The sequence below is a fragment of the Patagioenas fasciata genome, chromosome 1 (genome assembly GCF_037038585.1).
Source record: "Patagioenas fasciata isolate bPatFas1 chromosome 1, bPatFas1.hap1, whole genome shotgun sequence".
Lineage (NCBI taxonomy): Eukaryota > Metazoa > Chordata > Aves > Columbiformes > Columbidae > Patagioenas > Patagioenas fasciata.
Window position 1 is genome coordinate 116,756,614 of NC_092520.1, and position 72,089 is coordinate 116,828,702.

At 37.1% G+C, this 72,089-nt stretch overlaps 1 protein-coding gene across 2 annotated transcripts; it reads left to right on the forward strand.

Moving 5' to 3' along the window:
- Positions 1 to 640: 640 nt before the first annotated feature.
- Positions 641 to 59,941, forward strand: PRKX (protein kinase cAMP-dependent X-linked catalytic subunit). Of its 2 annotated transcripts, none has more exons than XM_071813178.1 (9): positions 641 to 1,152; positions 29,466 to 29,634; positions 33,877 to 34,140; positions 40,523 to 40,642; positions 44,760 to 44,855; positions 49,042 to 49,099; positions 51,668 to 51,745; positions 54,283 to 54,431; positions 59,175 to 59,941. In XM_071813178.1, the coding sequence occupies exons 1-8, from the start codon at positions 966 to 968 to the stop codon at positions 54,406 to 54,408; spliced, it is 1,098 nt and encodes a 365-aa protein (XP_071669279.1). In that variant the 5' UTR covers positions 641 to 965; the 3' UTR covers positions 54,409 to 54,431; positions 59,175 to 59,941. The 2 variants fall into 2 exon arrangements, with proteins under 2 accessions (XP_071669279.1, XP_065713215.1); XM_065857143.2 differs by lacking the exon at positions 59,175 to 59,941 and adding an exon at positions 54,945 to 58,443 and having other exon boundaries at positions 642 to 1,152.
- Positions 59,942 to 72,089: the final 12,148 nt, after the last annotated feature.

Sequence of the window (72,089 nt, forward strand, 5' to 3'; positions counted from 1 at the left end):
AAACAAAGAGTAATATGACGCGTGAAAAACCCTTTGACATGTGCGGGTGACGGACACTCGCTAAGCCCAGAACAGCCGAGTTGCTCCAACACGAGCTCCCATGCGGGGGGAATTACTGTGTGTTCCCAAAGCTGTCAGTGTGAAACCAGGTGGGCCGGGAAGCCGCTGCGCACAGGCCCCATCAATAATTTTTAACTTTCCGCGGGGAGCGGGCGGCACCTTCCTCTGTCCCCTTCCTCTGTTCCCCGGCAGCTGCAGCCCGGAGGCAGCGCCGGGGCAGCCGCCAGTGCCCACGCAAAAACACACACACACACAACACACACACACACAACACACACACACACAACACACACACACACAACACACACACACACAACACACACACACACACACACACACACCACACACAACACACACGCACACACACACACACTCTCCCCACTCAGCAGTAGAGCCGCGCTGTCTCTCTGGCGGGACGCAGCCAGGGAGGACAAGCAGAGAACACCAGCGTTACTAGACACCCCCGGGCCGTGCCCGCGGCAGGGGGCGAGCTCCGCGCTCCCGCCGTGCGGCGGGGCCCCGCCTCACTCCCTCCCCGCCCCGCCAGCCGTCCGCGGGACCGTGCCGCAGCGGCAGGAACCAAGCCCCGCCCCTCCGCCCCGCGTGTGGCGCGGCGCGGCTCCACACAGCACGGCTCGGCACAGGGCGGCTCTGCTCACCCTCGCCATTGTCTGCGCGGTTATCCCTGCTGCGAGAGGCGGGCGGCGGGGCGGCTGTCCGCGATGCTGAAGGGCTCCGCGTCCCCTCAGAGGCGGGAACGGGCTCCAGCCCCGGGCCGCAGCCACACCGCCTGCTGAAGACTGAAACTTTGCGTCTCCGCCGGTCCCTCTGCTTCCCGTTCCCCTCGCCGGCCCGGCTCGCCTCCCTCCATGTGCTGAGCGGCCGCGGGGCGCCCGCTCGGCCCCATGGACGCCTTCAGCGCCGCCAAGGCCAAAATGGGGTCGAAGAGTGGCGGTGAGTCGGTGGCGGCGGCGGGGCTGGCCGCGCCTCAGCCCGCCGTGCCGGTCCCCAGCCCCGCCGGCCCCGACTCGCCCGCCGCGCCCGAGCCCGCCGCCTACAAGCTGGAGGACCTGGAGACCCTGGCCACTGTGGGTGAGTGCGGGAAGCGCTGAGCGGCGGGACTAGGCAGGAACAAAGGAGCTGCCCAGGTGCCTGCCTGCGGCCGTGCCCGGCGGGAAGAAGGGCGGGCAGCGTTGGGCGCTCCCCGCCGTCCTCCCGCCGGGCGCGGTCCTCGGAGGTACCTCAACGGCCGGCTGCACCTTTGCCTTCCCGGGCGCGTCCTCTTTTTGGGAACCCCCCTCCTCCGCTCCTTTATTTTCCCCGGAGCCGCGGCCGCTGGGCGTTGTGGGCCCGTTCCGAGGCAACGGCTGGCAGGTGCCGTTGGGGGCGATCCCCCCTCCCGCTCCACACACACACAACGGCGGCGCTGCGGAGGGGGCTGCCGGCCGGTGTTAGGGCTGCTCGGCGGCGCAGGGCTGCCTGTGGTTGCTGCGGTGCAGCCTCGGCGTAGTTGGGGAGCCGTGCTGGGAGCCCCCAGGAGGCTGCCGGCGTTGTCTGTCCACGGCGTGGCTGGGGGGCGGGAGCAGTGACCGGGCCCCGTGCTGCCAGGGGCACGGTCACTGGCTGCGAGGTCATCGTGGTTTTTGGTGTGCAGCTGAACGAGCCTGTCACCGGGTTTGGCCTGTCTGTGAGGTGGGGGCAGTCACTGCTGAAGACCTTTTGGTGTTAAAACCTCATCTGTCTGTTTTAAATTAATTTACCTGCGTCATGATATAAAATTCGTCGTATAAACGTAGTTGTCAGGATGATGAAGAGATGAAACAGGTTAACTGAATAGAATGTATTTCAGAGCCCCATCGCACTGTTGCCATGAATATTCATGTGAAGACGCTTTGCATGTGTAGAATTTTGGTAGAAGGCAAGGTTACATCTCATATCTACTACATTTAACTGCTCATAATCAGCAACATTTCATAGTAAATGCATGTGTTTAATAAATTGGCATTTCAGATATCAGTGATGATGTTCATTGTGTTCATATCCACTATATCTGTCTGTGCATTGTGTTTGGTCATGTGCATAGTTACATATGTTTTTGCACCTGGTTTGAAGGATTGTATGTTCAACTATGTGGAAGTTGTATTCTTTTTTCTTCATAGGACTGTGAAATGATTTTGGATAGATTTATTCTTATAAGTACTGTAAATCTTGATTTCTCTTAAGCTCTCTTCAGCAAAAAAGATGCAATTTAAACCTTTTCTCAGTGAATTTAATGGTTTTAATATGTCTTTAGAAATGGAGTTGAAAGGGCCTGAGAATATTCTGATCAGTGAAGATCACATTATCTTCTCTTTAAGTGTGTTGTTTTTTGAGATGATTTTTCCAATTTGGAATGTGAACAGGCATTTTATTGAGAAATTAATTAAGGTTATTAAGAGACTGCTTGAAAGGTTTGTGATGCGCTTTTTTTTTTTTCCAGAAGTGGTTGGTCTTGTTTGTTACATCATGACTAGTTGCTGTGGATACAATTGTCATCACAGAGGATTATGACTTCAAGTGAAGCATAGGTTGCAGAAAAATAGTAATTTTTAAATAAAGGATAATAGTAATGGAAATCTTCCTGAGAGCAATGAAGAAATGTGGAAATAATCTTGGTGTCAATTTTAAACAGTGTAGCTTTTTGGAGTGTTCTTTAAGGTGATCCTTAGAAGTTAAGGAAGAGGAAAGTTGTGATTCCACAAGATATAAAGAGAGACTTTAAAGTACTGAGACTTCTTGATATGAAGACACAGAGAAGGGAATAAAATGTTAAAGGAGCAGATAGCTGCCTATCAGGACATGGACAGAATACTTAAAGAAGAGTCTCCTTTCCTTTTCTGTCTTCCCCAGCTGGATTTTTTTCTTCTTTCCTCAAACAGCTCTGTGAGAAGATGACCATTCTTTACATCTCTTATGAACTGTGGCATTGGTTGAAGTGTAGAGAGAAGGAAGACAAAATGCAGAAGTTGAAGGATATAAAAATGTGCACAGATAAATACAGAAGGCTTTACCTTCTCAAAGAAGCTGAGCTGGCTTATTGTAAGTTGGTTTTAAAATGGATTTATGACATGTCTATGCACCTCAATAGGAGGCTGTGAGGAGGGAAGGGATCTGTCTCCTGACCAGGAAGCAATAATGCAGCCTCAAAGTGATACTGAAACTGAACACATACCTGCTCCTGAGTGGCAGAATTTATAAAAGATGCAGTGCCCAGCTAATGTGTCTGTCATGCAGCTGAGATCTGAGCCAATAACGCTGTGTGAGGTTGGGCTGTTCTGTACACACCTCTTAACATGCTACGTTGCATTCCTGAAGTAAATGGGTTGCAAGTTAACTAAGTGCAGAATACTATGTAGATGTGTACTTCAACTTGAAAAGCTCATTTTTTTGTTTGGCTTAAACCTTTTAAAATTAAGTTAGTTGAGTACAGTTTAGGTTTATTTCACCTGTGCTTAAAGAGCATATTTATTTGTTTGTTTGTTTGTTTATTTATTTATTTTAGTGGTTTAAGTCTGTATTACCCCATCCTCCATTTTTATCTCTGTGCACAGATGAAATTAATGTATTGACATCAGTTTCACTACAGCAATTTAGAGTCATCTGCGGTTTGATTGATGTGATAATAGCCATTTTCTTTCTGCTCAAGTTCTCAAAAGCTATGTGCTCTGAGATATTGGGAGGTGTTGGTGGAGGGGAGGGCGATAGCCAGAAATTACAGGATCAGAAATTCTGACATATTCTCTAGTAGAACCATTGTTGCTTATAGACATATCCACGCTTAGAAACAGTGTGGCCTTGGAAACTATCAGCTTGAGAAAGTGGCAAAATAGGAAGGTGAGCTCCATGCTCTTACAGCTGTTTATGGGTAATTTTTAAGGTAACAAAATGACATTTGTGTCATGTGAGACTGTGCTCATCCCTGACTTTAGGCACCTTCTCTTGGAGGATGGAATAAAGTTTATGCAAAAAAAAAAAAAAAAAAAAAAAAAAAATGCAAGCAGTACCTGCTTTGAATATAATAGCGGCTGTTTTAAATATTTTTCAAAGTCCAAGGGGATTAAATTCTCTCTCCTAACCCAACCAGCATAATGCAGGCTGGATTGGACATGTTCTATGATTTCTGTTGGACACTGTGCCTTGTTTAGCAAAGAGCTCACTGTGAGGGGAGGAAGAGAATAAGGGGAGAACAGTTTAGCATAATGATTGGGAGGACATTTCTCTCCCGCAAGCACCCCAGGACTCAACGTTTGTTTTGACATTTGTGGGCCCTTTGGTAAAAGACATTTGGAACAGAGGCTAGAGTCTCTAGTATGCTAGGAATACTTTTGGGGGAAGTACCCTAATATTTAGTTAATAAAGTGAACATATGGGTTTAGGGAGGGCACAGAAGTGGGGTGCATACTGGTTTCTGGCACTAAGAGAGGTTAAACAGGAATAATTTTCCTTTGAGGGTACTTCCTGAGAGGTTGAAGATGTGGCTTTTAACCTTTGAGGTGAATGGGAGTTTAACTAATCCTTTTATATGAAAGGTGAGGACTCCTGCTCTGAAACTATTGAAGGTGCCTGGTTGTACACTTTTGTTTTTTAAGATAACTTTCCTTTTAAAGGAGGCTGAAATATGAGAGTTTTCTCAGCATGCTTAGAAGCTCCTGCACAGACCAGGCTGAAATATTCTGTGAATCTCAGTTGAATCCACATACTGTGCTGAAGCTAAGTTCTGTGCTGCACAAAGGCAAAAATTTTTATGTCATGACCACTATGTTTGTTGGAATTCAGCTGCTGAAAGTTCGTGGCCCACCCATGCTTATCTGAACCCATTTCAAAGTTTTTGTAGGTCTTGTTGCTGGAAGACAAGGGACTATGAACACTTTTGGCACAGTTTCTGAATTATCCTTATTTTTGATGAACATTTAATAAGAGCAGCTTTTCTACTGCAGTAGCTAGCGTGGCTGCAGTTGGACACCTGACATATGTCCTGAAGTGAAGATATTAAATTTTTAATTATGCCATAATGAATAAGTAATTCATGTAAACTAGAATAAGTATGAGGAAACCAGAAGATATTTCTTCACTTTTGGGTAGGTGAAGTTGGAAAAACAAAATTTATGCTCCCAAATGAAATTTGTGGTAATAGGGAAGGGGGAAGGAAAAGAATGCTAGGAGGAGAAAGATGACAAACTTCTGCCCTCTATCCTGTGAGATCTGTTTCTTGCCCATTTTTCAAAGTGAAATGAATTCCATAGCAGACTTTCTAAATGCAAATAGGGTTTTGTAAATCTGTTCAATTGGCTGAAATATTTTAATAGTATTTCCATGTGAAAAGATTCTTTAAAACAGCTGTTCCCAGGAAGTGCTTTACACTAAATAAATGCAGAATAAAAAATTGGGCAAACCAGTATTTTAATTTTTATGAGCATGGGAAAATTTTAAAAAGTACATGGGAAAAGTGAGACACAACACATTTTTAAATACTTAATTTCACTGTGTAGACACACAAAATATCCTAGCCAAAGATATTTCAAATGGCATTTTATCAGCAGGACAGAAACTACAGGGCTGTAGTCTAGTGCTTTAAGAAGGTAACTTCTCCTGTATGGGACATTATAGTACTATTATCCCTGTGTATAGTCTAAGTAAAAAATTATGCACTGGAATAACTAAGTTCTTCTTTACTAGTTAATAAAGACTCTTGGCTTTTTAAAATTTTTTTTATTTTTTTAAAAGAGGCTCAAATTAGTTCTGTTTCTTACCAAGTGTTATTTTTGGTTACACTACTAAGGTACTCACCTATTTAAAGTATTATATTCTAAGGGGTGTGTGAGCATTTTTTTCCTGTTTTGTCACCTTTTCTTGATACTGAAATGATAAATAATAATCCATGATTTTACTTGGCAGTATCCTTGAATACCACAAGTTTTGAAAGAAAACATGGTCTGAATGTTGTGACTGTAATGGTGACCTGAATTCACCATTACATTTGTACAATTTTGAAACTTTAGTCATAAAGCTAAATGACTTGCATTTTGTTTTCACTCTGTCTGTGGAATGTCTTTCTTGCCTCATTTTTCCCTCCAACAAGATCATACTTGTCCCAAAATAAATCCCTGGTATTGTTATAGCTGATGATCTAGAGAGAAAATGACCAGGTGTGACTCAGCTTTCTTTTCTTGCTTTTCCTGTTATCCACTGCTGAGGTGAATTTCAGTAGCATAATGTTTATTGTGGAGTAGGCAGCAACAGGTTTTTATCCATAAGGTTCTTGCTCTCATTAGGCTGCAAAAAATGGATTGAAACAAATATTATCTTTTATCATTCAGAAAGGTCAAAAAAGTGAGAGTATAAGGAAGAAATCTGAACCTGTGAAAACTGAAAGTTCACATTTCTGCTTTTCTGTCCTCAGTGTTTAAAATCAGTGTTGAGGTAAATGGCTAGTGTTCGCCTGTTACCTGTTTATTTTGCCTTGTTCTTATTTAGGTGTCTGATTGTAGAAAGAAATTCAGTATTTTTTCCTCTAATGCTGTGAGCTTGATTGTAAGCTATAGAACGGGCTTTGGCACTCAAATATGCTTCTTGAAGATAAATAATTTGTTAACTTCTGTAAATAGGCCAGAGATGCCCAAAAGCGCCTGTTGCAGTGCAAATTAACAACTAATCTGGAATCCAACTAATACTAATATTTCAGAAATAAAAAACATGCTAAACTTCTCTCCCACTAAATCAAAAGCTCCTAACACCACACCTTCCTCCTGCCAAGTTTATGCTTAAATAAAGCTTATGTTCCAGATTAAGATACTGTTGAAAAATTCTTCCATTAAGTGTTGTGTGTCAGCCCAAACTGAAAAGATAGGAAACCTGAAGAGAAGTAGAAATTTGAATTAATTTTCTTCTTTCCCCTTCTTCAAAGGGAGGAACATGAACTTCAAGTACTGGTGGTTTACAGCATGTAGGCTCTTAGGGATTGACTCACCTTTTCTCTCTTGAGGTTCCTGAATTTGCATGTCTGGACTGTTTGTAGTGGACAGGGAGAGCAGCCTTTTGGAAATGGATGTCTTTCTATTTTGGATTTTACATAATGAAAACTTAGGCAAACAAATTCCAAGCTTAACTGCATTTAATCCTGTGTTGGTCCACTTTAAGGATGATATGCAATATATAAATATCAGAAGAATGAAAAGGGCGGTGGAGTTCGTATTACCACTAATAATAAATCCAGTAATACCACTTTTGTTTGTTGTGAAAGGCGTAGACATGTATACAGCAATGAAGAGTGAATTTTTGTGAAGATGGGAACTGTGTGTTTACCTTGAAAGGGCTTGTCTGGGCATAACCTGTTCTTAAATTAGTTTAGGTTAAACATTACAATACTGCTGATACCAGTGTAAAACATCTTCAGCAGTAGCTTGTACTACTCATGACTAATTTAACACAGTGTCTTTACTTGGGAAATCATCTTCCCATTTCTGCAGTGTTACAGGTGTTTTGGCAGTTTCAAAGATGTTGGCAAGTAAAATTTTGCTGAGTACGGTGTATTAGTTTGCACCTGGGATATTCAGGTGATAGGGAAGAGCAGTTCTCAAAATTAGACCATATTTCTGTTTTCCCACAGAAAGACTATATTTCAAATGAATGAAGAAATGTCTTTTTTTCTTATTAAAAAAAAAAAAAAGAGGAGAGGGGAAGGTATATGGTATGATATTTTAACCACTGTTTACACTTCACATTAGAGCAGTGGTTCAGTTTTTACTTGAAATACCTATTGCATCATTATTATTATTCTTTTTTAATACTGAAGGTGGATCAGAGATTTTCCCATAGTACAGCCTCTTCTGTACTATAGAGACTGTAAATTTAGAGTACTAAGGTAATCTACCTGTGAGACAGGTGACTAAATTGTGAATGTAGTTAACAAAATACATTATATTTAGAAAGTGAGTGGAATGTTACAGAATGAGAAAATACACGAAACACACTTATGTAAGTCTCATTGTATTTCTGTGGATAATTGTAATCTTGCTTTGTTAATTTTGGTAAAAGAAATGTTCACATTTTTGCCCTTAATATTACGCTTACCATTTTATTTTGGGTAAATAATATATTCAAGGGTATTGAAATAGTTTCAGTTGTGATAATAAGACTGTAAGTTGGCAAATTAAAGACTTATTTCTTGAGGAGTTTCAGGGGATGATGCTTGACAAGATGTGTTTTCTTCTAAAGGTTTAGAGGGACAGAGTGTAAAATAGATGCAGTGTTTCTGTGAACAATTTTGCCCTGAATCCACTGATAATCTAAAAAAGAAAATAAAAATTCTGAGAATAATAGATTTGTCATTTTGTAGAACTTATTTGAACTTGAAGAAAATATCTTGTTCTACCCTGAGGAGCATTCTGAAAATTTTAGAATAGCACTCTGATTATGAGGATTAACTTAAGCTTTTGTTTTTACACAGCTTAAGGGCCACAGTCTAACTGAACTCTAAATATTGTGTTTTTACAATTCAGTTTAAGCAACTTAACTATTCTATGTAATACCTAAACTCTTTGAAAGGCCGAAGATCACTGGAGCACGGAAAAATAATGTTGAAACTGTGAATCATAGCATACTAAAAGTATTCAGAATGTGTTCTTCTGAACATATCTACATTGTAGAACATACAAGTACAGTTCTCTCTTTTTTTTTTTTTAGACATACCTATATGAGACATAAACTGTTTTCACATCATTTCACTACAACTTATAGTTCTATGGCTAAAGTGCTTGTGTGTTAGTAAAATAAGCTTCCTTGAGCTGCTGTGTAATGCTCATACTGAAAGATTTATATCAGTATCTATACCTGTTTTAAGGTTGTTTGAGGATATTTGCATTTCAGAGTTGCTCTTCAAATGTGTTGACACTCACATTTTCTTTTGGTGAATTTTGACAGCTGCCCTGTCTGATCTTAAATTGTGGAGATCTGTGGCATTTGTTCATGAGAATTTTCTACTCTGCTGCCTGCTTTCTTCACTCCTGTCTCTCTTGGCTTGGAGCAGTTGATAGCTGGTCTGTTAAATGATTGACAGTAACTTTTGTGTAAATGTGTTGTCATTTTTCTCCAGTGAATCAATTAGTGTGTTTTGATACACTTCACCTCAGACAAATTGCTAGTGTGTGTTTTTATTTATTTATAACCAAAACACAGTAGAATTAATGAAGCAAGCATAGTTTCCACGACACTAAACTGCATGGTATAACAAATTTCTGTACAATACCAATGGTGATGGAATTGTAGACTTGTCGGTTGGGTTGATCTGGTCAGTGGAACCATTCCCAAAGTCTTGCTTTGACCCTCAATGGTCCAGCTCAATTGGACATAATTATGGTTGAGTAAATCTGAACTGCACGTCTCAGGCAATTTGAATATGCTGTGAAATATCTGGATTTCTAGTCTTGTGACTCTTTATTTGTTGGGGAGTGTTTATTTAATACCGAAGTAAAAGTAGATCGGTTATGTGGTTTTATCTGGTTTGCAATGTAATTCATAGTGGTTATGCCAACAGGGTATGGTGTCTAAAACAGACTACTTTTTACATAACATCATCTTCGCTCTTGTTTCTCTTCTGGATATTCAGTTTGAATATCACCTACCACTTTCTCATTTGGATTATAAATTATATATATGCATACATATATATATATATAAAAATTCATAAAACAAGTTCTACAGTTGTACAGCTTGATATAGAAAGAGTGAGAATATGGAACAGTCTTCTGCTCACTTTCTTTCACATATATAGGGCTTCTTAGTTGACTATCACATTTAGCTGATCTTTGTTTCTACAGACTATTCATACAGTATCTACAGCATGTAACATTTTTTTTGGTGTCAAATATTTTTTATTTCCTTGAAGTTCTGATTCTGAGCTAATTTTTCATGAAAGATCACACATCTGATTTTTTTTTTCTAACATTGCAATTTGCAACAATTCCGGTGTAATTTGTATTTTGTATTTATTAGAGTACTTGGGAAAGGCAACTCAAGGCAGAAGAGCTATATAATATAAACTATTATTAGCAGTTGTAGTCTGTGACTTAGGCGTGCATTTGTTTTTATTGGGTACCCTTGGCATTGTCTAATGCATACTTTTAGAAAACACTAAAGCTATTAATGCAATATGTTATTTTCCCTGAAAAATGTGACTATATAGTTTGTGACATTGTCTAATACAGGAGGAAAGCATGTGGAGCTGTCAAAGTTTGGGTTTTTTCTTTTATTTTTTTCATGATTCTTAACAACGATGTAATGGTTTGTTACCGAACTCATGTGAAGTGACAATTTAAGGTGCCAACTATTGCATTATTTTTTGAGTTTTGGTATGGTTCTTCATTAAAATGTAACTTCTTTCACAGCATTATTGGCTTTTGCTTGAGTGTTGTTCTGTTTGTACTGGGGAATATGGGGACTCCCTGAGCAATCTGATATATTTACAGTAATGACACTGCCATTATTGTTGAAGGTGCAGTGAGCTCTGTGGATTAAAGGAAAATGTCTAGTTAGTACTGCTGCTTATGCCTCTCGGGTATTACTCCAGTCAGTAAATTAAATGCTCTAAAATTGTTTAGGTAGATGTTAAGAGAGGAGCTATCCCTCCGTAAACACTTAAAAAACAGGCTAAACTGGGTGTAAGATTTTTACTTTGCTGATCTACTAATTAAGATGCACTGTAATATCTATATGGATGGTGAATATGAAAAAATAAGAGGCTGGGAACTGACTATGTTTATGTGAAACTTCTGGGAACTGTAATAGGAGAGTCCTCTAGCCACCTGCCCCAAAATTGATGATAGACATGTAGCCTCAGACCTCTTCCCTCCAGCTTAGTGTTGGCTATCTACAGCTCGTTGTGTGCAGGAGATGATAGCCTGTACAGTTTTAATTTGCATGGTCTACCGAAAATAACTTCAGATTATGCATTGTAAAATTTTAGTTTGTTTTCGGGAAGATTAGTGGGTAACTCCATGCCTGTCCCTTGAAAACAAACAATGAAGACAGCTGCTGGTCAGGCTGTTTCTAAACTGGGATTCTTGTCCCCCTTTCATCAAAATGTTTCAGGTTGCATGTCGGTATGCTGAATTAGTGTTCTGAGGCCACTAAGCTCACCCTGACTTTTGTGACTTTCAAAGGTCTATGAAGACTTCTAGAATATGTCTCTATTTAGCCAAGCCAGTTGTTACACTTCGAAGTGGTAGATACAGAAGTTATACTGACTCAACAACATATTCTTCCTCCTTTTTTTGTGACCAAATTAGTTCAGTCCACTTAAAATAAATTCACATTAGGAACTATATATGTAGAAATTGCTCATTCATTAATATATTTGGAAATAACGTCATTTGGGATATAATACATTTAAAACTATTTCTAAAAGTTTCCCAGTACTGCAAGTTAATTCAAATTATTCTATGTAAAAGCTTTCTGCATGTGTTCTAGTAATTTCAAAGTGGGTAGCAGTTATTCCTTGGATCTGTTAATGGAAAATTTTCCTTGGTTAAAGTTGGTTTGGTTACTTGATTTTTTGTTGTTGTTTGGTTTTTTGTGTGTTTTTTGGTTTTGGTTTTTGGTTTTTGCTAGAAAAGACAGCTGGAAAGAAGCGAGGAGAAAGACAGTGTGTCCTAGAAGACAGAACCATAAGAATTAAAACAAAATAACTGAGAAGAGATTTGGAAAGAATCTGGAAAAAAAGAAAAAACAAAAAAAAAAACCCAACAAGTAATACCAAAGTTAATGCAAAAATTTTAAAAGGCATGGAAATATATTTCTGAGGGTGGGGGGGTGGTTTTTGAAGTTAATTTTTAAAATTTCAGTTGTATGCATTTCATCCTTGATCAGTTGAGAAGCAGAAACAGATTGAGGCATATCCTTTCCTAATGCTGTAAAGCCAATGAAAACCATCCCTTTTCAGTGTTTAATAGAACAAACTTTAGCCGTTGTTCTAAATGTCAAAGTGAAGAGAGTTTCTAGAATTATGTCAATTCTTTATCTGCAACACTTGAATTATTGTAAGCGAAAATATTTATTTTTGTGACATTGGAGATAATTTTTTGTTGCTTTGTTGTTAGGCAGACCTGAATTTTTCAATGCTCCTACTGCACCCTCGGTTGTGAGTTAGGTAGAGTACCGACTGGTTGGCTTGATTTTGGATAATTCTGGGAAAACAATGCTCTGGAAATCTGTGATAGGACAATTTGCGTGAGTTAGTGCATTTTATGAAATAGAAGTATTTGACATCCAAAATATCATTTAGATTTCAGAATTATGCCTTTGCCTTTCTGGCCCATGCCCCCCCCCCCCCCCCAAAAAAAAAAAAAAACCAAAAAAAAGCATAACTTGATTTTATTTTGTGAGCAGAAGTTGACCATAAGATGTGGCTAGGGTGTAATTCCATAAATATTCAACCGGACTGGCATCAGAGGCAAATGGAGAAATAGAATCTCAAAATTCTACTTAGCAAGGATTTTTAATATTCTTTTAACGTGAAATGTGTATGAATTGCACTATATGTAGGTGGTGTTACTGACCAGTGAAATCTTTCTGTTGAGAAGAGCTCGCAATACATGCTAATTGTAAGTAGAGAAGCAACACTGTGAAATGGGAAACTCAAAGACAGGTGGCTTTGTGGCTAATTAGCCAAGTCCCTCAGCAATCTTTTTTTTTTTTTTTCTGACAAGTCTGCAGTTAAACCTGTTTAATATAAAACTGAAGCAGGATTTGGTTGCATGGGTATTAGTCAGAATGTTGGAATTCCTATTTTAAAAATATTTTGGAAAAAGAGGGTAGGATAAGGGGACTTAACACTGTTTTGAGACACTAATTTTGTTTAAGTAGGTTTGTGTTTCCTTGATATTGTCTCTTTTCAGAGCTAAACAAGTAGAACAGTCTAAGTCTATTAAGGAGCATGACTGGGTGTTAGAAATTGCTGCATGTGAAGAAACAGCTGTTACTAGGGCTTGATTTGGTAGGTATGTCTGAACCTGAAGCTGTTGCTAGTTATTGAGTGTGCGATGTCAGCAACTTTATGTGGAAATAAGGCAGCTGTGGATTCACTGATATCCTAAAGTTGGGCACTCTTGCATGAAATATTGCCAGTTTATCTTTGTAATAAAATAGATTAATAAACCCCTAATCTTCACTTGTTTTGGCATTTAAGGTATTTGTAGGAAGAAAAAAATTCTTCTACTGGCAATTAGATCTAACAGCTGGGCAGAGATTCAGAACTCAGATACTGTCAGAGTAGTTGTGATTTCTAGCCTAATTGGCTTTTTGATAGAGATGTTAGGAGCTGCATTGTTTGAAAGCAAACACAGCTTTGTTGCTTGGCCTCCTTTAGTTCTCTGTAATACGATTCTTGAAATAAGATAAAGCAATGATTGTAGTAATAGGAAAAAACCCAACCAAACAACAAACAAATAAACAACCCTGCCACCTACACACACCCACCAAAAAAAAAACAAAACAAAACAAAAAACAAAACAAACAAACAACAAAAAAAAAAAGCAAAGAACCCAGAAACAAACAAAACAAAACCATACCAAAAAAACCCAAACACAAACAAACAAATACAAAGAAAAACCAACCAACCGAACAAGCCCCAAAACCAACATAGAAATCCTAAGACATATGGGGGTACGGGAGAGCAGTGAGAAGGAAAAAAGCTCTACTGTTTAATCAGTTTGCTTTGGAGATCCTTCCATAACATAGTTCATTTAGTTTTATAAGCAAGACAAATTCTTTTTTTTTGGGGTGCAAACTATTGAATAATTCATCGTAAAGTGCAATAATCTCTCAAGTTTTGCATGTCATATACAGGCCTCATATTAAAGACTAAGGAACTTGGTAAACTTGACTATAAAGGGTAGTACAGTGAAAACAGGTGCTTAGGGACTTTAAACATTGATAGTACCTTTTATTGATAGGACGTCTTATATAGGAAATAATAATGATAATAATAATAATAATTTCATCAGTCTCTTTCCTGTCTTCTGAGACTGTTACTTGTTCCTATGAAACGTGCAAGCATCTGAAATAAACTGCAGTTCACTTCGTAGAACTGTAAATGCCAAATATACCTAACATATTTCATCTTTCTTCAGGGCAGAAGTATGCCTTTTATCTTTGATGCTGAAAATTTAACATGCTTCAGTTTCTGTAAAAACTGTTCATGGATGATAAACTAATAACTGTCAGATACAGTAAGTTTCACTTGCAACTGATTTGGGTTATATATGAACCGATGAGACCTGGCCAAGATAGATGGATTTTATGTTCTTTTATAACCCTTCTATCTGGTCCTGCCTTCTAATTTTAGCACGTTTGTGCTTGTGCACTATTTATTTAAGAGTAGGTCCTGAATTATAATTTATATTTAAGTGCTTGTTCTTTAAAATGAATAGTTAAAAAACATTTCTGTTGAAGGGTATGCTTTGTCAACTATAATAGTGAATGAACCTCTTAGTAAACGGTGATGCTACAGTTTTGGAAAACAGAGGTTACAAGGGAATGTCAAGTACTCTTAATGTGTGAACCACAACTCATTAATTCAGTTAGTTGTAATTTAATCTGTCCTGTCAAGGTGGTGTTGGATTTGCTGTTCATTACTCTTCTTGCCACAGACTGTGATCCTGTTTTTAAGTATGTTAGACTAGGTTCAGATAATTTATTCTGAGATTTTATGGGATGAGAGAATGGGGGAGAGTGGAAGTGAGAAGCAACTATAGCAGTAAACAACAAAATAAATCAACCTGTGGTTGAGTAAATGGATGTATGTGTACATATATATTATATATCTGTGTATCTAAGTACATGGGTATGTGTTGCTAAGAAATCTGATGTGTGATGAAGACACACATAGGATAGCAGACTGAAAGAATGAAAATCTAAAATAAAATATTGATTCTTATGAAAAAAGAGAGCTTGGGTTTATTTTCAAGATTAGAGTATTAATGACTAACTGCTTTCAGTGACTGGAAAGTGAGAACACTGCAGACATAAAATGGGCTCTCTATGGCTGACTAGCTCATAACTGTGACTGTGATATGATGGGTTGGAAATTCTGTTTCTGTTAGTAAGGTCCATCCAGTAGACTTCACTATTATTACTACAGTATAATATACTTGATAGTCTTTATGACCATACAGGGTATTGTGACTTAAGATCTGGAAAATAACTACTCAGGGCTTGTGGAATACAGCACTTGATAAATCTGTAGTGCTGAAAATAGGTTTCCATGCGGTATTCTAAATATACTTTAGGTAGAAGTTAAGTTCTTGTGTTAGAGGTTTGTGTGAAAGGGTGTAACCAGATAATGTTAATAATGGACTGATCAGTTTTAGGTCTTAAGGTTCTGATCTCCTGATGCTTTTGACTGTCATAAATAGTGGAGAATTTTGCTTTGGTGTTTCAAAGCTTTCCTTCCTTCCTTCCTTGGTCATTAGTAAGGATTTTTATCAGCCAAAACTTAAGGCGTGAAGAGTTATGTGGTCTTCTCAATGCATTTAAAAACTGTGAACGAAGTTTTGTGTAACGGTGTTGGAAGTGGTTTTAGATTTTGTAGCAAGCCCTTGGGTCTTACAGAAAGATTTGTGTAGAGTATGTGCTCGTATGCCTGCCTACTGTTGTCCTTCTGGATTCATACGGATTTTTGTCCATGGTGGTGTTCAAATTCTACAACATGAGGATGAGGTAACTTTTTTTAATTTTTATTTTAATGGAGCCAGTCTTTGAATTGATAGATAATATTCAAGAAAGGCCTACTAATAAACAATTTAGAAATCATCAATTTGAACAAAATTGCCATCAGAATTAACACTCAATCTGTATTTTGAAAGATTATATACAATTTAAAGAAGCATATACTGTGCCATTAGTGGAAGTAATAGTGTTCTGCAGTAAAGGTTTTGATTTTATTAGTTTTAAGCATTCTCACACTACACGTAATGTTTTATATTGGGTAAGCTGGTCATTATATAAAACTAGCTATCAAATAATATAAAATTTGTCTGAAATAACTACCTGCATTTTGATACAAATATTGCAAGAAGTAATAAGCTTAGCTTTTCTCCAGTGTTTATATTAGCTTGCTAGGTGTACATAGGGGCAAACTAAGTTGTGCTCACATGTCCAAACAAAGCATCCTTCAAGAAATCTTGAAAGCCTTGGCCAACATGTGATTGAACCACATATACTGTAGGATATTTTATTTCCTTGTGACATTGGTGTTTAATTTTGAACCTTATCCTTCTCTTTGTTCTTCATGTGACTGTATGATGAATTCTCTGTTTCGTATTGTGACTCACAAATAATTTCAAATCTGTGAATTCTTTATTTTATATATATATGGATGTACTCTATTATAAATTCTTGAATGGTCTCATCCTGGTTCATCTTCGTCCATTTAAATAATCGTCAGTTATGGTCAACTTTCTATGTAAAATCTTATTTGTTCGCTTGGGTGGGTTTCTTGGGTGTGATCTTCAGAGGTATAGTACTGGACAGAGACTGGATCCTGGTTTGGAGATGGAAGGGGAAGGAAAGTGTGTGTATAAAACTAACACGGGCAGCTGGCTTCAAACTGTAGAAACTTCATGAAGTGACTTTTCTTTCCTATTAAGAAGCTGCACAGTAAAACCAGAAAAAAAACCTAATTTTTCCATTCTGTGTTTCGGTTAGAAAACAGAACAGAATTTCAATTGAGTTTAGATTTATGTTTCTACGTTATAGAGAAAAAAAACAGTGTAGTGGTCTAAATAATCCTGAATAGTGTGAAAAATTTGAAGACCACAGTCATTTTTTGCTAGGGTATTTAAAAGTTTAGCGTAAACATAATTGCTAAATTAAAATTGGCATGTCCTCAGTAACATTAGGTATTAACACAAAGCATATTTTCATTATTTGCTTCTGTCAGTAATGTAATTCCTGGGCACTATAGAGATTTTCTTCTGAACTGTTTAATTGATATTTGAGAATGGAATTTGGAGACTGGGAATTTGAAACTTAATATTTGTGTTAGTGTGTTTGTTCCAGTTCCATATCAGATATAACTTTATTTAGATATTCTAGAGTTACTTCATTTTTATCACATAATAGCTCTTTATGTGGAGAATACTATTATGTCTATTCTAGTGCCAAAGAATAGTGATTTCATCACCTTTCCTTTGGACAGTGTTACACTAGTTTTTGGTAGTGTAGTATGAGAGAACTTGGGAAGGTGATAAACATGTCAAGTAAATTCTAGATACATAATGCCTCTTTACTCTCTAGTTTCTCAGGAATATCACTTAATACTGCCTTATGAATATAAACAAACCTTTCCCTTTCAGGAATACTTTGTTCCACTCATGAATTCTCCATATATTTACCCTTAACCAGAAATAAATCCATTTGCAGTACTTGGTCTGGATTGAAATAGTGTTTTAGGAGAAGATTATTACTGTCTTGTATTTTGATTTTGTTTTGTAAAGCTTAATTTTAGGAAGATGGAATACAGGGTTTCAGTGGCCCAGTGCACTGTTCGTACCTTACAGAGGCAAAGAAATTATCTGAGTCTTTCAGAAAGGTATTAATTTTGCTGTTGTTATAAAATTAAGTCTTTTGTGAATATTATAATAAAATCTTTAGTATTCAGTACAACCCATTAGAAACAAATATCAAACTAAATAAAATTTTCAGAAAAGGGCTTAATTGCATCAGAAATATTTTTTCTGTTTTTGCCTGTGTAACAGCTCAAGTGTAAAGTAAACAGAACAGTAGTTTCAAGTATCTTTTGAGACTCTTGTGCTGTATAAACTTGAATAGCACATGTAAAATAACAAATTATATAGCTAAATTCAAGGTTGCAGATTCGATGTGGCTTGAGCTATGATTATTTGTAAAAAACTGCATCTCTTCTTTCTTGTGTGTAGTGTCCGTTTATTAGCTATATCAGTACTTAAAACCAAAAAAGCCAGATGAGTGAGCTGACTTTTTAATAGCAAATTTGTGATACTGTGCCACTAAGTTTTACTTGGGTCACAGTGCTGAAAATTATAGAGTTGTAGAGTTATCATTTGGCATAGCTCTGGTGACATGTATGAATAAATCTCACTGATGTATACTTCCTTATACAAATTAGCATTTTATATGTCAATAATTTCCATGTCATGAGATCCCCCATGCACTTATCAGTCCATAAAACTTCAAGGTTGGTTTTATCTGTCTGAATGTAGACCTATAGGCTAAATGGCTAGCAAACCTACATGTGTAAAATCACTTTATAATAGGCAGAGAGAAATAGGTACTTCTAGATTCCTAAACTGGATGTGTAAAACTACTCAGTTGAATATAGAAGTGCCTTTCTTCCCCTCTCTGACTTGGAAAGGATTCCACCTGGCTGGTCTAAAGATGAGCTCTGTAATGCATGAGGAAATTCCAGCTCAAGGTATCTGGAGAGAAAGTATTTCAGCTTGTGTTTGGGATACAGATGAGCTGGTTGGTCACTGCTTGTACAGTGTTAGCCTGTAACTTTACTACTGCCGTTTTTTTTTTGTACTGGAAAAGACTTTTTATAAGTTCTCACCATAAATTGCAACAGGCCAAGAACACTAACAGCCTTTCACAATGTATGTCTATTGTGTATTTGAATGTCCAACCATAAAGAAATTAAATGGGGCTACGTGGTCCTCTGTGGTAATCTTCTGTCTTTCAAAAAAGATAGAACTCCAGTTTGTCATTTTTAAAAAATATCGGTCTTAAGGTTTGAAGGTATAATGTGAAGAACAAACTTTCTGATGCTTTAAGGCCTTTAACTTATACTCAGTGGACAGGCTTTGTCTTCAGTGTGAATGTCCAGAGGTTGTTCTTTGTTTCTTTTGTTATCCTGAGTTAGCTCTAGGTCAGTGAATTTTCAAAAATGGAAGTCAAAAGTCTGAATGAAAAATAGGTTAAACTTAAAAAGCTGGAAAAGTAGGTATTGGCTGCCACAGTAGTTTAATTTCACTCTTAATTTGTAGAATTTGCTTTCTGAATATTACTGTGTCTGGATTTCCACCTGGCCTTTATAGCTAAATCTCAAATTTGCTGGTATACTTGTCCATAAATACATACACAAGTGTGTTTCTGGACTAGGGCCGCCTATGCCTAATTCTGTGTTAACACATGATACAGTAGGGAATAGATGATCTTGAAGAGTTTTTTCTCAGTTGCCTATGTAGCTATTTCCTGAAACATATGAAAGAACTAAGTGCTGAGTGCATTTAAATTAAGTCCGTCTTCGATCTGTCTTCATCCAGGAGCTCTTTCAACATAATTTACTCTTGAGTCTTATACTTGAAAAGCATTCTAGAAATACCATATTAAGCAGTGAATAGATCATCTGTTTCAAAAGTTTTTAAAAATATAGGCTTTGTGCACTATGTGAAATGTTCCCCTTGATTTGTTTCTCCTTTAGCACTACTTTAGATGGAAGTGAAATGTAATTTAAAGGAATGTAATGTAAGAGGTATGAGTCCCACAGAAGCTTCTGTCCAGCACTGATGAAAGAGGAGATCATTCAAGTACAAACAATGTAGCTTTTATTGTGTTGGTTCAGCAGTAATAAACCTTTGTACTTTAACAATATTTTTTTGTTTGCTTTTTAAAAGAACACAGTCAAGGGTATTAAGCCTGATACTTTGTTTGCATTAATATGAGACTGATTTGCACCAAGTGGTTCTTTCGGAGAAAACAAAGGAAGAAATCTGCAAGAGCCGAGTTCCAGGACATACAAAAATATGCTGATTATGTAAAAATCCTGAAAGTGTGTTAGAGGCACACATTTCTGGGTTGGAAAGGAAAATGGCTAATCAGGTGTTAGATACCTACTAAGTACCCCTGTGTAGCTTCAAAGAGTTCAGGAGGAACTGCTGTTTAGATCCATGCTGTAGCCTGAATCTCTGATCTTTACTGGACTCCACAGAACTTTAACTTCTATGAAAAAAAGTGACTTTTTAAATCCTTCACAGATTACTGCATTCATAAGTGTTTGTTTCTTAGTCATCAAAATGTTATTTATTAGATGAGAATGTGAGTTTTGGGCACAGCCATGTTTTGTAGCTGTTTGGCTGGCCAACATTATTTTAAGATTTTCTGTTTTCATTGGGTATAATTTTAAGTTTTGTCCATACAGTATTTATGCAGCATCATATAGGACCTAATATGTTCAACTGTAGCAACTGACAAGAGCAAAAGGTATTAAAACAGTCTATTACGTACCTGAACTGTGGTGTATCTTCTACAGAGGTGCTGTTTTAAACTTTAAATACCTTAATGACTGTTGCCTTTAGTTGAAGTTATTGGAAAAGCTTTTGTCTGTCCTTGACTTTGTGATACATCATATTGGTTTGTTTATTTATTTGTGTGTGTGTAAAACCAAACTAAATATCTCCATGTTGAATTTGAGTAAAGCAACTAGCCAAGTCACTTTCATAAATGCTTCCTGTAAACAGGGAAACTGATGGCAAAGATAGAAGTAGTGTCAAACAAGGAGAGAGAAAACATTGCTGTCCTCTTGGGTACAGATTTGATTGTGGCAATTAAACTTAGGAACAGAGCTGTTTTTCCAATTTAGTATATCCCTGCATAGGTATTACATCTTCTTACCTTCATTGGGGAGGAGGGAGGAGGAGGGAATCACTGGGAAGCACTTTTAGCTCATAATCTAATAGAAAAAGTGAAAAATTATGTATTAATGATTTACTGGAATTGAATATTTGTGTACTACCAGAGATAAACTGCAAGATACTTGTCTTCATAGAAGACAAAGCTTAGACTGCTTCTGGGACATCCAGTTCAAAATTTTCAATGTAGCAGTAATCCCAACTCAAGAAGCAGGCGCCATATATTCGTAACAGCAGACCCAAAATCAAACAGTATCTGAAGAGAGATCAGGATTCATCATTTTGGATTATAATATAAAATGTTTCTGTCATAGCAATTTTTTTTTTTTTAATAATAAGAAAGCATCTTGTAGCCAAAAATCTGGGATTTGATGATACCTGGAATAATATTGAACTCACCTTCTGGTTTTCCTGCTCTTTGCCTGATTCTCTTTACTTTGTGATGCATTCATGTATTATTTTGTTTGTGGTAAGTGAAACTGTAACACACTTTTAATTAAAAACAGTAACCTTTAGCCTAAATATTAATCAATTTGTTTTAGGTTTCATTTTAAGGAAGCTGTTTCATAGTGTTTTTAAGTACTTGAAAAGAAAAACAAGAAAAAATAATTAAAGCAATTATAAAATATTAACTTTCATTTAGAAAAAATCCCGAGTAATTATAAACTTCATGGGAATTTTCAGCACCAGTTAATGGACAGGCGATGGCGAGATGTTGGGTTTTGTGTGTCTGGCTTTTGTTGTTTGAGAGTTTAAAAAAAAATTATAACAGTTGTCTTCCAAGAAGCTCTCAGTTACCATGCTTATTTTAATCTCTACCTGAAATAAGCAATTCTGTGAATAGGATTTGAATGATATTTTGTAACTTTAAAAAAAAAATGTCCAAAGATAGTGTATCTTGCTAGTATACTTCCTAATTTACAGATTCTTTTCCAACTGTTAAAAAACTGACAGTTTTTGATAATACTTTAATTACCTGAAATTCTTATCAGATGAAATAGATAATTTAATGCTTTCTAGTGTTTTAACTTCAAATGTGTTGCTAGCCAGACAGGTACCCAGTTCTTAGCTTAACTGTGCTTGTCTTTTAAAATGTGATGGACCAAGTTGTTTTAAAAACAGGTCAATGAAGATTGATATGCTTTACTTTTAGCAGGGGTTTCATATAATTTAAAATATGCTGTTTCAACAGGCCTCCTAAATTTAGTTCAGCAAAAGTAGGTTAGTTTCTAGGTGGAAAACCAGTACATCTTTAAAGGTTTCTATTAGAGCTATATTTATGAAAAAAATAAATAAATAAATAAATATATATAGTTTCACAGTTGAGGCCTCTCAACACTTCATGTGAAGTGTTTGAATAGGTAAAAAGGAATAATAATGACTTTACAGTTTCCTGTTTTTCAATACAGAGGAAAAACATTTCATCCTCTCATCTGTTCATATTCTTTATGTCAACATGTCAGAATTTACAGGTAGTGGAAGGCATGGGAAGGCTTAAAAAAAATGCCATTGAAGAATCAAGTGGGGAAATACCAGTTTTAGGGGAATTGATGTGAAGATTGTGGGTGTTAAAGTTCTGGGAAGGGACATGCATTTAATTTCATTGTTCTAAGAGCTGTTCAGGAATGGAAGGGATTAAAGATTATCACTAGCAGGCTGATGACTTTCTGGTTTCATTTATTTATTTGACCCTGGTATTTCAAAATAAATAAAGGATAAAGAAAGAGGAGAAACTTTAAAGGATTCTGCTTATTTTGTTTAAAGACACCCTGATATTTACAATATTTTTTGAGAGACCAAATAAGTTGTGAGGCAAAAAAAAGAGAATTATCTGGAATTAAAGGAACTCCTGTTGTGAGTGTTCTGTTCAGTGGCACTTTTTAGAACTCGGGATCCTGTCTCTGAACTATGTGAAAAACAGGAAGCTTGACTGGTGTGTATTAATTAGCCTGGTGATTCCTGTGTTCTTAATTCTTAAGGTTTGTAATTCAGAAAGATTTAAATGAGTGGCTCAACAGGAAGAGTTATTGACACAGTTGGCTTGTCTATTCTCTGGTATATCAAATCTTGTGCAAATCTGAAAAGAGGCTATACCAGATCCCAGACTGTTAAATGTAGTTTTAATGGTGTGTTGTTATAGGCTCCCTGTATACCAAGTATTAATAAAAAAGAACCTTAAAATATGTTAGATCTTTGGAATCTGGAAGCAGCAAAGGGGTGGAAGTGCTTTACGGCAGCATTTTTGAGTCAAAACCTAGGCTGTACTTTGAACATGAACTACTGCTTTATTTTCAACTTCAGCTGAGCTGGGATAAAGAATTAATGATACTGAGCTTTCTGGGACAGGTAGTTTGAAAAGTGATGATCTTGCCTGGAATGTAGCAGGCTCACTCACTTACTGTGTAGTATCTCACATTATTACTGAGTAGAAAGACATTTTATCCACCAAAGGAGCTTCTGGTTTATACTGAATCATATAGCACAATGGATGAATGAACAAAAGTCATAGAAGCAAGCTGCTTTGACAGAGCTGCACATGGTGAACATTGTACGAAGCACCTCTAAGTAGAAGAGCTTGAAAGCATAGAAAATAGGCTGTGTCGTCAAATATATGATCATTGAAGGATATACAAAAGCTTTGCAAAACGTGTTGTCTGACATACACTTCTCATATTTAATAGCGTGAGATGTTCAGTTCTAGACCGAACACTGAGCTGACCTTGAAACCTCTAAATTTCTTTATTTCTCTGGTATGTTTTTCACATTTAGATCAAAACCTTAACCTTCTAGAGTGGTACAGAAGCGTAGAAGCAGTGATCTAAGTTACGGTGAGCAATCCACAGCTGATTTGTGGAACAGTGTGAAGACACTGAATTTGAGAAGGTTGAGTGGTAGTCTGCTAGGCATTTTCTGTTGACACTGGTCTAAGGACTGAAAACTTAAATGAAAAATGTAAACTGGGCTGCTGTGATGTCCAAAATCATCATCCTTATTCCCTGTCACCCTGTTCATATGCCAGTCACATCTGTTGTATAGTAGAAACCCATAGTTACTCATGTCATGCGGTTTCCCCCTATCTTTCTCCTAAGTGTTAATCTTCTGATTACGAGCCTCTTTGGGTAGGTTGACTTCCTTTGCTGTGCCACTTCTTCCCCTTCTTTGGCAAGAATTATTGATGGTCCCTACTCCCCCTCTTAAGACAGGTATTACTAGGCTGTTCAGGTTCTATCCCAAAATGAGACAGAGATTAAATGGCAGACAAATTTGACATTCAATAGTGAGTTTGTAATCTGCTACAGTTCACTTAGTTTATCTGTGGCATTCAACAGAATTAAGTCTGTTGTGCTTCTGGCTACCAACAGAGACTAATATGTGGCACAGTAGGAAACAGTTCTTTTAACTGTAAATAAAAGCAAATACATCTCTTTTTCTTTTTTTTTTTTAGGCATCTGTGGAAGTCAGTACCAACCCCTCTGGGACTCAAAAAGCAGCCCTCAGGGTTGTGGATCTCATGACCTAGTTCTTTCTTCATAAAAACAGATGGTATCTATCTGAGCAAGGCAAACTTGGTTTTAAGAAGCTGGAACAGCTGGGCCTAGTTAATGGGAGCAAATAAAGAGGCAAACTGGGCATTAAATTAGTCACCTCCATCAGTAGCAAAATAGTCACTACATGATTACTCACTCAATTGTTTTAACTGATCAAAAGTTGCAGGATTGGTTTTCTTAGCATCAAAAGTATCTAAAATTGCATCAGAGATATTCCCACATTCTTTATTCTTTTCTACCAGGCTTCAAAGAGAGTAAAATCCTGGAAGCTAGCTATGGTATTTTGGCATGGCATTAGGGAATCAGCTTGTTTTGTTAGACTGAGAATGTCCTTCTTGTGTTTGATACCTAGCCCAAGCTGATCCTCTGCAGTTTTTGGCCTCCTCCCTTTGTGTGTTTAACATCAGCAGGTTACCTAATGGAGAAGATTGCTGGCATTCTTTCAAGTTCTGCAACCTCACTAAATTTGCAAAGGCATCAAAAAATTTTGTTTCTGTTGTAAACAGATTATACCAGATTAGTGGTTAGCATTTTGCATGTTTTATTCTGTTTTCCTGTGTAGTCCAGAAAGTCTTGAATTGCGTTGCATGTTGCAAATAGTGCAGGCACTCTTCACTTTCCTTTGTTACTGGTGGTTAGAAACCTTCGTTTGCTATATGCCTTAGTAGGGAGAAAGGGGACTGTGCAAATAAACTACAAATACTCCTTCACACCTTCTAATAACTGTTTTCATGAAGTATAATTTTCTTGCTCTAACACTCTGGCATTATGTGCCAGAATAAAGGGAGAGGTGTGTGTGTGTGTGTGTAGCCATTGCTCTTCTTTCAGCAGTGTAGTACTTGGTAGATCCCAGGACTCATCTAGAATGGTTCACAGTCCCTGAAATTCTCTTGGTTTGAACTAAACATTAAATAAATATCAGTAGAATATTGTGCAAATCTGTAAACACTGTACTTCCTTTCATTGTTATGTGCAAGATGGGCAAGTACAAAATATTTCTATTTTGAGGTAATCCTAAGGAAAGTTTATTTATCTATCACAGGTCAAATGTAGCTTATTCATACAGCTGAGCTCAGCGGTGATCAGGGCAAAAAAAATGAACAGTTCTTTCATGGGGATTAGCAAAAAGACTGTTCATGAGCTCAGTGTGTGCTTCCCAGCAGGCAGCAGTGCTTTGATAGAAGACTGGTTAGTAACACAGCCCTCTTCTGCTTCCAAAAACCTTTCTTCAGATTTATGGAGGTGGGCCTCCATCTTTCATGCTCCCACTTTGTTGCTTCAGTTTTCGTGGTTTTCTTTCCATGAATGTGAGAGGCAGAATTTCCACCTAGTCAGAACAATAAGACCTGTTTTTACAGAACAGCTAGATTTTTCTCGTCTGTGCTAAACAACCACAAAAATACCCAGTTGCAGCCTCCCACCTTCTCTGTTGTGTCCCATCCCATTCCTCTCCCCCTTGCCCCCAAGTAAGAAAACTTAAAAAATCTTTGCAGAAATGGCTAAAAGCATGAGTAGGAGATCCAGACCAAGAGTTTGAAGTGAGATTTTTGAATTGTAGATATCTTTGTATGCAAACTTTATCTGCTTATCTGAAAACTAGACTGGCTAAGCATTAAAAATAAAAAGGGGGGGGGGGGGAAGGCAGCTCAGCGATTACTCCTAAATGTGGCTTTGCAAAGGCATAAATTGCACCCGATTTGCTTATTTTAAACAGCTGTTTTTAAGTTGCAGCAATTTCCCCTGCCCACCTTGTTCATGGCCCACACATGGGTAAAGTCTTTTTTCTTCCTTCATTGAAAAAAATAATGGTACTCGCCATGTTTACTCTTTGCTTCTCTCTGCAGTGAGAGGAGTTGAACTGAGCAGCTTAAATGGTGTGGGTAAATTCCAGAACATCGCTGTTATTTTTCTTTAGAACTTTAAGAGAGCATATTGTTTGTCAAAAGTGCTGGAGGGGTGGTTAGTTGTGTGTCTGGGCACTGTCACTACCAACTGATGTAGGTCTAATAGAGTTTCTGAGAAGACTTGAATGGGAGAAAATTCATATTATAAGAAGAGACGTCTGAAAACAAATGTTAGATGACTTCTTGGTCTGTATTGTCATCTTGATTTCCATAGTTGCTTGAAAGTGGGCTAAAGATGTTTGAAAAAAGGCCGCCTGCAATCAGTTAACAATAAAACTGGTTAGGGAGGTTATATGTTCTTGCCTGTCTGTGTGGTCTTCTGTCTTTCCCGGAGGCTCTCTAGATTAGGTGCCTGCCACTATTCTGGAATAGCCTGCCAGGCTTTGCCGCTCCTGGCAGAGACATTTTCAAAGAGGCTGTGTTTCCCAAGTTAGAACTGTTGCTAAATAGATCCCTTACCGGTCCTTCTTTGAAAATGGATGGAACTTGTGATTTCTGTTATTATTACTATTATTATTAGCGACACCGCTTGTAAAGTTAGACCAATAGCATAATGAAAAACTAAAGCACTCTAAATTAAGAATTTGTAGGACAAGTATAAGAAGTCATGAAATATGGGATCACTAGAGACCTAGGAACAATTAGGTACGTGTTCATTTATGACTTCCCTGTTGAATATGTCTATGGAAGCACTTTGCTCATACAGGTATCAAAGTGCATATAAACCCAGGATTTGCTTATGGGATTGGTACTATTAATTTCTCTGAGTCCACATCTGAAAGTCTTAAAAGTTGAAGTTGATTTTTAGTTTTGGTGTGATTATAGTTATTTTTAAGAGTGTTTTCACTCAGAATTTAAATTTCAGCTCCTAATTCTGAAATAACCTAAATTATTTTTTTGTCTACACATTCAATAAAGATATAAATAATCGGTATTTTAAGTAGCTTGAAAAGATAGCTCTACTTGGAAGCTTTTGGGCCTTTATTTTGGTATATTTTTAGGGTTTTTTTTTTTTCTTCACTTCAGAAGCCCATCCCCATGAAAATAAGGTTGTTTACAGGTATAGAGATACAGTCATGTAATATGACTGCATTGTTAAAGGATTTCATTGCATGATAAATTTTCCAGAGTGATCTGGTGCCTTACTTCACAATAACAGCAAGCTTTATCTGACACCTGTTTGCAGTTTTCATGGTTAAAGAACTGTAACTCAGGACAGGTGGGAATGTAAAACTGCTTTGATAGAATCTTTTGTGCTTGGACAACAGTAATCCTTTTTGGGTTTGTGTAGTGAGAACTTTTATCTCGAACTGGTTTTAAAAACTGTATTAGTAGTGGAGCTGCATGTTCCATGAAAGTGGATTACTGAAGTTGTTAGTTTCTAGTTTGCAATATGGGTATTTTGTTTTCTCCCTCTTTTTTTTTTTTTTTTTGTTTTTTTTAGTAGATAAACAAAATATGAATGCTTCATGTGAGAATACACATACAGGAAACAAACTCTTTTTTTTTTTTTAATCTCAAGTTTCTTGAACCTACTGGAGGTAAAAACTCCCTTGTTTTTCTCTTCCCTCACCAAGTAATGTAGTTTTGGAAGTTCATTTTTTGATGTCTTCCTCCCTAGCCTCTCTCTCAAAAAAATCTATTTCACGTACATATTCATCTCCCTACACCCACTACACATCTTGGAAAATTGTCACGTAACATAGGGTGATCATAATTGGTCAGCACAATCTGAAATCAGTTGACGTACTAGTTAATAATACCTGAAATAGGTCTGTGGGCTGCTTTCCTAGGGTATGTGCAAAGAAGAGGATGATCATGAGCTTCAGTATAAGATTTTGATTTATATGGGAGGCATTTCACAGCAAGAGAGTGACCTTTCACAAGTTAGGCAATTCATTTGAATGCCAAGTGTCCTTTATAGTCGCACATATTTCTGTCAGAGAATAGGATTAAAAATATCTGCAGTACTGTTCTTAATGGAGCATACATGGCATTGTTTAATGAGCAAAAAAACAATGAGCGACCACCCCATGAGCTGAAATGTGAGTTTGTCTTCAAATGTGTAACGCTGTGCTGCAGCACAAATAGAAGTGCGGAAGAATGTGCTAGTTTAAACTATCATTTCAAACTGAGAGAAATACAGTTGTGTATAATTGTCTTGAGTGCAATGCACTTAAAAGGAACTTCAAGAATTACTGTATTGAATAGAGAAATGCAGAATACATTATTTAAAAGACGTTTTTATTTTTCTTTTATATTTTTAAGAGTGAATTGGAAGAGGAATACATTAATTAAAAAAGGGTGCATGAAATCTACTGTTTCTGTGTAAGTGTGCAGCACTCTTAAGCAGATTTTTTTGTTGTTGCTAGAAGGCTTAGCAACTTGTGTTTTTTCCAAGCATCCCCTTATCCTACTGAATCACTTTGCCTCTCTGTGCACATTAAAGGTAATAATCTCCTCACTTGAATAACTGCAAACAGCTGTTATTGGTCATGGAACCTTGGTAGCTGGATAGTTTGAACTTTGTTGCTGTTGTCTTAATCATTCTTGTATATTCTGTACTCTGTGTTATGAGTTCCTACTCTGATTGATTTTTAGCTACTTTGTTTTAATAAACAATATATGGAAAGTTAAGTAGTTTTTTGTGTTGAGGAATTATTGAATCCATTACAGTTGAACATTATATTTTTGGTCAGTGATGATTTTTTTTCTTGTATGCCACACATGGTGGATATAATAAACTGAATGCTACTTCTGAGTTTATCCTGCCCATCTCTGCTCGATCTAAATTAAAACTGATCTCTGAAATTTGAGTGTTTCCCAGCCTTTTGTTTGCACTTGAGGACAGTTTTGCTTATTTCATTTATATTTGCTACATTTGAATCTTACATAATACATACTTGTTACTTTACATCTCTCTTACCCTTTCTCAGGGCCACTTTTCTTCTTTGCAAGAAATGCTTCTAATTATCTGTCCAAAGAGTGGCAGTATCATGATTCTATTATTTTAATTAAAATCATTGTCACAAGAAATTGAGAAATCTCCCCCAAAATTGTATGAAAACAGGTAAAAAAAAAAAAAAAAAGTAATACTGATGTATTGATGAGGAGTAAAAACAAACCAACCAACCAAATGCCACCACCAAAAAGGAATTGAGTTCCTGTAGATTTTAATTTGATGAATTGTCCTTTTTTTTTTTTTTTTTTTTCTTTTTTTACAATAAGTTGACATTTCTTCTTTGACATTTCAGGCACAGGTACCTTTGGGCGTGTTCATCTAGTGAAGGAAAAAACGGCCAAACGTTACTTTGCACTGAAAGTAATGAGCATTCCGGATGTCATTCGACTGAAGCAAGAGCAACACGTGCACAATGAAAAGTCAGTCTTGAAAGAGGTCAACCACCCTTTTTTGATAAGATTGTAAGTTCTTGTATTTTTAAGTTCATTTATCTATAATGTGCAGTTAAAATGTTCCATTGCAAGTTCTTACGCATTTAACCGACACCAAGCATTTAATTTCTATGAGGTAATCTAGACTAAAATAGACTAAAGTATTTATTATAGAAGAAACCAAGGGGCATAATTTAAACACTTAAGCAACAATTTATTATTAGCTTTACTTTTATGCTGTAGCTTTACTCTGTTTGTTGTTTTCATACTGCAGAAAAGAAATTTGCTTAAGTGGTGGGAAAACACTAGCGAAGAAATGTTAGGATTGGCTCATAACAATGACTTATTGAATGATTCTTGATGTTAGAATGATGAGAAAACAGTATTTGTGCCTATTTCTTTGTAGATCTCTAGATAAAGATAATTAGGTGAAAGTATCTTTTGTGAACTTTACTTTTGCAAACTTTGTTTTTTTCAAGAGTTTAAATGTCTACAGCACTACTTGGGTTTTATTATTCCCATATTTTAGGTTAAGTGATAGAAACTATTGAAAAACATGATTTAAACACATTTCATGAAGAATACTTTTTTCATGGAATTGTGGTGATTCTAGTGATCCCTTTAGTAAAGAAAGAAGGCATCATACTTTTATCTTCACAACACCTTTTTTGCGCCTGAGTACATAATTATTAATGGAATAACTAAACCTCTGGGTAATTGCACAGTTAATTTCCATTTGTATTTTCCCATTGACTGAGATTTGTTTTACATTTACCTATCCTAATCAGTTTTACATAAAATTACAGAAAATTAGCCTTACTTAATTTCTAGCTTCAGGGAGTGCAGCCTCTGCCCTGGGCTAAGAAAGTATCAGAGGGAAAAGAAGAGGCAAAAACATGATCATCACATGAAATATGAAAGAGACCTGCAGGAGGAGGCTTTTTCCCTGGTGTGTTGTTGCTTTTTCCAGCATCATGATGATATTAGTTTCCAGACAGTGTTCAGAAATTCTGTGTGTGGCAGAGTATCAGTAACAGGAGTTCTAGGGTATGTGAAGTTCGAGATGCATGCAGGAAAGCAAGATGGAGAGGCGGAGTACATCTGGTTAAACTGGTTAAAATATAGACAGAACAGGGAAAACAGGGTTTTATATGTATATCTATGTATTTGGTTGGTGCAAAAGTAACTGCAGTTTCAGACTATGAATTTTAAATCATTATAATGAGGCTCAATCACATCTTTATTCATCAAAATAGGAACCATTACAATCAACGCAGGCTTGTCAATGAGAAATAAGTTTTATTCCTGTAGCATAAAAATCCGTGCTTCAGGATTCAATGAACTCTTGCAAAGCATTTTCTGCATCCTGCAGGTTGTGGAAGCATTTTCCTGGCAAAAAGTTGTTGAGATGCTTGAAGAAGTGGTACTTGGTTGCCAAGACGTCAGGTGAATATGGCGCATGAGGGAAAACTTGGTAGCCCAATTTGTGCAACTTTTGAAGCATTGGTTGTGCAGTTTGCGATCAGATGTCATTGTGGAGAAGAATTGGGCTCTTTCTGTTGACCGTAGCCAGCTGCAGGTGTTGCAGTTTTCAGTGCATTTCATCAGTTTACTGAGCATACTCCTCAGATGTAATGGTTTTGCCAGGCTTCAGAAAGCTGGAGTGCATCAAACCAGCAGCAGACCACCAAACAGTGACTGTGACATTTTTTTAGTGCAAGTTTGGCTTTGGGAAGTGCTTTGGATGTTCTTCATCCAGCCGCTGAGCTGGTCATAGCCGCTCATTTTCAGTCCAGTTGTTGCGTGTCACAAGCTGATTGAGAAATGATTCGTTGTTGTTGCGTAGAATAAGAGAAGATGACACTTCAAAGTGATGATTTTTTTTATTTTCGATCAGCTCATGAGGCACCCACTTATTGGACTTTTTTACCTTTCCAATTTGCTTCAAACACCGAACAACTGTAGAATGGTTGGCGTTGAGTTCTTCGGCAACTTCTTGTGTAGTTTTCAGAGGTTCAGCTTTGATTGCTCCCAGTTGGTTGTTGTCAACTTCTGATGGCTGCTGCTGTGCTCCTCATCTTCAAGACTCTCATCTCCTGTGCGAAACTTCTCGAACCACCGCTGCACTGTACGTTCATGAGAAGTTCCTGGGCCAAATGCATTGTTGATGTTGTGAGTTGTCTCTGCTGCTTTATGAGCCATTTTGAACTTGAATAAGAAAACCACTTAAATTTGCTTTTTTGTTTCACATTGTTTCCATAGTCTAGAATAAATGTAAAATAAGCAGCAAGTAATAAGTCAATAGCAACAAAACATAAAGCGAAAATAGTGCATTAAAATGATGTGTAACATAACAATGCTTATTTTGGAATGTATTCCAATATCAAATGGCAAATTTCAACAACGCACAAACTGCAGTTACATTTGTACCAACCTAATACATATACAAATTCATAAAACAACACTTTGCAAAAATGACATTTGTGTATTGTAGGTGCAACTTTGCTCAACTCCTTAAAATACATCTCAAGAGTGTTTTTACATAGTTGATAAAGATACTGTGGACATCAATAGCTAATTAATGATGTTGATGACTTTGTGATAGGCAAGTAGTACCATAAAAGCAAAAGGCAAGCCTGGGCTCTGCTTTATTCATCACTTTGAGGAAATGGTAGAGCTGGTGCTCATGTCTGATGCTCTGTCTCATTTTCTTGCTTGCACTCAGTGCTGGTATCAAGAAAGAAATCTTACAGAGCAAAAGTCCCTCATGGGTTTGGGAGGTCAATTTGCTATGCTTGTCTGTCTTGAGACTCTATGCTTTAATTAGGAACCAGCTAAAGAAGAATGGAAAAAAAAAAAAAAAGGTATTTGAAAAGGTATTTGATCTTTCCATTCTTGTGATACTGCAGAAACAGTTGCTAGAAGCTAAATAAAATATTTTTCTATCAATAAAGTAGGTAGGGATACAGTGTTCTTTATTAAAATAATAGGGATAGTTGTTTGTTTTAAAGTAGCAGAACATTGTTCAATATGTTATCAGATACTTATTCTCTTCTTAACTGTTGAGAGGCTGAGGGAGCTGGGGTTGTTCAGCCTGGAGAGGAGGAGGCTTAGAGGTGACCTCATTGCTCTCTATAACTACCTGAAGGGAAGTTATAGTCAGGTGGGAACTGGTCTCTTCTCCCAGGCAGTTAGCAATAGGACAAGGGGACATGGGCTTAAACTCTGCCAGGGGAAGTTTAGGCTGGATATTAGGAAGAAGTTCTTTACGGAAAGAGTGATCAGGCATTGGAATGGCCTGCCTAGGGAGGTGGTGGACTCACCGTCCCTGGAGGTTTTTAAACTGAGATTGGACATGGCTCTTAGTGCCATGATCTAGTAAATGGGCTGAAGTTGGACCAAGGGTTGGACTTGATGATCTCTGAGGTCTTTTCCAACCTAGCCAATTCTGTGATTCTGTGATTCTGTTATGTTAGGTTGTGTGGAATATGAGTTTTTTAACATGGGTAGAAAGAAAAAGAATTTGTTTTTGGGGAATCTGGGAAAAATTCCCATGAGGAGTTATTATCTGTGAGGAAGCATTTGTAAGCCACATGGAGTGATTTTCTTTCTTTAGCTGCTCTTTACTGCACTGTAGTAAAAAAATCTACCACAACAATAGTTCTTAAATTAAAGGCGATAGTCTAAATTACAGAAACTAGTCTTGGTTTGTTTTTCTGTTGCTTTTCTTTAAAGATACCATAGAAGAGCAAGCATTGTGATCTGATGCTTTTCTAGTAACTAGTCACTTCACTTGGGGTTGTGTATTTCTGGGGGAAGGAGAACTCTCTTGTCCTGGTTTTGAATATATTTTCATGAACATCTTTACAAAAGCAGGTTCTGCTCACTCTCCATCACTATAGCAATATTTGATTAAGTAAAATGTAAGAATTGTCTGGTCTTAACAGACTGACAGTAGACTAAGTCACTTTTTAGGTGCTTAGAGGAGGCCTGTTGTGTACAACGCAACAGAATCCATCCGCTAGATTTTTCTCTCTTATCCTGTGCTGTGCACATCCTGAATTATCTGTTTTACTTTTCAGGTTAAGTCAGCTGCTTGAACATCTGTTACATAATACTGCTACATTTTTAGAGTTACAATATTTGAACAATGGGAACCATAAATTAACTGTGTACATAGTTGGGGCAACAGAGATCGTTTTATGAAATTCATTTCTGAAGCAAATCAGACAGAGAAATTATGTATTCAATAAAATAATATTTTTATTACAGATTTTGGACCAACCATGATGAACGCTTTTTATACATGTTAATGGAATATGTGCCAGGAGGAGAACTTTTTAGTTATCTGCGCAACATGGGACGGTTCAACAACAGCACAGGACTGTTTTATTCTGCAGAAATTATTTGTGCAATAGAATACCTGCACTCCAAAGAAATAGTTTACAGAGACTTAAAACCTGAAAACATACTATTAGATAAAGAAGGACATATCAAGCTTACTGATTTTGGATTTGCTAAAAAACTGGTGGATAGGTAAGTGAACATGTGAAATGTAATTACATTTGGAAGAATACAAGTTTGATTTCAGAGCTCAGCATTTCATCTAGTACTGCGTGTACTTCAGACATATCAAATCCCTTAATATGAAGGAAATTTTAGTCTTAAAATGGATGTATGGAAACCTGTATTACACCCTTGGTATAACAAGGAGCAATATCACAGATAAGCTACCATAAAAATATTTTTATATGAGTATGTTTGTTTAAGTTTTCAGTAGTCATCTTGTAAAAAGGGAGCTCACTGAAGTAAAATGAGCAAATATCGAGATGTGTACATCAATATATTATACATAATGGAACATTAATCTTCCATGCAAGTTGAATTGCTAAATGTTTTGTAACGTGTTTCATTCTTCTTTCCTTTCAGAGAGATTTTTGAAATGTGGGAATAACATTTTAAAACTGGATATTGTGTTTTCACTAGCCTGTTGCTAAAATGAAACTGGAGAGTCTAGACAGAAACATTAAGGCCAGCTGCATCAGAAGTATTTATTTAACTTCTACAGTACTGTCAGCCTTATGTCTGTTTTACTGATGTATGTAAACTTTTTGATAATGCACAGATTTTTTCCCAGCAATTTTTCTCTTCTCTGCATTTGAACTATCTTTCCAAGGCAAGACCCCTCATTTGGATTGCAAAACTAGCCTGTCATATTAGTGTTACAAGATTTGGTATTACGCCTTAGGGCCACCTCTTGAGAGAGACGGTATCTCATTGTTCCAGTTGAGGCAGCCTAGTAAGTGAGTGAGGTGTTACATGGGTGCTCATCCTCTCTCTTCCCTCATTAGTTTTAACCTGTTTGCTGCAACAGTTCAGTGGGGGACAGGGAAAAAAACAGAATTCTACATGATCAGTTTGAAATTACGGTGGTTCTGAGGGAGCTACTCTTAATGGTCCCTTATGAAGTACAAGTCAGACAGGAGAGATCAAGTGGTCTTACGAAGATCATAAAGGTTCCTTGCCTACTGGTTACATGCTCACGGTGCTGGGCTGCCTCTGCACAAGAATAGTAGGCATCTGATATGTACACTGGTTCTATTCATCCTTAAAGTCTAAAAGTCTCTTTTAAAACCACAGTGTTTTAATATCAGCATGTTTGATTGAATTCAGTTTTCACTGGGCAAGAAGATAGGTTTATAAATGTCGGCGCTTTTTTCAATATTTTGTTTTTAAATCAAAATAACTTTTTGTAGGAAGAGGTAAGGCTACTTCCATTTAAGAAAGTAGGACGATCTCTTTATAAGGCAGTCATACAAATTGTCATGACCTGCTTTTTACATGCAGATACTGCCACTTAGTGGTTATTCTTAATTTGGATTTCTGTGGGTTAAAGGCACAGCAGAAGTAGCCGTTCATAAATTAAGGTGATAGTTCACATCAAAGTACATTTTTCAATCTGGAAGATGAATCTATAAGAGTAAATGTGTTCAAATGCATTGTAGGACATCAAAACCAAGTTACCACTGCTGCTTTTAAATTTTTTTTTTGCATCACATCTTGCTGGGTGAGGAGATGTACAGAGCAGGGATGAGGCGGATCGATTTGTGTTGAACTGAATCATAGAACCCTATAGTAGTTTTTCGTCATACCTGCTTCACCTATTAATGTACAACAGCTAATATAAAATGCAGAACATGAAGTTGAAAAGAGCACAGTAGTGACCTATTCAAGTCCAATTATCTTTTTTTTACACCTACACAGTATTCAGCCTACTAGCTGTAGTCATTTTCATGATGCTGTTTTTGTCACTGTAAAGATACAGTCGTCAGCAATTTATCCAGTAATGCACTTCAGTAGGTTATTTTGTTTCACAGACTATTTGATCTAAAGCATTAGAGATGTTTTTGTCATTTTTATGCATCACAAACATCTGTACACATTAACTTTACAGGTATATATGTGTGTATATATATATGTATACATATATAGTGCATGTGGTTGTGAAAATAAGACACAAACTACGTATGTTTTTCAAACAGCTGTGAGGAAGACTGCCACTTAGGAACAACAAATGTTTTCCTAGAGAAACTTGACATGTAAAATGAAGCATGGTCTACAGAAGACCTTCAGTACATTTGCAGATTTTATGATACATATTATTTCCTACAAATGATTCTGTAGTTGCTTAATTGAGACTTCTCTGTATGCATTTTCCTTTCTTCCTGCTACCACGTGTGAAAGAGTGAAGCATTCTCACCAGGTCCATCTACTATGGAGGTGCTCTTTAGAGAGAGCAACCAGCTTGAGCTCATGTTCCTGCTGTGAGAAGCAGACTGCACACCTGCCTTCTTATTAGTAAATTATCTGAAGGGCTAGACTGGAATATTTTTTTTCTTTAGAGAGAGAGGAAGGAGGAAAGCGAGGAGGTGTTCTTGTCTCCTCCTATTCCTTCTGGATATGTCCTTCTGCTTATCCTCGTTCCTTCCTTCTCAGCCATAGTGTACTTTTAAAAATTCTAATTTTTACTCCAAAACAGTATGTCTTTGCCTCAGCAGCTCTTTATTTCTTTTTATTTCCATCTTAATGTTCCTTAACTGAAGATTTAATAACCTTTTCAGTTTCTTGTAAGTACATTCACATAAAATATACGTGCTGCTACTTCTAGAAAGAGGCCATGTAGAGAGAAAAAAGGAGGGGAAGGGGGTCACCTTAGGGATGTAGGAATGACTTGCTTTGAATAACCATTACATTTTTAGATCTTTCTCTTTTTTTGGAAAGCATATACCACTTTTCAGATCTAGTATATCCATTAAACAAGTATTGATCTTTCCTAATGTTTCTTTCTTTTTGTTGTTGTTTTCTTTTGTTCATTTGGGTTTTATTTTTTTCTTCTCTTGCGTTCTTTCAGAGAACCTAAAACAAAACTTCATAGAATTTTATTTTCTTTTATGCACAGGCTTCACTCAGTTTTATGAAAGTTTCAAGTAAACATGGTTTTTGTGGGTTTTTTTTTGAGGACTGTTATTCACTGTTAGTTTTATTTGATTTTGGGGATACTTCTGCACTGTTGCTTAAACTGCATGTACCTCATGGCTGTTCTGCGAAGTGGACTTAAAGAGAAAGAATAAAATAAAACAAGATGTAGCAAATCTTGTTTGTAAAGTATATTGTGTGTCACTGTGGAAGCAAGGATGTCTTGCAGACCAAACTTCTGTGGGCTGGAAACAAATCATTCTCCTTTGAGTATAATTATGGAGAAACTTCCAGAAGAGAATAGCAAAAAGTACGTTGTTGCTAATCTCTGGCTCCTATGTGAAAAGCTTGTTCGAGACCGAAGAGGTCGATGCTGGATGGTGTTGAACACTAAAATATGTTAACCATCGAGAGTTAACTTCTTAAAATAATACTGTTAACAAACAAATATTGTTTTATAGCTTATCTTTGTGACCATAGAAGAAGCTTTGTTTCATTTTTATGATCTAAAATTACATTTTCAACTTTATCAAGTATTGCTTGCCTGTATTTCAGCTTTTATCTTGAAAACCCAGAGCAGTGGAATTTTTGTAGCAGTTTGAAGAGAAGAGTCTATTCTTATTTTTTGCTTCAAAATTAATCTTCAAAAGGATAATCTGGAATTTCAGATGCATATGCAGCAGTCATGAAATAGTAATAATAAAACAATACTTAAAACAATTTGGTCTTTTTATGGAATTTACTTGATGCACTTTCCAGTATATTGAGTAGTTTGTTTCATGACCAAATAAAGAGGAATACAGTGATCATATGACACAAATACACAGCTTGACAAAGAATTTAAGCTTCCTCTGTGTTTTTATGTAGTTAGTAAACATAAATTTGATTGAAATTAAGAGGTAGATGACCTGCTGGTGGTAGCAGATTTTTATTTCATAGTCCAACTAGGGAACTCAAAGTTATGTTTGACTTTCCTTAATTTGTGGCTTTCCTTTTGCTTGAGTAAAAAAGATTGTGATTAAGCTGTAAGGTAATCAAGGATCATTTTAGTTACATTGTTACCAGCAATTTATGTGGGTCTTGGAAGTCATGGTCATGTGTTAAACTGTTTTTTTTTTTTTTTCCCCGTAAATGACCTTGATAGGGGTTGAAGCAACTGAAGGCTGCATCTTTGCTGAATTTGTGCATTCATAGTGCTGGAACTTCTGGTAGTGGAAAGGATGAGTGTGGTGGGGCATTGTCCTGCAAACTGACTTGCCCAGTAAAACACATGTGCCTGCCTTCTCTGCTGTATTTGTATAGCCCTTCTTCCAAATAAAGTAAAACTGGCAGTTGCTTCATTTGGAGAGCTGGCTAAGTCGGTATGAATAACAATTCATACAATGGATTGTAATCAAGCTTTTTAAATTCTGGGGAAGGGGGGGGAATATTCTGTTTTAAAACACAACAAAACTTTTGTTGTTTTTCTTGGTTACCCAGTCCAGATCTAGGCAACTGCTAGATGGCAGTAGTGTGTAAAGCAGTGCTGGAGGTAAGAATTTTCTTGAGTATGGTTGATTTGGAAAATAAGAGTTTATATTTTCTAGCAATAAAAATTAATGCCACCCTTTTATTATAAAAATTAAAGATGTATTCTTTACACTAATGAGCATAGTTTCAAAAGCCATGGACCATGTGCATGTATAGTGTGTCTAAAGCATTATGACAGTTTAGCTGGAGTAATTTAGCTTTTGTCATATTAAAATCAAACCTAAAGAAATTCAGTTCTGTGTATCATAAATCTTTAAATAAAGTCTTGACTGGCTGTACAGCTCCTCTTCCTTTATTTTAAGTATTTTTATGAATCAAGACTAAGGCTTAAAAAAATAAAAAAAAGCAAACAAAAAAAGCAAACAAAGGAAAACAAAACAAAAAAAAACCCAAACAAAACAAAAAAACCCACGCAAAAGCTCTGTTTAAGATAAGTGTATTATTTAATCTTTAAAACATAATAAAATTTTAAAATGTTAGAAGTCTGAAATTCGATGAGGTGCATCTTAAATATCCATTTATGGTTAGGAAAAAAAACTTGTTAAGTTTAGCAGAACAGTGGTAGGAAAAACTAGACACTGAAAGGGGTATATATTATATTAGTATACACTATTTCCAAAATTTATTGCTATTCGTCTTAATGCATTTTTTCAGGACCATGTTACCAGTTTGATTCATGCCTTGGAGAAGATTCTTCCTGCACTCACAAATAGAAAAAAAAATTGAGTTTCTGTTGTTGCAAGTTAAAAGTCATATGCAGTTACCATTAATTTTGTAACTGCATTATTTGCCTTTTTTTTACTAGAACTCTTCTTAAAACGCAATATACTTTTTTTTTTTCTCATTCTCTTTTGTTGTTTCATCTTTTCTTGAATTTATGAACACTTTTTCAGAGTTTCATCTTGTATCTTGCTATCATGGACGTGTATTTTACTCAGAATGAAAGAACTTTTTTTTCCTCAAACGTGTATTTAAATACAAGTGAAGGTAGTAAAGCCAAGGAAATCCTGCCTTGGTATTATTACGAAGAAGATTTCTTTCTTGAAATAATCTATTTCAGAATTTTCTGTGTTTCAAATTGTAATTTGGTCTTTGTATTTAACCTCTTCGATTTATTTCATGAATTTATATAACTTGAAATACACATTTAAATCAGGTGGCAATATGACATGTATATCTTGAGTTTATCACTAAAAATGACATTAAAATAGATCAAAATCAGCATTACTTACATGTCTCACACTTGCTTTATTACACCTTGTATTTTAAATAATTAAAACCACAAAATGTTTTCGTTTTGATGGATATTGTGAGAGTGATGATGGGTTACATTCTAATACTATTTGAAAAGTGTTGCTTATGTTGGAAAAGGAATCTTACTGATGTCTGCAGCTATTTACTGATATGAGCTACTATTTTTTTTATTTCCCCCTCTTCCCTTTATTTTTTTCTAAACATTTTTTTTTTTCCTTTTTGCTGGAAAAAGCCAATAAGGTTGCTGTTTGCTGGCCCTGTCAGAAGTAGTCCATGAATTCCAAGGATGTGCAACTTACAGTGTGAGAACCACTGCTAATAATTTCGAAACAACATATAGCCTAATGGATACCACACCAGCAGCTGAGAAACTCGGTGCACGGTTGCTTCCTGTGGCCAAGAAATTTCGTAATTTACATAGATCACTGTTAGAGAAGAATTGTAGAGCAGCATGAAAGCAGTCCTTTTAAATCTTGTAGAGCTCTTTCTTTTTCCTCTTGTTCCTATATACAATAAATATACCCAGGCATATGTTTGGTACTTCCGATCTGTGTGTGTGATTTTTTTTTTTTTTTTTTTTTAATGTTACTGTTATTTCCATTTAGTCTGATTTGGTTGTTTGCTTTGTGTGTTTTTCTTTTTTTCCTTTTCCTCCCAGGACATGGACTCTCTGTGGCACTCCTGAGTACCTTGCACCAGAAGTTATACAAAGTAAAGGCCATGGAAGAGCTGTAGATTGGTGGGCCCTGGGAATTCTTATATTTGAGATGTTGTCAGGGTAAGTGATAGTGATTCCTATATCACGGCAATATGATGTAATACAGATTTATTTACTAGTTTTGTAAATTTGCGCTAAATTTATTATTGATATACCAGTTTCATTTCTATCTCTGAAGAAACTAATTGGGAGACTGTACAAAATAACAGACTTCACTGTTGTTACCGAGATTTACTTTTTTGCGTTTGCTGGTTTGGTTGGTTTTTACTGTTTTAGGGAGACCATGAAATTATATGCTGAATAAGGCATCCATATGTTTTTGCCGTGTTTTTTTTTTTTTTTTTTTTTTTTGTCTTGGCTTATATCTGTTGAAGGTACTTGCTAAAAAAGAAATGGCATTTTGAAAGAAATGAGTTTTGCTGTGATTGGTGCAGTAGAACAAATGCAGGTGAAAGCAAGAGTTTCATAGCTTTGGAAAAAACATGGTGTATTTCATCAGTTTTAGTTTCATAGTCGTTAGAACTACTTTTTGGTACCAGGGCCAGCATACTCTGTGCCTTCTCATGCCCTGCGGGTGCATCAGGATGCTTTATGGCCCTTCATCCTGGATCTGCAGCCCCACAGAATGAAGTCAGAACAGAAACATCCTTGCATGGATTTGTTCTTCCTTTCTGTGTACAGCACTGTCAGTTCAGGATAATTTCAGTGACTCTTCTGATGTTTGGACAAGCTTCTCAGATTGCCTGAGCAGACAGTTCCCGTGATGGCCGATCACTGCAGAGCTCCAGTCCATCGTGTGTGTTGGCTGTGAAGAAATTCACCAACGGCATCAAAACTTTGTCCCAGGACAGCAAATGTACTAATAGTTCCTGGCTGACCCAGACATGCTTGACTGGTCTAATATTATAGAAGTCATTATTTATATAGGCTGATCTGTGCAGAGGCCTCTTCCATGCTCCCTCTAAGGGTGAGTGGCCCATATTAATCAAGGGGGTCCTTCTTGGAGGGTTGAAAGGAGCAAGAGGTTCCCAGCAGCCTTCTTGCCACTAATCTTAGTCCTAGACAGCATGAAGACTGCAGATAAATTTATCTGGTGTTTCAATGCGAGCACAGGTGCTGTGGTCTCCCAGCTCTAGTCTGAGTGATTTACCTTCCTGCCACTGCTTTTGGTGGGATCACTGTCTCATCTGTCTGGTCTCAGCGTGAGACCATATTGGGCGTTTTTCCCTTCCGTGCCTTACAGAGGTGTTGATAGGATTCTCTATGCTAAAGCAGCAATAGAAACATGGTTTGCAAAGTTAACATAATGACTACAGGTCAAGCAAAATTTAATCTCTGGAGTGAGACGTCAAGACCTGTGACTGGTATATGTTCTTCATAGAAGAAGGGAGCAGCTGCACAGATTACTATATAGGATCATCTGTGTCCTGAAACCGTCTGGCTCAGATGATGAGATCTGGATTCCCCTAGGCTTAATAGAAGCACTTTGGCTGTAGAGACTCTTAACCAATAGAGATAAATAACACATTTCTAAAAGGCAACTGTTAGAGAAGGCTGATTGACACAGCAGCTGTCTGCTGCAAGTGATTTTTGTAACTGGTTTTGCTATGGTATTTGGGTAGATATTCTTTTCATAATGGTTGGATGCTGCCTTTTTTTTTTTTTTAGTGTTTTGTTGTGTTGTTTTGTTTTTAGGGGATGGGGGTGTTGATACTACTTTCTTAGGGTGGTTAAGATTCTGGGGGTTGAGGGAGCTGGCGATTGTGGTGTGTGTGTTTTCTTTCAGATGGCAGGTTGTCAGATTGGGCATATGCTTCTAGCATTTTATCAGCTTACCACTATTGTTGGCAACAGTGTTTTAAAATGCTTTTCCTCACCAGCTCAAGATGTCTTGGTATTTATTATTAAAGCTGTTGATGCCAAAGCAGTCTTAAGTAACTTTGAAGCCCTTGAAATTCGAAGAGGATTTAAGAAATGTAAAAATTATTAGTAGATGAACAAAACTTAACTTGAAGACTAAGTTATTGTCTGCAAGTAAATTACCTAAGACATTTGGTAGTTATTTCCTGAAGTTACTCTCTCTGAACCCCGAAAGCAATTAAAAATAATTGGTAGATGTGTGCATAAGGAAATAGTCTTTCTAAAAACAAACAAGCAAACCCACATTTTCTTGTTCTGTAGTGTCTTATTTCTCCAACTTAATCTCTAGTGGCTCATGGAATTCTAGTCCTGCACATACTAGATTTAAGGCAAGGACCCATTTAGGTTTAAGACAGTAAAATACAGGAAGGGGAAAGAACAAGGAGAACCAGGGGTGAAAAGAAATCTTTGCAGAGCAGATTAGTAACATTGAGATCATCAAGTTAACTTGAACACGCTAAACAAACCAGCAGTAGAAAGAGTTGAAAGATCTGTTACTTTTCTGTAAATGTGTTCCATTAAAATCTATAACAGAGGAAAATATACCTTTTATTTTAGGTTAGATATGGTAGCTTGTAATTGTACTGTCATTAGATGTGTAGCTAAATGAATTTTCTCATTTAGTGAGGGCTTTGTGTTTCATAGTTGCTGTGGTGGTCGTATGTGATATGCTGGTCTGTCATTTTAGGTAGCTAATGGTTGCTGTTTTCATATTCTGAGACCTATGTGTTTTCCCTTGAGGTTTTAAAACTTCTCCTCTTCACTGCTAAACTGTTATCTTTGAGGCCAATGTCAGTGCCATAGTTATGCATCAGTTAGCAAAGGGAATGAATGGTTTGCAGCTGTTGTAGCATATACTTTTTTTTAGCTTCTTTTCAATTAGTGGAAAAAAGGCAGCTGTTTATATTTGTGTTATGGTGTGAAGACAGTCTGAAACTCAAGGGGGGTTTTGTTGATTTATTAGGCAGATTCCAGCACAATACTTCTGTTGTTTTGTCTAAAATCTGTGCTGTGTTGCAGACTGACATTTGCAAGCAGTATCCAAAGTCAAGTAATTTAGTTTGTTTGTAAGAAAACTGTGTAATCTTTAGCAGCTATTCTAATTTGGCATACAAGTCAAATACACTTTAAGCAGTGTTGCTATTAGATTATTATGTAGCCGAGTGTGATTTAAATTTCTCTCAAGAATTCTAGACACAGTAATTTCAAATTTTCAAAGTGGAAAGGTAAACAGCGATTTAAACATGTAAATATGTGAAAACATACTTCATGATTTCACACTTCAGTAGTGCACAGAACGTTTGGAGATAAAAAAACACATTTCATATCAGTCTGCTTACTGCAGCTGGCACCTTTGTAATACATAGTCACAAAGTTTCGTTCTAATTGTTTTGTGCAATTGGTTGGACTCAATGATCTTAAAGGTCTTTTCCAGCCTACATGATTCTGTCATGTATAGGTACTCACACTGAGATTCTTGCAGTAATTGAGGTATGTGCTATAATGGTCAAGGAAGCACAACAGAAAACTCAGTTCTTACTGTAGCTGTAAGACAAGAATTAGTCTCACTGTTAGCTCCTAAGTTCAATAAGAACTTATTAGCAAATAGTAAGTGTAGAATGTTAATTGCATCTTGATTTAGTGATCATCTTGAGAAGATATTGAAATGAGTCTTTTATCTGTCTGACATAGAAAGACAGTTGCACTTTGAGAGGATGTCAGGTTCTGAACAATCTGTCTCTTTCAAACTTTCTCTAACAAAACATAGACTAGAATTCAAGAAGTCCAACAAATAACTAAACTGGACAGTCTATTCATATGAGGGTCCTTTTGACACTTCACATACATACTAGTGAAGAAAGGTGTGCCTGCAGTTACAGGACAATCAAAAATGGCAGTACTGTTTTGCAAAGTGTACCCTTGGGTTTTATAGACAAAGGCAAAGCATTTTTTTTTTTTACTTCAACACTGAGACTTTGTTTCATATTTGATATTTTTTACTGCTTTAATGTAATAAATATCCTTCTTGTAATACTTTTTTAATAGTTTTAATTCCATATTTGGTGTGTTGCATACAAAAATGTTTTCTGTTTTGCAATAGAAGCCTTAAGTTACTCATCAAGGTAGTATTTGATGATGCCCTACCAAAAAGATCTATATAATCAATTTCTGATGGGAATTACTATGATGTAATACTGTGTATAAGATTTTCAGAAATTCTTTTTCTAACTTTTATACATTTGCTGTATTAAAATAGGTTTCCTCCATTTTTTGATGACAATCCCTTTGGTATATATCAGAAGATTCTTGCTGGCAAAATAGATTTCCCGAGGCATTTGGATTTATATGTAAAGTAAGTCCATGACTCCTAACACTGCCTTTTATATTCTGAACACCTCCTCAGCACTGTTTCTAAAGGATCTTCACAGAAGACCAGACATCAGATTCTGATTTTCTAAAATACCATGTTGGAAAACACTTTAGATTACGTTTGCTTTTGCAGTCCAAGTAAAATTATGTGTTTGATAGACTTCAATATTGTATGATAGTATCTGCCTCTCTTTTCTGCATATTTTGGAATATTAAATGCTTTTCCACCTTGTACAAAGCTCATTAGTGTTATGTTGGTGCCTGGAAGAAATAAAAGAGGTGAAATACGAGGAGATAATCTTAAATGAATGAAAATTAGGAGAGCAGGAAGCAGGCACTAAACTGTTTCTTTGTATAAATACATACCAGTTAAATCACTATTTGAATTAACTCCAGTACTTCAGAAGTTCCAGTTTAAATCAACTTCTGCTTCTGATAGCAGCGCCCCAGTTCAGTATGCAGTCTTACACATGTGTCTGTGACTTTATTCCTAGTATTTTGCAATCATTACAGGTATATTGCAGATGAAATGCTTTCCACTATTAAAAAGTTCCATGATTGAAGTAATTGTCAGTAAACATTAGAACAGGGGGAGTGCTATTTTAAACATGAAGTTTCTCCTCAGAAATAGAGATGATTGAGTTAGTGAGGACAAGAAGTTTTTCTTAAATTCCCAGGTTAATCATTCAAGGTGTTTTGGAGAAGTGACCTTAGAGATGGCACTTGCTTGGTGTCACCAATAGGAAAATGTATAAAATGTTATAGGGCAAATCTAATGAAATCTGTCCAACTTTCTCTGAATTCTTATGAATCCTCTTGCAAAAATAATCATTTGGGGAGGATTTTTTTAAGCCTTCATTGAATGATCAAGTGCACTGAATCAAGCATGTCTGTATCACCATAGACTGATCAATGTCTCATATTAGTATTTCTTATTAAAAGAGTTTTCCTGTACTATCTTGATGCTGTTTCCAGTGTAGTGTAGTCTCATTGTCTTGTCTTCCTAACTGTTGTCTCTCTTAGGAAGAAAACTGAGTAGCTCATCTAATATTGTGTGCACTAAAGTATTAGAGTGTGACCAGAATATTAACAGCTCAAATTAGGTTATTATTACTAACAAGCTGTCTAACATGGTGAAAGCATTTAAAAGTAGAGATGCTGTTAGTTTCTGTTTGTGCACAGCATTCACGAACTGACACTGATTTCTATTATGTAGAAGATGCTGTGAAGTTTCCTAGTTACGGTAGTAAGCATGCATATGCAGGCTTTTCAGTCTAGATGTGACTGTCAAGAAATTGTAGGATATATTAATTAATACAGTTGTTGATACACCTCTTTCCTGGCTTTTCTTATTTGGATGTACTTTCAGTATGTGCTTGGCAACTCATTCCCATTACACTCCTGTGTTAAGAAGTCTCATGGAATGCTAGCTTGGACTTTGCTCCTTTCATACCTTGGGTTTGTGTGATCTTCTTCCTTTTTTTTTTTTTTTAAACCACAATACATGGAACTTGATAGCCTTTAAAATCTCTGCACTATTAGCCTAAAGCAAGTGCCAAGATTGTTTTGTCCTAAGATGACAGTCTGCTTCTTACCTTAGTTCTATGGCATTTGTTTTCTCTCTTTTCTTCCTGTCAGTTGGTATCTCAGCAAGGATGAAGGCTATTTTGTGTCCTGTCACATCCAAGCTATGTATGGAATATTAGTGCTATATATAGTATTTATAACAATTGAACTTCAGCTTTCTGCTCTTAGGCAACAAAACTATTTTCCTTTTTGAACTCTGAGAAAACTTTTCTACCTAGATATACTACAGAAGCTTACTGGTTGACGTTTTTTTCTACCCACCTATTCCCCATCATCCTCCTGCACTTCTTACCCTTTGAGTTTGTACCACTTTTGTCTTGTATCGGTGCTGTTCCTGTCAACCTGATCCAGCATCTCTTCGTGCTACTCTCTGCTGTGTCCCTTTTGTGAACCACCTTGCAATTTGGTCTGATGTTTTTTCCAAGTCCTTTGTCCTGTATATATGGAAGTCCTTGATGTGTTTGACTATTAGTTCAAATCTCCTCTGAAGAGGAGCTTCTGCCATGATGTGTTAATAAATTAACCAACTAGAAATTCCAAAATATGACTGTCAGTAGTTTTGTGTTACTTTATTTCTGATGAAACATAAGTATTAATTATGCTCTACCTATTTCTTTGGTTATTAATGAGTTTATAAATTATTTTTTTATATTTTTCTTTTTTTTTCTTTTGTAAACTTTGCTAAGGCAGTTTTGGAAAATACCAGATGAAGCATCAGTGCTATAACAGTTTAATTATTGGTCTGGAAAGATCTTGCTGTAGAGTTTAATTCCTTAAATACACACATTAACATATCTATTGGATTGACTTTAATATGATCATTTCTAAATGATTCTTTAGAAATTGCAATAAAGAAGCACTAAACTGTCTGTTACTTGATTCAGTTTAATAGCTATTTGTTCCATTGAATGCCTTCCTCTTTAATGGCAGCACAGTACCACTGAGCAAGCACATGCCTTAGCTGTGCTTTTCTAAGATTAATTTTTGAAGCAAACCAGGAATGATCCATTGAATGATTTCTGGTTCTAAAGGAACAGGGAACTCCATGATTTATCTTTGGCTGTATAGCCTGTGAATTGACTTCTGGGTTTCTGGTTTTCTTTTCAGGCATACTTCTGAAGTCTCCTTTAAAGTCTGGTTATAACTGTTCTTGTGGCCTTCTCCAAAAGGCATGGTCTTCTCCATGAAGACCTAAAAGGAATTATTTCAGTTAAGGTGACTGTAAAAGGACTTAGTCACATGATTTAATCTAATCCAAACATTGATTGTCTGGAATGATCATGAGGGTTTTAAAAATTGATTTCTACCTTGCCTTTTTTATTGTCCTTTTATCTGGCAACTGAATGTTTTTCCAGTTGAATTTAAGAACTATATTCCTGCCAAATACAACAGCTTTTCAAACATTCTACCACTTTCTCAGTTCATATTTTCTTTGTGCATATGCTTTTGTGATTTCAAGGGTGACATAATACTGGTTTTGTTTTGGGATAGTAGGTATTGCAGTCAGGGATGGAGAGAGGCAGGTGTGTCATTGATATGTTTGCATTATTTTCTGTAAGTAAAGCTGGGTTTTTTTGGTGGTTTTTTTTTTTTTTTAAATCTTCTGTAAAGTTAAAAATTGGAATTAGCAGTACTCTGTGGATCCCTAGCATTTTATACGGTATTGCATTTCTCAGTTCTATTCAAGGCTGTAGGAAGAAGGATGGGTAAACTTTTGTTCTTTCCTGTTGTTGGTACTTACATGAGACCATAATGCTGTTATTCTAAAAATAATCTTCAAGATAAAAAGCTACTGCCAGATTTTTCTCTCAACTCATAAGTAATCAAGCTACCTCAATAAATTGTGATACTATGAGTTTTTGTTGGAGTTTTTTGATTCTTAATATTTAAAGTAATTTCTTATTAAAGTAGAAGTCCTTTATGTCTGAACTTAGGTTCATCTTTTGAAATGTTGATTTAGCTTTACGTAGAACTGTTCAATGAACTAGGATCTCAGGGGAAGCTTTTCATTTTCAGTGAAATTAAAGCTTATAGATAGTAGTTTTAAGAAGACGACTAGCTCTTGCATGGTTTCTGTGAACATATAGCTGCCACAGAATTTAAATGTCAGTGTATGAAGTCGAGGATGCAGCTTTATCCTTATTTTAAAAATATATTAGAGTTATGTTCTGCCAAAGAGGTTTGAGGTCCATTTTGAGATTTGGAATACCCAGCAAAATACAAAGACAAACAAAAAGCAAAGCACAACAACAACAACAACAAAAAAAAAAAAAAAAAAAAACAAACCAAACCAAAACCAAATAAAATGATAGTCCTTTGCAGGGGAGGACAGAGAAAGTTTTTCTCCTTTGTTTCTTGAAGGAGTCTGAAAGGAACGTGCAAGAATTCTGCAAGTTCCTTTCAGAACAGGTTGTTACTTCTTAAACTTTTATTTTTGTGTCATAAAATATGAAGGAAATGAATGGATAAATGATGCACAGTATTAGGTAATCAAAGGGAAGTACACTCATTCTGTAACATTTGTACAACAGTCAAATATAAATTACTTTTGTTTAACAGAGAACATGCTTTCTTTACTGCAGAGACCTTATTAAGAAGCTGCTTGTGGTTGACAGGACAAGACGATTAGGAAATATGAAGGTTGGTATAAAATGTTAGATGTAACACAGAATGTGGCACAAGATTGAAAGAATTCTGTAGGAGAGATGTAGAAGAGCTCTTCTATGGCTTTTGTTTTTATAAGCATGAAATTGAGATATATCTTCTCATACATTGCATTTAGGATTGCACAACTGAAGTAAAGTTTAACTGTGTTTTTCTGTAAATCATACTCCTATTCGTCTGGATTAATACTTTCTTTCATGACAGTTTTCCTCTTGCCTCACTCCAGTGCCCCATCCCCCTAGAAAAAAAAGTAGAAAAACAAAACAAAAAAACACCCCCCACACCAAAAAAAAACCACCACATGCCAGTTTACTGATTAATTTGAAGACTTACATTAGACCAGAAATATGGTGCTGAAACCTGTAGTACAGGGCACCGGGTGGTTTGGTTCTTCCTTTGGATTTGTTTAAGCCCAGAAGGAACACTAATCGAATTTCAAGCCTAAAAATTATTTTTGAAGAGTATGAGGGTTGTTGTAGTGCCTTGTAGTGCAGTTTGGTCATTGTCTTGACAGTCTGGTGGTGGGGCTGATTAAGTACAGTCAAATAGTCTTCCACCAAGCAGAATTATTCATGCTATTCTAAACAGACTTCTGAAGACAATAGCTTACTAGTCAAAAATATGCTTCTGTGTCTCAGGTAGCTTTCCAGCCTGCCTCAGAAACACACCTGTATCTGTGATACATCAACCCTGTGAATTCTGGGAGTTGTGCAGATGTGGTACCGCTTGTAATACCAAGAAGATGACAACAGCATTACAAGCTGATGTGATTCTGCAGCTGTGCATCAGCTGTGTTTGGCAGCGCAGGGAGAAATCAGCTGCATGTGAATTAACTCTGTACTTTATCAGGCTGGCCAAAGTACCACACAAAAGTCAGTGTAGGATAATTTACCATTCTGGCAGAGTATGTTAATCCTGTATTCCATTGACTTGTTACTGTTGTTACAGTGTTGCAGATACCTAAACTAGCTTGTGTAATCTCTTAGTTTTTAAGAGAGAGCTAAAATTTCCATTTCCGAGGTTTGCTTTTTTGCACAAAGCACAATTTATGTTGCACAGAGGTAAAGGTATTAAAAGATGCACAGTCATCCAGGTTCCTTGAACGTCTTGATATAAGTACAGATGGTGGAACCTGCTGTCCAGAGTTCTTTTTCAGAGCCTTTTATGGAACAAACTTAGACTGGTAAGAAAACCTAGGAAATAAATGTTTCCCTTATCCTTCGGAATTCTTTGATACTTTACAGTGTTGGGGCAGGGGGAGGCATGGGCATCAGGAGGATTAAAGCCAAATTTTCATGAACTGAAAATTTAGGAAGTTATTGAGCAGTGCAAACTTTTATATCTTTTGATGGTTTTGAAGGAAAACAAAAACAATCCTTGGTTTATTCAAACTTTGGGTTTGGGAAATGTGTTTGGCTTGCTTTCTTTTTTATTTTCTTTTTTTTTTTTTTTTAAGTCTGTGGTTGCTTTGGTTTGTTTGAGGGTTTTTCCCTGCAATGGACTAAAATGCCAAAATCAAAAATAGTTCTAATTTGAAGTGGGATTTGGTGTGGGGGCTTTAGCTCAGTCTTAAGTCTGATCCTTTTCCATAATTATAGTTGGTTTAAAAAGATTTAAATCCCATTGGGCATTTTCTGGTGAAGCGTTCAATCAGATCTGCTTTTGAGGGAACAAGGTGATAAATTACTCTCCCTATTGCCTCTTTACATCTGAGCAGAGGTAGTCTCATTCCATATAAGTCTGAATAAAACAAATGTGTGGTGTGTTCCATTCCATGGAGCTGCATGTGGTGTGAGTTTCAGTGCTGTGCGTTAAAGCTGTGCTGTGATCAGGCCTGAGAAAGAAACAGCTGGTTTACTCCAGTGCTTGATGCCTTGAAAATGAGTCTGTGCTTGAACCGAGCTTCATCCTGGGGGGAAAAAAAAAAGAGAGGAAAAAGAGACATTTTCATTCTTTATGTACATAATCAAAATAGTCAGCCCAGAGAGAATAAGCATTGCAAGGCAAATACGATATATCTAAAATGAAAACAAATGGTTTTATTACATATACTTTTTGAGTAGTACTGAGAACTACTTCTTGTCAGCACTAAACATCTGTCATATTTGGTAAAACTACGTGCTTACCAGACATCATTTTTGAGACAATGTCAACCCTCAGTTATTTTTTTTCTTAATGAAAGAGTTATAAAGTATGTCTGAATAAGAGGCATTCGCTAAAATGTTGAAGAAAACAGAAGTGAGTAGCGCTGCAGTGAATGGTTTTGTGGGTATTTTAGAGCCTATTCTTTTGATCTTTTTTCTATCAGAAGAATGCTGATTAAAAAAAAAGGGGGGGGGGGGATATCTTATTTCCCTACCACAGCACAAGTTCCAGCAATAACACTGAATTTATCCTGTAGAATCTTTTAGTAATTACCACCTGAGAAAAGAGAAAAGGTTAGGTGGACCATTAGTCTGACTTGATACCACAGTTCTTACGATTAAATACATGGTTTGGCATACATATAACTTACTAAATTTTTTTTTTTTTCTCTCTTCAAAGAATGGAGCAGATGATGTGAAGAGACATCGATGGTTCAGGTCTGTAGATTGGGACGCTGTACCACAAAGGAGACTAAAGGTATATTCTGCAAAATACTGTATAAGACCACAACAAGAAATCATTGTTCTTTTAAGATGATCTGTTGAGGTTTGCTTGCCTGTTGCATCTATGTTCATGTGTGTGTATATGCACACATCAATAATTACATGTAATTTTTCCCTTATACATTGCAGAATTTATATGACTGTCTACTTGCATTTTTGTCTATATACAAAATGTCTAAAACAAAAAATCCCTGCTCTGTTTTGCTGAAGCTCATTAATAAATACAACATTTAATTTTCAGTTTTTGGGTTTTACAAGTACCTACTTGTTTTAAGTGTTTTATGTTGGGGGATGAAAGAGAATTGGTGTCTTGGTTAGATTTTTTTTTTTCTTGCCCTTATATCTGTGGAATTTTCTTACTTTGGGCTTTAAATTTTAGTGCCAAGTTCAATTCAGGTAAATGCTTTAATAAAATGTAAGGCATATAGGAGTAGGAAGAATAGGGAAGGTGAGAGGGAAAGATTTATGAATGTAATTCTAACATACTTTTTAACAGCACTGAATTCTATGAGGGCAGACATTTGCAAAAGCTATCAACACTGCAAAATGCTTTTTAAAGTCCTTTGGAAGTAAAACTGCCTTCCTCCTTTCCTTTTTCAAGTCCTAACTAGTACGATTTCTTAGAGCAATGATTTTCATTAACACAGGTTGCTGTATGCAGTCACTCAAGTACTGATTAAATGTTTGCTCTTCCTTTTCTTTGCATTAGTTTCTTATAAAGAATTTCTGGCTAGATACCTTAAATTGAATTATTGCAAAATAGGTAAGAGATAAAAATGTTTTTGATGTGTTCTTGTGGACAACATCCTAATACAAAGCTGTAGGTGACTTTTTTCTTAAAAAAAAAAAAAAAAAACAGTCCACAAACACGGTTTTACATTGTTTTGAGTGTGTGGGTTTTGAGGTTTTTTTAATGGTTACTACACCCAGTTCATGTTTTCAAATCATTTACTGAAAATCCCAGTCACACAAATCAAATGTCTCAGGTTCAAACATCCTTTGTATTGCATTTTTATTATTAGGAAAAAAAAAACAAAAACAAAATAAAAACAAACAAAAAGCCACACATCTCACTCTGGCAGTCAGATTATTATGAATTTTCCTTTCTCTCCTTTTTTATTTTTTTTTTTTATTTTATTTTTCTCTTTTTGTGTCATTTCACAAAATTTATTTTCCTACCCAAATGCTTACAGGGAGATGAGGATCCCTAGGCATTGCGCACAGTGGAGCAGAGCAGATTCTGTATGTTCTCAGGCATGTGGGCAGTGTGCTGTGGCTGACACATAGCAAAAGCAGGACTCCGCTTTGGGCTGAAGCTCAGCAGTGCCATCCCTCAGGACCCTTTCTTTCCCACCGAGAACCTGCTGATGGCACTGTTACAAACTGAGAAGCCAAAAAGATCAGAGATCTCAGAGCTAGTGGAAGCCAGACATGTCTCTTTTTGAGGAGACGCAGAATAACATTTTGATGTACTGTGTCGTTCTGTTTGTGCTATGACTTTTATTAGCCAGTGTGGTGATTGTCTGTAAAGTTTTGTCATCCTCAGTGTTTTGTTGAACTCGTGATGGTAGTTAAGTTCTCTGTTACTGAGAAGGGGATAAAAAGGTGAATGTCCTTTGAGAGAAGAAACTGGTTTTGCCCTGTATTAACCCCTACATTAATGAAATGTTCCAGAAAGGAGCTTTGTCTCATAGCCTGTAGCCAGAATGGCGGAGTAATCTCGATGCTAGATGTAAGACAAGGGGAAAAAAAGCCAGGAACTGTGAACCTGTTGGGCAATACTAGATAGAAATTCAAAGAAATAGAAAGCAGATATTTCTCTTGGCACCTCCAAGTTGCCTTAAAAAGATGAATTTGAATTATTTTTTTTTCTTTTCTTAAACAGTGCAGCCATTTCCTTGCGTAAGTTCATAGCTATGCTTGGAAAAAGCGTAGTAGGTAGTGCGATGTATACACAAGTTAGTCATTTCAGGCTTCTTAAAAGCAATCAATCTATTTGAAAGTGAGGAAGAGGAGGCTTTTTTCCTTCAGTGAGAAAGCAGTTAACCGCACTGCTATCAAGACTCATTCATAGATGGAAGGAGCCTAATGTGATTCCACTCCTTTTTGCTTACAGGGCCACAGAAGTGGCGAGGAGTGAGGAAGGAGAGTGGCAGATGATGCTGTAACAGCACATGCCTGGAAGCGCTGTTGTAGGCATCATTGGCAGTAGTTACCTTCAGTATGCAAAGCAGTTAGAACCTCAGTGCTAAATAAAGTAGATATCTGTATTATAAGTGTCTTTCAACCACAATATTTAGCTGCAACTAAGATACAGTGTTGGAATGTAGTCTGTGTTGCTGCAAACTTCTCTCTCTCTTGTGCCATTCATTATTGGTAAAAAGTGAGCTTTCGTATATATTGTACCCCTTTTGTTTAATCAGTCTTTTGCAGAACTCCTGCTTTAATATGATGGAGAGGAGCTCATTGAGGAATCTGTACTAATATTTTTGTTGTGCTTGTTCTGACTAGCCTCCCATAGTACCGAAAGTGTCCAATGATGGGGATACTTCCAATTTTGAAGCTTATCCTGAGGACGACTGGAACAAGATGCCTCCAGTACCCCCTAAAGATCTAGAAATTTTCAAGAACTTCTGAAAGTGACATCTACACTGGACAAGGTATGTCCGAATGTCAGGAGTCCTCTTCAAAACTTTGGTCTGTGAGTGAGAGCCATCTGCAGAAACTACATCTTCTGATTCATAATAGTGACTAATACTTCCTTGCAGCTCGTAAAACCAACATGAATCACAGTAATCAATAGTATAATTAAATTGTTGAAATAAAATATTGTAAAGCAGGCTTATGGAACAACAAAGGTAATTTATCTCACAGGCTTTCATGTTCTGAAGTGATGAGTTATTTACATACAGATATTAAGTCCTTTCCTTAAACCTTTTAAAATAGTGTGTTATCTGTCAAATCAGTCTAGATATTTGCCTTTAAGGAAACGTGATTGTTCTTGACTGCAAGAGTTTTATATTAAGAATGAAGATGTTAGTTAGAGGAATAAGATTGTCAGGTGAATTCTGTACCCTGAACTCCGTCTGATTGCTGTGCTAAGTTGATAATTGTTATTTAATTCGCATGCTCCCCATTGTATTTAGTGTTCCTTTCTCATTATTTTTTCTTAGAAACTGGAAGGGAATTGAAGTGCTAAGACAAAGTCTGAAGAAGAATGGAATTCATACGTAAATGAAGACTTTCTTTGTGGAGAAGAGTGATACTGCATTCAGATACACATATTAGTATAAATTAAATACCTAAAGAGTTGGAGCCAGACAAGAATAATTTTTGCTGTAAACATTTGACATTAGTAAATTGTAATATTGATAGTCTACTCTGAAGTAGACTCACTAAAATGATATATTTTAGGATTATTTTTTTTAACTTATGGTTTAGTTAAGTTTCCTGCTATTTTGCATAGTTAACTCATAGACTTAATTTTATAAGTTTATACTAAACTTGTGTAATTAAAAGCACAAATTAGTATATATGTATATAATGAATACAATACAACTAAAGCACAGGAACTGTGCAAAGATGTAAATTTTTGTACTTTGCAGAGTCTATGATTTTTATTTTTCAGATAATGTTTTTCAAGAAGTTCTCTAGGAATAAAAATCTTAAAACGGATAAATGAGTTTTTCATCATCTTATATACATTTTATAATTCTTTGTAAAAAGTAAAAATAATTAAGTTTTAAAAAAGGTTTGTACCTAAAATTTCCAATGCCTCACACTTGCAACCATAGTACTTGAAAGCAGAAAGACAAGGGCATGTTTTATTGTTGATCAAGATACATTTTAGTGGCTAATTTATGAAGTTCTGTTAGAGTGATGTCTCTTTACAAACCAGGATACTGAGTGATGATTCACTATCTGAAATGAGATTCCTCACATGAAGACTCTGTAAACATTCGGTTCAGTGCACACCGATAAAAGGACTCTAACAGGCTCTTACAGGAGATGTTCTCTCTCAGGCTTGATGCACAAGCCATAACAGACTTCTTTCATTGTTGAAATAGTTGTTGTTGAATGCTTGGCAGTTTAGAATATCAGAGGGAAGACTGATTATATGTTAGAGCCTGATTTTTCTGCTCCTGCTTTTGGAAATGTCCTAAAGTCTCTGCTGCCAGGAATTTGATATATACAGAGTTCAAACCTTAGATGTAAGGAGTCTCTTTTTTCATCCTGTACTTAGTATCTTTCTAGCAGCTTGAGTACGCTTTATTTAGGAAGTATTTGCAATACTGTTTCATTTTAAGTAGCACCAAATATCACTATGTGCGTATGTACGATGCATCTACGTATATGAATGCACATAAACATGAAAGTAGATTGTATACAAGTCAGGATCTTTCTTTAGCCTTTTTTCACGTTGTATATTCATACTTGTGTTACTGTAAGGGAATTGACTTTGAAGTGCTTTGATTTCAAAAACTAATTACATTCTTTCATATGTTGTGGTTTTTAGATAACTTTCAGTGAAATTATAATATCTAGACCAAAAATGTATTTTTTAAAAGCGCATCACATCACTGGAGCTCTGCTACTATGACTGATGGACTCTATGTAAAACTGTTTAAGTAGATCATACAGGCAGTTTCTTCCACAAATTTGTCCCCACATTTTTGATCTGCAATGCCATAAGAAATGTAGTTCAAAGATTTATTTTACTGAACTAAATCCTGAATCCTTATGAAGTAGACATTCTATTAACTGCTAATTAAATTAAACTGTTCCACAAGTTGGTGACCCCAGCTGCCACTCAGTAAATACTGTGTAGGAATGTATAATGGAATGCAGGAAAATCCATAGAAAATGATCATTTTAACCGGGTAAAAATACCTTATTCTCTTAAAAAAGAAAAAAAATCCGTTCATTTGTATTTGTGAAATTAGTTATTCCAAATCAATTGGAAAAACTGAAGCACACAGCTTACTTTGTCTAAGGGGAGCAAGCACAGTTTTTAATGTGTAAGCTTAGAGTATTTTGTGGAATCTGAGTAGTACAAAACCAGTTTCTTATTTTAAAATGTACATAGTGCAACAAGCAAGTGTGCTAAATATAGGTTTTTTTTCAATTTAAAAAACTGTCTTCAGGGTCTTCAAAGCTGAGGAAATGAAGTTGCATTTGACTAATGTGCCACAATGGTGGTTAGAAGTTTGGAATGCTTGAACAACAGGAGACAGTGGATTTTCTTTTTATTTATCCATTGCTGGCAGTGGATGCACTGACACTTATTATGATAGAGACTAAAAAAAAAAAAAACAAAAAACAAAAAACAAATACAATCTTCTTAATAATGCTAATCCATTGACTTTACGTTATTTCCAGAGCCATGTGTACAGATGCTTTACTACTGACCTCGTCAAGATGTTTCCTAGTGCAAAACTGCTTTCAAATTTTTTTAAATTAAAACCCTTTAATTAAAAAAAGACGCCAAACATTTTTCAATCATTATTTTACGTGATTAGTTATTTTGTCTATACTCTTGAACTTAATGAACTGTTATTACCTGTCCATTTTATTTATTTGCATAAGTGAGTCTGGTTTAAGTATTTACTTGGGACTTCATGGCCCACTAACATAGTTCTGTCTGAGTGCTCATGCAGAAGTCCGTGGATGCGCACTGCACTAAGGACTGTGGATTTATGTTTTGTTTTGTTTTTTTTTTTTTAAGGAGACTAGAACACTTTTTTATTTTATATTCAAGTATGATATTCATGGTTAGTTCTATTAACACACATGTTTTTGCATATAGACTGTTGCAAAAGTACTGTTTTCCTGCAAGACCCCATAGGCCTTTGGTATTCTGCTTTGGTGAACATGAATGTTAGACATTAAGAAACAACCTTTATTTTTGAGTTTTATATATCTATATTTTTAATTGCCCAATTTGAGGTTTTAAGTGATAAACATGCATTGTAAACTCAATTGCCTTGTAACCAAATGATATAAATGTTTCAATATATCAATGGAGAACATGCTGTAGATTTTCCTGTAAATTAGCTTATCAATGAATATGTGTGCTACTGAGCTTTAACTGTGATCTTCCACTGTAGAAAGTCATTGTTAACAGATCAAATATAGGTACTAAACTATGTTTAAATGGATGAACAGGGATTTTTGCAGTTTTGAAAGCAATTAAGATACGGCTGTTCCGCAGCCCATCTGCTTGCCTTTCAGAAGAGTTGTGATGCAGTGCTTCCTGTGCTATAGAATTATTTTTCAGCTTTCAATGACTGTAGCATGATTCCTTTTGGTACTGTACTGTGTACAGGCTTTCCATGTTTTGCACTTTTCTATGGCAAACCTTGACTGCTTTATAAATACTCCGTTGTGTAGTAAGTAGTGATAGCAGTAGTAGGCATTTGTGTACTGCATAATCAGTTTGAACTGCTAGATTTGAGAGGTTAACTTGGACTAATGGTGTATGTTGCTGGTTGCTTGTGGTAGCTCACATGTGTAAGTACTGTTCAAAGTTACAAAGTCAGCCCTCATTGCACAATGAAAATCACTGTGATCTGTACATAAAACCTAGTAAAATTTTATTGCTGTTTAATTTATGTAATGTCTGTCAAATCTGGATTCATTAAATAAACCTTTATATCTTTTTAAATGTTTAAACCTAGTTTGCTTCCATTTATGTTGGGAGGAGGCAGAGGTTCTTCATCCAGAAAATTATGAAAGGGAGAGGAGTAGAAAAACAACTGTTCCTTCTTTTCAGAAGTCGACTCTTTCCAGAACAAGACACAAGTTGTGGAACATATTTCAGTTGCTGTAGAAGAAGCACAAAAAAGTATATTTTAAAATGAATTTCAGGTAGTGCACCAATAATGAAAAGTGTTAACTCAGACTTCTCATTAAACTTTGATTATATGACTGTAATTCCTTCAACATATTCACAACTTAATGACCTGAATACTGTCCAGAAGACTCCAGTCTGTTTCTTTAAGCATCAAAAAATATTCTTATGATATCAGACACACTAGACTAACCCTTTATTTCATCTTCCATTAAGAACTTCAAAAGTCTGCTTTTAAAAAAATTTGTTTAGCCTTTGGTGTTGAATTGCTTCTCCCCAGTCACTTGTATTTTTTTTCTTACCCACCAGGTGGCTTAATCTTGCAAAGATAATTATGTAGGCATAGAACCAAATAGATACAGTTTGTGCTGGTTAAGGGTTGTTTTTTTTCTAAGGTTGGTGCAAAAGGAATTACGGTCTTTGCATTGTTGGAAATTGCCATTTGATATTGGAATACATTCTGAAATAAATGTGGTTATGTTTTATATAATTTGAATGCCCTTTTCTCACTTTTTTTTTTTGCTAGTGACTTTTTACTTGCTGTTTATTTTAGACTATGGAAATTATGTTAGACAGAAAGCAGCGGAGACAACTTGCAACATCAGCATGGCATTTGGCCTAAGAACTGCTCCTGAACGTACAGTGCAGCGGTGGTTCGAGAAGTTTTGCAAAGGAGACAAGAGCCTTGAAAATGAGGAGCGTAGCGGCGGCCATTGGAAGTTGACATTGACCCACTGGGAGCAATCATGGAAGTTGATCCCCTGACAACTACACAAGAAGTTGCTGAAGAACTCAATGTGAACCATACTATGGTTGTTTGGCATTTGTAGCAAATTGGAAAGGTGAAGAAACTCAGTAAGTGGATGCCTCATGAACTGACCGAAAATTAAAAAAAAAATTGTCCCTAAGAGCCTCATCTATACGTCTGTTAAACCCCTCCAGGGATGGTGAGTCTACCGCTTCCCTGGACAGCCTGTTCCAGTGCTCTATAACCCTTTCCATGAAGAAATGTTTCCTGATACCCAATCTGAACCTTCCCTGGTGCAACTTGAGGCCATTTCCTCTTGTCCTACACTTGCTACTCAGGAAAAGAGACCAACTGCCTCCGTGCTACAACCTCCTTTCAGGTAGTTGTAGACAGCGATAAGGTCTCCCCTCAGCCTCCTTTTCTCCAGGCTCAACAACCCCAGGTTCCTTCAGCTGCTCCTCATGGCCTCTCACCAGCTTCGTTGCCCTTCTCTGAACTCTCTCAAGCTTGTCAAGATTCCTCTGGTTGACATTCCTTCCCTCCAGCATGTCAACTGTACCACACAGCGTGGTGTCATTTCTTGCTGAGGGTGCACTCAATCCCACTGTCCATGTTGCCAACAAAGATATTTAACAGGACCAGTCCCAATACCAACCCCTGAGGAGTGCCACACCTCACCAATCTCACTTGGACAGTGGAGTGATGAATTTTGTCATTGTAGTTCAAAATATACTTTCTTATGAGTCTTTATGTTCTAGCTTGTTGTTTGGGGTTTTTTTGTTTGTTTTTGTTTTTCTTTTTTGTTTTGTTTTGTTTTCTGATTTCAAGCTGTCAACAACAATAGTAGCTAACAAAAATGTAAATGAAGTGATATTTGCCTTTTACTACCTTTTAGTTCCTAGTGTATTCTGTACACTAAGTGGAGATTTCATCCTACTTGAAATAATTCAGTTCATAAGTTTTTTTCTCTCTAGATCTCTTTGGTTGATCTTAGATTGGCATAGCTTCAAGCAGTTAAATAGAGAAAAGCTGCAAAAAGACTATAGAAACAGTCAATGACTTTTAGAACATATGTTGTCCAAAAGTGTGGGATATTTTTCTCTGCGTAGGGCCATAGCATATGATGTATTAGAAGGAAAAATACAAGCCACCTTGAAAATCAGGTTTGAGTTACAGTATGGTTTCATAGATTGCCAAAATTTGTTGTATTTACTGGCTTCTTTTAGCTAGTTCCCTTTGAAGACACTCAGCTGTATTTTCCTGTATTGTTTTGGAAGTGCTTGCTTCATGTTCAAGCTTGTTTCCCTATTGCCCGAAGGCTGACTGACATTCCATGGAGTTCACTGCTGTTTTTTCTATCCAAAAGATAGAGGAAAGATCTTCTTTCCTCTCAAGGTGTTATGGGAGGTAGCAGCAATAAATTTACAGATTGAAACAATGCATTATTGTGAGTCATATGAAAGACTACAAATAAGAAATAAAACAAAGCATTCCATACAAACTAATAAACTAATTATTTTCACAACTTTAACTTCGGCAGAGTTGAAATAATGAGCTAAGGAATTTGTTCAGTACCTTGTTTTCTCAAATGGTGTGGAAAGACCGTTTAACCCCTCTGGACTTAAAGGAGGTCTGAAGTCACGAAACAGACTATATGTTCATGTCAAGTGCTGCATACTGGTTGCTCATGACAAGCAAGTTCTTCTGGTGAAGTGGTGCTGAGTTGCTGTCTCTATAGCCAGCTTTGAGTTTTCAGTTGGAAGAAAACTGATTTGTATGTCAACCAGATCATTGTAGAAGGAATGTTACCTCATTGACTTCCATGTGTAGAACTAAGTTTCCAGCAGTTCATAAACTTTTTAATCTCATAGGTGTTTTAAATAGCCATGCCTTTCAACCTTTCTCTCAGGTCTAGCAAGCCAGTGTGGCCTTTCTCTAGCTCATGGGGGAGTTTTGGAATCAGTGTAGGACCCAGCACTTTGCAAACTGAGGGGCGGAACGCTGGTGTGCTCATGTGTTGCTGTATGTGCACTGGATCCAAAGAGTACTGGATGCTGCTCAAAATGCACCTCTGTCAGATAAAGAAGTTTCAACAGAAGCTTATTTCCAACCAGTTCTTTCTATGGTGATGCGACAAGCTGGCAAACAATGAAGTCTTGTAACATTGTGCTGGCATTTCCACCAGCTGTGGTTGTCTGGATGATTCATAAATGCCAAGGAGCTCCCATACGGCTAACTGGAGTGTGGAAAGAGAAAGCGTCACCACGAAAAAGCCCTTCCAGGAACCACAATTCCAAGCATGATCGCATTCAGCTTGCCAGCCAAGCCCTTCATCACGGCAGACGGGAATGGAGCACGGTGAGACCTCTCAGAAAAGACAATGTTACCACAGGCAGGAAAGGCATTCAAGACAAAGGCTGGAGCAGCTTCACATCTGTTTCTTGGGCTGGGTGACAGAGTTGTGTGATAGACCTAAAGACAAAGACCTGTCCACACCCACCTAGTTTTGTTCAGGCACCCCAAAAATGTAACTACCATGTTGCTCATTCAGGGCTCCTCGTGTCAGCAAAATAATTCCCTCTCATGTTTTGGCTTTTGCTAATACAGAGGACACATCTCCTTCCTCCACTGAAAACTGTATCATGTGAATCGGCCTGGAATACGTTCAACTGAAAACAGAGGAAGACCGATGCCTTTATTGTGATATATCCCACATTTACTTAGCAATCAGTTTATGTACATACAGTAATAACACCATCTATTTTTATTTTTTTTAATTCACAGCTTTTGAAATGCCATATAATGAAAAATAAAAACTTTCCAGAAAAAGTCAATAAGTGTTTGTCCACTGTTAATTAACAAGAACGTGAATTGGTTTTGCCCTTTTGGTGACAGGAGGGTTGAGGAAGAATTGTCCCTGTTTAAAAAAAAAAAAAAAAAAAAAAAAAGTTGTATATATATATTTGTACATATAAATACATATAAAATAACCACAGAAGTACTTCTATAGTATACTTAGTATACGCCAGTGTCTTCATATTTATTTTTAAACAATAGTAAATCATTCAATTGCTAGTTCCAAACAGTTCTAAATTTAAAGATTTTATCTTGAGACAATATACAGGAAAACAAAGCACTCTTCCTCTCTCATTTCCTGTTTGAACTGATGAGAATTCGAGCTCCTCTTTAGTTAACTTGGCAAACATTAGTTCCCCATGAACTGTCCTTTTAATCAAGGATCACGAAATGTCCTCATAAGAAAAACATGAATTTATAATCCAATCTGTGTTGTAAAAAAGTTTGTTTTCTTTAAAAAAATAAGCCACAGTACTATTAAAAGCATTTAAAAGGCTTTATACTACTGTGTACAGAAGTGTTTCCACTTTCAGCTCGCTGTGTTTCCAATACATTGTGTGTTGCCTTCTAACGCTGCTGATCACAATCTTAGAAGTATAATACATAGCAATAAAAGCACAGCAAGGCACAGTGAGATAACGAGCACCAAGTGCTCTGATTCCTCCCAGTGTGGTCCTGGTTCAAAAACGAGTGATGTGAATGAATCAGGAGATGGAGACTCTACAATAAGTATTTAAGCAAACAACCAAGGAGCTTCAAAATGTCCTTAGACAAAAGGAGATGGCACAAACCTCTGGAGGGGCTGTGTATCTACTTGCATAGGGCATCAAGGATTCATTTGGGATATTTAGTGTGGACATAGAGTATAAGGATCAAGGGTTTTGAGACTTTACTCAAAAGATTTTTTTTATTGTACCCTCGTCTTCGTGAGTCTGCCAAATTTGAGATTTTATAATAGAAGTAGGTATTTTGTGATATTAATGTCTGCAGATGCTAGTGATTCTGAAAGTGACAACACTTTTAGGGTCAGTGAACCTGACAGAAATCACTCACAAAACAGTCCATTTAACTGGGAGGCATCTAATGGAAACTTTTTCCAAAACAAAAGTAATTTTTTTCAATTTTAGGCGACCAGTTAGTTCCAAAAGATACTTTATTTGAGCTGGAAAAGTATAACCAATAAACCAACCGCAAACAGGGTTTATACAATTACTTAGCACTCTGGCAACATAAAATACAGTTTCAAGTATCGGTTGAGGAGATTATTGAGGTACGACAACATAAGAATAAAGAGGATCCGCAATGTGCACACACATACAAGAAACAAAAACAGAGGTCTCTCACTCATGGGTACTCAAGAAAATAATCACTCGCCTGGGTTAGGCGAGCGCTCACACTTGCCAGGGTTAGGTAAGAAGTCATTCAAGAATATATCCAGTAAATAACCACTCATCACAGGAGGAGGTGAAGTGCTCTCAGTTCCGGGAAGTCTCCTTAGATGGCGTCCCAGTCTAAGGAAAGGGCTCCAGTTCACAGACCCGCTGCTCCAAGAAGACCGCTCAAAGGGGACCCCATTTTATAGCCTGGTCAGATCTGGCTGTGGGCGTTACAATGTGGTCCAGAAGCTTCTCAGCTACTCTGGGCACCTCCTTTGTTAAGGACTCTGTTGTTTGACTGAGGGTCCCACCCCTCCTGCCCCCCCCCTCATCTGTGTGGAGTTGAAGTCATCCTGCCCAAGGATAGGGGAGGATGTGACTGTCAGCACCTTCGTGCCACCCAAAATATGTACATGGGAATAGGCACAGTGGGGCACAAAAGGTGCTAAGGAGCCACCAACTGCCCTATTGGAGACTCCAGACCTGAGGGGGATGTGCAACTGCCGCAGACAGCCATGCAGGTAGCTCAGACATCTGATTTAAGAAGGCTGTGATGTTGACATGCTCTGCTATCCCTTTAGGTTGCCTTTACTCACTGAAAAATAGATTTTGTCATCACATTAACCACACCTGTAAACTTGGTTTATTTTTGAGAATGGTAATGAGATTGGGAAGATAATTTCTTCTGTAATAGTTTAGGAGTTTCAAACCACTTCACAAGAGCAAGATAATAAATTTATTCTTGTGTGTGTGTCCATCTCCCTTAACATGGTCATAGTGGGTTAACATCATAACATTTCTGTTTTAACCGAATGAAATAACAATTATTAACTTTAAATGTATAAATCAGGCATTTTGAAGGAAAAAATGTATGGTACTCAGGCTAGCACCATAGAACTGTGAAGAAAAAAAAAATCTAAACCTGGATCAAAATCTCTGGTTTTTACTTTAAATGGTCTCCAGGGAAGCAGCTGGGAGATGAATTAAGGACAAAGTGATTTAATTCATAAGAATGCTTCAACATATGATTTCAGAGAAAAGAAAAACCTTTACTAATACACTGAAATATTTTTGTATCCAGGTCCCATATGTGATCATTAAAAAAGTGTGATTCAACAGACTGGAAATGCGTCACCCTCATGTACAATGACAGTGCCATGATCCAATAAAGAGCTTCAGCAGACCTATTTTCAGTCTGAGTTTTCCACAACATCCAAGTAGTGAGCAAAAATTCTCTTGAATGCTTGCAGTGCACCAGATTTTTGGATGCTGTCAGACACTGTACTGAAGTCGTGTACTTTGGCTTGAGTCAAGGCTTAGTACCTCCCAGGCTCTTATTCAGCATCTATCATGAGAATTCACTGTACATGTGCTTCTGAAGTCAAATTAATACTTGAAATTATTTGATAATTTTACCTCTGCAACCATTTGCTGGCTTTAATGAAGCGGAATGGGGTGGATGAGCAGGTGCTGGGGAGGGTGAAACCATGCGGTGGTGGCAGCATGGAGAGGGGCAGAGGGACAGGGACCTACCAGCTGATACAGAGCAGTGGCCTCCACCACCCAGTACCTGCTAACCACAGGCACGAAGCCTGAAAGGGCCTTTTTAGTAGATGCATTTGTGGTGGAGGTGCTGAAGAATCCCACTGTGCAGGGTGCAAACCCAAACACCCACATGTCTCGTCTGTCTTTCAGCAGACCTATAAATGGTAGCACAATTATGGGAGCCAAAATAAGGAGTGGTCTTTTTCCATTGTATTTTAGTAAGATGAGAATCTGCAGCATGATCCAAGGCGGGGGGGGGGGGGGGGGGGGGGAAGGAAGGAACAAAAAAAAAGTAAAGAAAAATAAAGAAAAAAAAAAAAAAGACTTGTGGGGTAGAGCCTGTGGTCTGGGTTTTGCACAAAGATGTTAAATAGCAGCCTGAGAGAGAAAGCAGAGTTTTGACAGCTAGTTGGGGGAAGAGACGAGATCTAAAAGAGCAATGGGATAGGAAAAGAAAGCTGTCACAATTCCAAAATGAATTTACAAGGAATGAGGCAGAAAGGACTTGAATGGAGACATTTCATTTGCCTCTTCTTACATGAAGACCCAACCACCTTAGAAAGGAAAAATCCTTTTGAAGTATTTTAGCATGTTACTCTCTATCAGTAGACCTGTTCTTATGGCACAGGTTGGTCTAGAAATAACAAGCATGCTGCTGTCATCGTGAGGCCAAATTTCCTCTCCTTTCTTGAACTGAGGCAGGTACACACAGACACGCTCACAGCATGTCTCAGTCTGACTGACTGAAAGCCTCAAATCCTCTCCTACAGGCTGGCACAGGTAACCATGAAAGCACAGTCTCCCCAGAAAATGGTGCTATTGTAATCTTTTGTAAAATAAAGTGGTTACTTACACAAAAAATGAAAACAGAAGTTAGGAGACCAGTTTACTTTCTCAGCTCTCACCAGATTTTTTTTCTTGGAGCTAGCTGATATTATAGGGGCCAGGATCTAGTATGGATGGATGAGAAAGAAAGCAAAAGCTCCAGTCTTACTTGGAAGCACATATCCTTACTTTCTCAGCATCCTAACTACTTTTGTAGTAGTTGTAGTTTGCAACTGTCCACTCAGGAACTTTCTTTCTAGGCCTGAGACTGCAGGACAAAAGACCTTGGCAATACTTCAGTTCCTTTCTTTCCTGAGAAAATTGAAAGGATAAGGAATAAATAATGAAAAGCAGATTACTTATGTAATTATATAACAATCAAGAAAATAAACAAAATGCAAACAGCTCTAATAATTACAGCTGTGTTGCCAAGCCTTGGCAGCCTGGCTTACTGCATTTCACTGTCCTTATCCACCTAAGGTCCCACTGAGTCTGCAAAGAGCCAATGCCCGTGGAAGGGGACATTGCCTGCCTCTCTGCTCTTCCACACTTGGTGTTTCCAAGGGCAGGGCCCTGTACAAGCAGAATACCAGCACGGAGCCCCTTTCCTTGCTCTCTCTGTATTTTTAATCCTCTTCCAAAGTAGGGCCGAACATCTGTGAGGTCATTGCGAACCGTTTACTCTAGGTCATATGTTGAAGGATTCCTGTGTCCTTTCATGGCTGTGAACACAGTAATGATCTATTAGCATTTACACGCAGTACAGTCATGATAGCTGCAAGTCATAGCAGTGCTGCAAGTGTTATAAATGACACTGGCCAAAGCTCCTTCTATTGCTATATGTTCTCCAGCTCTGGGGTTTACACTTGCATTGTGTTACAAAGGCTTTGGCCAAACTCCTTTCTTCCCCAAGGAAGCTCAGCACACCTCCCTCATGCACCACAAAGTCCAAATGAGAATCGCATTTCTGGACAATGAGTCGGACTCCTGGCCCCACATCCAACTGCTAAGTCTGGCTGGGGAAGCATGTTTCAGCCTTGAAAACTGCTCTGAACACACTGTGGAGTAAGACAGAGGGGAAAGCGGCTTTGCCCATCCTAAACGCTCACAACAGTAAGGCGAGATGGATGTGCCAGAGCTGGCTGTGGCTCTTGATGGTGGCTAGGTTAAAGGAAACATAGCTCTCCTCCTACTCCTCATATATTTGCTCTATCGATTTGGTCTGATTTTTCCCTAGCATGAGAAATTTAGAAGGTGGAAGCTGAGATCAGTTTCTGATAAAGCAAAACCATCTGTTAACCTTGAGTGCTGTCATGTCTGTATCCAGCAGCCAAGAAACTTCCATTTCTGCACTGCATTATCACTGAATGACACTTTGATCAGCAGGAAACGTCTAGGGAAATCAGATTTATGGAGAACAGAGCTTTGCTGGTGTGAATCTGAAAGGTGGCTGCTCTCACCCAGCAATGAGATCTCTTAAAATGCAGGTCCTCCTCTTCACTTGCTCAGTAAATTAGTTGTGCATGGTCAATCCTACACAGAGGACTCGAAGAGGGAAGGAATTTCTGTTAAATCAAAGCCAGGAAATGGACCTGCAGAGCATCCAAATGTCAAACCAATGTCTCCTCACTTATTTTAAATGACATTATTTGTACGGGAGTTTTGGTGTGTATGGTGATCCCGACTGTCACTGTATGGAAGTCTGCATTGTTAAAGAGAATACTTGAGTAAATAAAAGCCTTGGGTTTTTTCAGTTAAAAATTGTCTGTGCAATTGTATGCATAGAGTGACTTATCTTAAACAAATAGCAAAAACTCTTCATTTAGGATGTCTGAGACCATAATACCAGGTGGCACTGTCCCAGACATAAAGGGTGGACTCAGACAATCAGTACCATGGCTTACTTCTCATATGTGTGAGAATGACAATCAGTCTTAAAGCTTGCATTGATATATGATTTTTCATATACCTGTTCCTGAATCTTACCTTTAAATGACCTGAGATGGCATTTATTTTTCTGAAATTCATGGTCTAGGACATTGATACTTCCCTGAGTATCTCTAATCAGAAATATTTGTAATTGATATCTGTTTGTGTACATTTGTTTGCTGAGAAAGTAGACCAGAGAGACAACATCCTGCAAATTATTTTGACTAAATCTGAGATACTGTGTCCTGAATAGAAAATCAAACTCTTTGCAGTGAGGTCTCTGATATGTAGCAAATCACCAATGACATCAGTAGGATTTTCTACCTAATGTTGCTATAGGTATGTAGTTGTTACTCTGTCAAGGTTCTTTAAATACATCTCAACAGTAATGCTAACAGCTGTGGGTTCAGGAATGCAGAATGCACTTATTATTCAGGAGATCTGACTGAATTTGGATGTTTTCCTTGCAATTTTTTGTAATTATGTGACTGCAAGAGGTGCTGTTTAAGATTTCAAGGGTCAATGAGCAAAAATTTAATTATATCATGCTGACAGTTCTTTTGCTTTCCACGCATAAAGTATTACATGTTAAAATCCTTGGACTGATTAGCAGAAAATCGAGATTAATGTCTTATCATACTGTAAAGACAAGGAAATACGGGCATTGCTAGCAAAAAAATGAACTCTGATAAACTAGACAGCTATAATCCTTTTGTGGAAAGGACTAGGATAACAGAATGTGACATTTGGCTTTGTTGATGAAAAGAGCCTTATAAAATAAAACATAACTCAGATGTTTGATCGCTTCAGGGTGACATCATATAGGCATTAGCTGCCTCCACATATCCTCACCGCACGCGTTCCATGTAGAGCTCACTGTGGAAGAGGGTGGATGGAAACAGCTGCTTTGTCTCAAATATTCCAGATAGCAACTCCTCAAAACAATCTGCTGGTGAGCAGGGAGTTTGTTGTGACTAAGTCATTTTTAGGGAATGTTTCATCTGTTTGTCTTGTTTTCAAAGCTCTGCTTCCTTCAGGATTTTCTAGTGCAAGAGTCATGATATACAGCTAATATTAATGTTGTTTGCATTATAGATTGTTGTCACTTTGTCCCTGACACACAATTTTACCATCTGTATATGTGTGTTTGTCAGTTTTGTACTGTATTCAACACAGATGGGTTGACTCTGTGATCAGGGCTCTTGGATGTGAGTCACACAAATAATTAATAACAGTGCCACCCACCCAGAATTCTCGGCATCCTGAGTATTACAAATGACAGTCATGAGGGAAAAATGACGTGTAGCATGAAATAACTTGCTGAGTGTCACTCAATTAGATGTTTAATTCAGCCTGCTACCCAAGATTCTTGACCTCCAAAGCCTGTTTCTTCTCTAACCCATCCCTTGGTGATACCGTATGACACCGGGACTCAGCATGAAAAAAAGAAGGCGTCGTTTTGCAGTGGTTAAGAGGAACCCATTTCATGTCTTGTCACCTCTGTCAAAAGCCAGATCTGGAACGCAGATAGGGAGAAGTATTTCAGATTGCGTGGGAGTGAAGACAAATTCATTGTACCTACAGATCAACTGAAAACTCAAAGTAAACACACACCCTTACTTACAGAAAAGCAAACAGAAACTTGTAGTGTTTCCTGATTTTCTTTTGGCTATATTTGCATTTGAGTAGAAGTATTATGAAGAACAACAATGTTGGACTTTTTTTCAACAACAGTGAAGTTACACAGCTTCATAATTCTGATTTTCTGAATGATTTTTTTAGCATGCACATACCTTCTTCTTTTTCTGATATGTTGATTAGTAAGTACTCCATCAACTCCCTATGGAATTTTAGTTACAATATTTTCTACAAACCACATGATGAAAATGTATATCATTTGGATGAAGTAATGAAACTGACCTTACTTAATTTCTTTGTGTAATGCTGCCAAAGTGTAACAGTAACAATGACAAATATAAACTCAGAATTTCTTAGCCAAGATTTTGTAATGAAAAAGCATCAAATTCCACACACATTATATTGAGCTGTGTAATTGCTTTGTAGGGACTCCATGATAGAGCAGGTGGTTGGGAAGATAAATGGTTCAATTTGCCTCGTTTTGGTATGCCTTTACACAGTGAAATACTCTTCATTTGTACATAAAAATTGTACAAGAGGCCAAAGACATCACCAGAATCCATATATGAGGTTGCAAAACTGCAATGTAGCATGAGATAGAACAAGAGAGATTTTTTTCAAAAATATAAATCTCTAGTCCTAAAACCAGAATACCCTCCAAAAACACTAGATTGCTACAATAGCTTTAGCCATTTCTGTGTTTACCTCCTAAAACCCACTATTCAGTCATTAAAATCAATATACTGATTAATATATCCACACAAACCTCTACTCTTTTCTGGTATTTGCGTGCCAGACACTTAAACCTGTTTTAGCTGCTCCACTTCAGACTGTTTGCACAGGAAGAAAGCAGGAGTTGTAGGAAGCAACCCACCAGTGAGCTATCGGGTTTCACTGGAACTGCTGTGTGGGATTAAGCAGAGAGATTGCAAAAAAAAAGGAGAATGGAAAAAATCTATGCATCTTTGTGTCCTGAGGCAATGTCTGACAGTTAATTTAAGCCTTCTTAGACCCTTATATGCACTGTCGTATCAGCTGAGAACTGAGATTTTACTGCTGAGCTGGAGCTGTGAAATTGCCTGGCTGCAGAAAGGACATGCAAATTGCTGGTATTCCCAGCTGACTTGATAACAGCAGCACTGGTGCCTTCTGCTATTGCCTTGGTTTCACAATAAATACGTAGGTGGTGGGTCGGTATTTCCCCTCGGCAGTGTTTACATGCCGTGTTTAGTAATAGTCATGTAGCTGTAAAAATAACCAAGCCAGACTTTCCCGGCAGCTCTCTTCCCCTTATGCTGAAAGCAAGAAAGGCAAAACATATAGATTGCACTTCCTATACCCTGGATATAATTTTAAGGGCTTTCTTTTTTAATCTCACACGTCTCAATGTCCTTTCACCCCCCTCTCCATCCAGAAAACCCTAGAGGCATAGTAAAATCTTCAGACAAAGCCACAGGTGATGGAGGGTCTGGAAATCAATAACTATTACAGTCCTGTAAGGTGCTCTTTGGCCTTTATTAGTACAAAGATGGCCTCATCTCCCTCATTTGTTTTCCCCATCTTCTCTGTGACTTTCAGCTGAGCTACTATTTCCAGTAGCTCGTAAGATATACTGAAAAGGTAACGTTTTTCTCCTGATTATAACAGAGACAGCATTGAAGCCTCAAAATGTGGAGTCTGTCTGGGTCTGTTGTGATTGGACCTGCTTTCAGACCTGGAATTGTTAGGTGCAGAGAGAAAAGATTTACTCTATCAGTCTACACATCTTTGCCAGGGCAGGCATGTTTCCTATAGCACATTTTCTAGTGTTAAGTCTAATTTTAAATGTGGTTTCTACCACTTCCTTACTCTAGCCTTTTGTACTTAAGAGTTGATCCCATTGTCAGACAATTTTTCCATATATTCAAGTGTTTACTCTCTCAGTTGCATTGTATTACTCCTAATAAACTCCCTCATACTACGTTTAATAACTTCCCCTTCTTACTACCTTATATGTTTTGCTGTAGTCAGAATTGAATCAGCTTGCACATGCTGAACACATTAGGACCTTCCAGGGTTTTGTATGTCAAATGGCTGGCCCCATGTCACTGGGTTTTCCTGAAAGACAACAGTCCCTCACACATGCCGGTGACCTGGGAACATCGCTTGGAGGTGCTGACGGGTACTCCAATGGAAGAGTGGCCAGGGGACATCTGTCTGGGGAGCAAGGGAAGCGAAGAGGAAGAGATACAGGAGCTTAATTCCCTTCTAGCACCCAGAGGAGAACTGGGTGACAGGGAAGGGAAATGAAGCTCTGCATTTGTCAGATACCTGTTTCTAGCAATACAATGGCTGAGAGCCTTGTATTGAATGGGAAACCTTCCTGAGCATCTCTCCTTCTTCCTGACAGCAGGGAGAGGAAGAGAGGGGATAACTTCTCAGTTCACTATTTCATGACAGACTTCCTCCCTCTCTCTCTGCTTCTTGGTGCCTAATCTTTGTTTAGCACTATCCATATATTTTAGGCTTCTTGGCACCTCTAAGATATGTGTGTTCAACTCAAATTGGGGTG

Excerpts from the sequence above, each read along its gene's own strand:
- PRKX (XM_071813178.1), top strand. The coding sequence starts at position 966 with ATGGACGCCTTCAGCGCCGCCAAGGCCAAAATGGGGTCGAAGAGTGGC. Across the intron at positions 44,856-49,041 it reads CATTTGGATTTATATGTAAA|AGACCTTATTAAGAAGCTGC; the intron begins GTAAGTCCATGA and ends TCTTTACTGCAG. Across the intron at positions 49,100-51,667 it reads GACGATTAGGAAATATGAAG|AATGGAGCAGATGATGTGAA; the intron begins GTTGGTATAAAA and ends CTCTCTTCAAAG.